General features: G+C 42.3%; 2 long non-coding RNA genes across 2 annotated transcripts in view; both read left to right on the top strand.

Moving 5' to 3' along the window:
* Window positions 1–13,221: 13,221 nt before the first annotated feature.
* LOC143844920 (uncharacterized) lies at window positions 13,222–16,105 on the top strand. Its single transcript, XR_013234199.1, has 2 exons — window positions 13,222–13,402; window positions 15,829–16,105. It is a non-coding gene; the product is annotated as an uncharacterized LOC143844920 (long non-coding RNA).
* A 55,908-nt stretch (window positions 16,106–72,013) lies between these two features.
* Window positions 72,014–72,089, top strand: part of LOC143844893 (uncharacterized) — a 10,245-nt gene continuing 10,169 nt past the window's right edge. Inside the window, exon 1 of the long non-coding RNA XR_013234186.1 lies at window positions 72,014–72,089. This exon is cut by the window's right edge and continues 35 nt beyond it. This is a non-coding gene — a long non-coding RNA (uncharacterized LOC143844893).

Here is a 72,089-nt window from a genome sequence, read left to right as displayed (position 1 = left end):
AATCAGCCTTTCCGTCAGATGGCTATCCAGCCTCGGTTTAAGCATTTCCAAAGACGGATATTGTTGACATGGATAGCTCCAGTTGCCTGGGTCTGCATAACCTGTTTGCCAAGGATGGTGATACTGGGTTTTTCCACACACTCACAAAATTTTTACTTCTCCCCCTGCACAGCTTTTGTCCTTTTAGGTCCCATGATCTCCAGCATACCCTGGTTGGTGAATTATTTCTTTTTTCATCATATAGAAGCTGGCTGGATTCAGACCATTAAAACTGAAGCTACAGATAGCTGTATAAGTACAGGTATTTTAATTGTGGTATGATCCAAGTATTTTTCTGTTAAAGTCAGACAAATGGTGCTCCTGCTCCAGTATTAAACATTTTGTGCAGGCTAAGCACTCTGCAGTGACGGTTGATAGTTGCCTGGCCTGTTGTATTCTTCATGCACACTGGAATTATGTTACTAAAGCGAGCCAACATGCAACATCCCTTGGGAACATCTACTAACATCTGAACATTTCTTTGTTTCCGAGATGTTCTGTTGTTTCTCTTGATCATGATTATTTTCAATCTGTATTGCTTATTTTGATATTTTATTGGTGTGCATATGTTATTTCACATTATTAATTTTATTTTCACAAATTTGTGAGATAACCCTTCATTTTTCTTCTATTCCTCTGTTATCATTTAACAAATCTATATATTATTTTCTAAATGTGCCCCTATATGCAGATATCTAAATCCACATATTGGGGCCACGTTGACAGAACATAGACTTTTCCCCAAACTTTGGGAACAGAAAACAATTGACTGTGAAAGCACAGAGATTTGTTCTCTGAATGCAGGCAGGTGCACAAGGAAGGCAGGAGGGGAAGAAGAATAATCACAGTTGTCTGACCACTGCAGACAACTAAAAGGAACACTATGACGAGACAGACAGCATCTGCTGTTGCTGGTTGTCCCCCTCAGCCAAGTTTCAGTCAGGCAGAGAAGTAGTTTGACACAGGTATAGTGGTTCATATTTTCCCCTTCAGGTGACTTTGATGCAGCCCCAGCAGAGCCCAATGTAGCTGCACTCCCTCATTTTAGAATTCAGGCAAGCAGAGGAAAAGGAGGAGCCACTGCCTCCTCTAACCTCCTCCTTCCATCAGTACACAAACAATCTCTCCTCTTCCCCCCAATAACTTCCCAACAGTCCTTCGCTTGCTAGAGGCAAGCATGGGGAGGGAAGGTCAGAAGCCAAATGTTTGGTCTGAGTCTGGGACCAGTGTAGCTAGGGGACTGCCTTTTCTCTTATACCCTCCCCCTGCAAGAGCTCTAAGATCTTTGGACCAACATCTGCTCAGGGTCCCTGGTCCAAAGGAAGTGAAATTGGTGTTGACCAGGTCCAGGGTAATGGAGACAGAAGATGGAGGAGCATGAGTGACAAAGAAAAGAGGAAACAGACAGTTGGTGATAGAGAAAGGTGGAGACAGAAAATGAAGGGACATGAGTGAAAGAAAAGTGTCGGGGGAGAGCAGAGGAAGAAAAGGTGAGCAGAATGGAATGTACCCTCACCACAAGTTTGTTTGGGTTTCCACTTTTTATGTCTCAAGCTGAAACTCTTGAAAGTGTTCGTGCAGAAACATGTTTAAGACTAAGGGGCATCTCTCTCTCTCTCTGTGAACACCCGAAGCTGCCTTCTATTGTTAGGCCACAAACAGGTCAATATTGTCTCCTAAGACTGGTACTGGATCTCTAGACTCTTCAAGAGTGGGTCATTCAGATCACATACTTTTGTTGTTAGGTGCGAAGTCATGTCTGACCCATCGTGACCCCATGGACAATGGTCCTCCAGACCTGTCCTCTACCATTCCCCGGAGTCCATTTAAGTTTGCACCTACTGCTTCAGTGACTCCATCTAGCCACCTCATTCTCTGTTGTCCCCTTCTTCTTTTGCCCTTGATCGCTTCCAGCATTAGGCTCTTCTCCAGGGAGTCCTTCTTTCTCATGAGGTGGCCAAAGTATTTGAATTTCATCTTCAGGATCTGGCCTTCTAAGGAGCAGTCAGGGCCAATCTCCTCTAGGACTGACCGGTTTGTTCACCTTGCAGTCCAAGGGCCTCGCAAGAGTCTTCTCCAGGACCAGAGTTCAAAAGCCTCAATTCTTTGACGCTCGGCCTTCCTTATGGTCCAACTTTCACAGCCATACATTGCAACTGGGATCACATACTACCTGATCCTTTTAACTGGAGATACCAGGGGTTGAACCTGGGACCTTTGGCGTTCAAAGCAGTGCTCTACAATTGGATTTTTCATGCTACATATGGAACAAAGCAACGTTACAAAGTTAGAAGCTAGGGTAAAAAGAAACCATAATTTTATTGAGATAACTGTATATAATCACATCTTTTGAGGAATTTAAATACGTAGCACAGCTTGTTTTTATTGCTATTAGCTTAAAATGCTGGCGCACACACTGACTTGCAGACAGCTTCCAAATGCTCAACTGATCGTAATTATCTCTTGTATTTTACTGTTTTATTTGAAGGACCCTCCAAACACAAATAATAAGTCTGGGCTCGAGTCCAGCACTATGCACTTGAGGAATACACTTTTAGAAAGGGTCTTCAGCAGTCCTTGGCATTACAAAGCCCTGGTGTACTCATCTTTATTGGAAAGCTTACTATGAATCTTGTACCAGTCTCCTGAACACATTATGTAGAAGAAGGCCACATTGATCACATGCAGGAGAGTCACAACTATACTTACTCCTATGTCCTCTGAACCAGTGGTCCCCAACCCCCGGTCCGAGGACCGGTACCGGTCCGTAGATCAGTCAGTACCGGGCCGCGGCTCCTTCTCATCCTCCTCCCTGGCTGCTGCCTAGGGGGCTGCCCTGCCACTCTGCCGCTGGCTCACCTTTGGTGCTCTCCAGTGGCCGCCATGGCTGGGGCTCCCCCTCAGTGTGGCACTGCGAAGATACTGCTGGCAGTGCCCCCCGGTGGGTGGCAGGAAGTCAGGGGCACCGGCGGGAAGGCAAGTGGAGCAGGGGCTCAGACAGCAGCAATATCCCTCAGCAAAAGACTACCTCCCCGCGGGCCTCAGTAAAATTTTCAAGCGTTGACCAGTCCCCAGTGATAAGAAGGTTGGGGACCACTGCTCTGAACTAGTCTGTGCATTTACAGTAGTTTCTGATCTCATCATCCCCTGGAAAGTGAGAACTGCTTCATGCAGTCCATAACAAACTGACTTCTTTGTCTTTGCTGTAGAAAGTGCCATATACAAGGGGATGTGGGCTAGAACTTCGTATTACTATTGCTGTGAGTGATATTTGCAGGGAACTTCAATTATTTATCATTAGGGAAGTAGTAAAATGCCAGGAAGGGGGGGGGGCAGTTAGAAGCTTCAAAGATCTATTATTGCAGAAGGGAGAGTCATTAATCACTAACCCAGCATCAAAATATCATATCAAAAGAAGTATTATTAAAGTTATAATCTTGTTAGTACAGATCTTTTAAAATTCAAAGCACAGAACATATAGGCTTTACCATTTTAATTAGGTTCCCCCTTTGCAGCGAAGATCATTTTTATACAGTATATACATAAGGAAGAGTACATTGTCAAATGGTAATATCGTACAGTTTTGACAAATCACTTAGCATTGAATTTATGGTCTGTTGCATTTCTGAAAGAAAAACTAATTGTTTGGTAAAGTCAACTGACAACATTGGTATATACAACCAAGTTAATTGAACCCAGATAACATGCATATCTTCCAACATGGCCATTCCTTAGCTACATGTAAAGGGGGGGGGGAGGGAAGGTGTACTTGAAAGATTTAGAAGTTCATACTGGAATAGAGGGATTTAAATGTTTCATGTCTTAAGCAGCACCCTCTGTTCTCTTCATTGGGTCATTCCTTCCACTCGAGACTTCTATTAAAGTATGCTCACTTGCTGGGTACCAAGATCAAGATAATTCTTAATATAGAGTTCCCCATTACTATGTATGGTGTGAAAGTTGATCAACAAAGAAAGCTGACAGGAAGGAAGTTAATTCCTTTGAAATGTGGTGTTGGATGAGAGATTTACGGATCCCATGGACCACCATAAAAACAAGGAAGGAGGTTATGGATCAAATCAAACCTGAATTTGCTATAGACACTAAAATGACTAAGCTGAGTCTCACTGGAAGACTCAATGGAAAACACAATAATGCTAGGGAAAGTTGAAGGCAGACAGAAAAAAGGAAGACTCAGCATGAGATGCATTGACTCAACAAAGGAAGCCATGGCCATCAGTTTGCAAGACTAGAGCAAGAGTGTTAATGATGGGACATTTTGTAGGTAATTAATTCATAGTATCACTGTGACTTGCCAGCACTTAATGCACACGTACACACACACACACAAACATACTGGGATTAAAGCCTGGCTGCAGGAAGAAGAACAGGCGGCATGGCAGCGTTTAGCCTTTTGAAGTACATTTGTCCCCCTAAATTTGCAGGGGTCATCACAAATCACCACAAATGGCATCAAAACTCATGAAGGTTCATGGCAGTCCTTCAGTTTGGCCAACACTGCTTCTGAAAACATGAACTGGTCAAAATTTGTAATGCACTTTTGTTTGTGAGCTGGTTTTTGTTCATCCTTACTTGGAAGTATTAGAAACTCTAAGGTAGAGTGTCCAGTGGTTCCTGGAGAAGCATGATGTCACCTATTTTTTCTGAGATGTCACATCACACCATTAGCCCAGCAGCCATTTTTTAAAACTACCCCCAGTGGTAGACTGGCAACCCTAATTTGATCCGGCACCGCGGTTTGGGGACCACTGACCAAGACGGACAGGGCTGAGAGTCATCTGAAGCCATCAAACACATTGGGCCTCCAGTTCCCACTCTGTATTAAAGGCGGTGGGAAGGTCCCGGCGGAGTGACAAGAATTTATCCGCGAAAATACTCAATAATGCCTCACAGCCAAGAGCCTATTTTGGTGCCCTTCCTCAAGAGGAGCCACAGATTGAACTACCCTAAATAACTGGGCTGGGTGAGAACTCACAGATGTGATAGAGGTAACATAAAACTCTTGTTTCACAGCCCTAACTGCCATCTCACATGCCCTCATAAGAGCACGATAGGATGTTCTTGCTGCTTAGTTGCGGGTTTTCTGTCACACTCACTCTAGCCGTCTCACTTCCCTCTTCCTTTCCCTCAGCTCCCCAGTACACCAGGGAGCCAGTTTGAGGAGAGGGTGGAGACCACTTCATGGTCTAAAGCAGGGGTAGTCACAGCCTGTGGTCTTCCAGATGTCCATGGATTACAATTCCCATGAGCCCTTGCAAGCATTTTCTGGCAGAGGCTCATGGGAATTGTAGTCCATGGACATCTGGAAAACCACAGGTTGACTACCCCTGGTCTAAAGGACTAGTTTTTCAAATACTGCTTTTTCCCCCTTTTTCAGATAACTTGCATTCATTTCAGTGGTTTGGACAAAAAAGAAAGGTCAAGCAGCTTTGATATGCAGGAAGTTCCGAGTAGATTTCAAGTATATAAAAGTCAGACCTAATCCTTAAGTACAGAGACTATCAATGATCTCTGCTAAACTATTTGGGAGCTTTTATCATCTTATTATTTTATTTTAGAAGGAAAATCATTGGGCAACAGAAAAGAAGCAGTTTCCAACATTTTCTATTTCTCACAACAAGAGTCTAAAGAGTGTTAGACTGGGAGTGTGCGGCTACCCCAAGGACACCCAATAAACTTCCACAACAAAGTATTGAAACCTGGGCAACCCAGGTCATTGTGCACGCTATGACCACTACCCCACTCTGGCTACCTTTATGTTTTGCATTCTGTTACCCATCTTATTTTTCTGGACGCAAATATTTTCTCTGCTTTTGATTTCTCTCCAATGGTTACTTCTGCCTTTTTGCCTTCCTTTCAGATTTTGCTAATTGTATCCGATTTGTATTCATTCTCTTGTTCTTATTTTCCCACTTTGGCTTCTTTGGGTTTTTAAAAAATCTTCATGCTCTTTGCATTCTCTGGCTCTTTGCTGCTTGCCAATTTGCATATTTATTTTCTATATTGCATATTTGTGTTTCTTCTTATTGTTCATTGCCTAGGAAAATCTTTACCAGCCAATATTTGTACAATTGCCTTTTAAAAATGCACACACACTTTAAGACTCATTTATTATAGCTATTCCATGTCTAATTGTTTTTGGCTGCTTCCTCCAGATTTTAGTGTTCTATTTTATTTCTCTGATAGTTTATCTAAATTAGACTATAAGTCCATTGGGTAGGGTTAGTTGTTCATATAATTTCCGCTGTGCTTTTGGGTGGTATTTCATAAATAATAAATATACTCATAATACCAAGATTTGGCTGTCACATTCCAGAGGCCAGTTTGGCTGAAGTGCCTTCCCTTGGCCAAGGGAGACTAGGGAGATGGGGACATGAGTGCATTCTTTGCCAATGGTATGCTATTTACAGGAAGCCCATGCATTTCTGATGGTTTCTAGAGAGGTATGATATCATACCATAGACCTGCCAGCCTTGTAAAAGATTATTCCACTAATCAGAAAGGGGAACTAAGAAAACTCCCCTGCGCACTGGCAGAAAGGAGCTGGGTTGAGCACTATCCTATTCCACCTCTTCTCCTGAGAAACCAGTAGCACTTTCTGAGCCATCTCTCCCTTGTCACTTCCCTGCCCTGCCCACAGGGTGGAGCTTCCCATCAGCTGATTGACAGAGCTGGCTGTCAACATGGCTGCTCTTTTAAAGGGCGAGCTACCACTGATCTGCTGGCTGATGTGGGGATCTTTGCCAGCTGCATCAGTGCCTCCCTAGTCTGATGAAAGCCAGCCTTAACAGTGTGGGGTGACAGTGTACCGAGTCAAGAAAGATGGGGGCCTGGTGTTGTATCCACAATCCCCCCCCCCGCCAATCATGAAACATATAAAAACTACAATATAAAAAAATGAATGGATAAAAACATTAAGAATATCACAGAAATATGGTTCCATCAAAGACCACCAGGTAGAACTGGTAAATGTATTACAAAATTAGTTTCATAGGTGACAAGATGAAGATGGATCCCTATGTTACTCTTTCTGTAGATGTAGAAAAGGGCAAGAGTCCAGGAGCAATTTAAAGACCAACAAAATTTGTGGCAGGGAATGAACTTTCATGAGTCACTGCTCACTTCTATCTGATCTTTTAGTCTTTAAGGTGCTACTGAGCTGTTGTGTTTTTTTCCCTACTGCTATAGATGACAAGGGTTGTGTGAAGGAAACAGGGCTAACTAGATTTTATTGGGGATGACTGCCACGACTCACCTTCTTCATTTTATATCAAACACTGGTAAGTGGAGAATCCAGAAGCAATTTGGAATACAAGTACCGAAGATAAAGGACTGGCACATATGCCTTTAAGTAGGCAACTGGGAAAGGTATAGCTGGAGAGCTAGTGAACCAGTGGGATCTCAAATTTATTTACTACAGCACTACGGCCAGATAAAACAGCAGAAATTACATAATCTGGGAACTGATACAAAATTTTAAAAATATTAAAATTGCATGATTAATAGGTACATTAAAATTGCAGTGGTGATAACTGGTTGACAAAATGTGCTTATATGGTAACTGCAAAATAGCTCTCCTCCTTTTTTATTACACAAAATATCACCAGGTTGGATTCCAAGATCCATACAAACAGTTCTTCTAGTGGAATGGGGATCCCCCACTCTATTCCTTGCTACAACTCCCTGTAAAGCCTTTCTGAGGGATAAGGGATTTTGTGGAACACCATGGTGTGGGGCATGGTGGGAGTGTGCGTGTGGGATAATAGAGAGAAATTCATGGAAACGAAATATACTCTTCCTCATCCTTAGAGAAACAGGAGCATTTTCTACAACTGCAAAGAGCTTCCTGGATCACAGCCAGTGTGTGTATGTATATGTGTATGTATGTGAGTATATATGTATGTATGTATATATATATGAATATAAAGTATGCATACCAATTATATAATTACTTGAAATAAAATGTCAAAAAAAAAGGAATGACGAAAGGAGAACAGAACAGGCATCTAAGAAAGATATGAAGGAAATCTTCAATTCAAGTTAGTATTACCACTATTGCATATAAATAACAATCATCAATACACATTAAATTGTATAGGATTGCCTTGATACTAGGCAATCGTATTATATAGGAAGCGTCCTTCCCAATAATTTTGGAACATTTTCATAAGCCTTTGACTTAAATGTTAACATGGTTTTTAACAAAGAGCCAAACATTTACATTCCTTCGCTGTGGAGGTCTTTTTCTCTTCTTGGCACATTCACCCAAATTGGTTTTGTTTGTTTTTTTTATTTTGTTTTGTTTTTTAACTCAAGCAGCTTGGCCCATTTCTAGTTAGAATGCATATCTTCGACACTTCATACAATGAAAAAGAAAGTTAAAAAAATAATTGATTGCAGTTTAACCTCAGCAGGATATCCGCAATCTGTTAAATTTGGGAGATGTATTGTTTACAGACAAATGACTGCATATGGTTTTAAACAGCTGAAAGCCACCTGGGACCACACAACAGTCAGCTGGTGAATTTATCAGAAGTTACCAACCTTTCACATTTAGAAGATGAATATGTTCCTGACATGTGCCTTGGTGCACGCTAATGGATTTGCCACCTGTTGTTGTGTTGTTCTTCTTTCCATGTGAACTAAAACACCAGGTAGTTCCAAACATTCTGATTCGGGTGACTCGTACAGCCACATAGCCATTTAAACTTTCAAGGGAAGCAAGAGTGTGCTGGCAGGTGAGGTCTGGTGTGTTGCTGCAGCTGCAGCACAGTGCTGGGTCAGAAGAGAGCCTTGAGTTGTGACAGTTTCTGATTCTGATTGGTACTAGGGCTGGTTCTGCACTTACATTGTTTTTTTCCCCATTGTTGATCCTGCTGAATTCAGATTGATCTTCCGCCTTCATTTTTGCCTGAATTAAAACAGATGTTGCCTTCCACACTTAATTGTCTGCCTGCTCTCTCCTTCCCACTTGAGGGGTAAGCTAAGAGAGGGAGGGGAGCAATGGTCATGAAGCTCCAGCTGGCATTGAAGGAACACAAAGCTGGAGAGGGGTTTATTTCCCGACATTTGTTTCCTCTACCACCAAAGCAAGTTGGGGGGGGGGGGGGAGATGGAGCATGAATCTGCTTGTTTATTTATCTTTTCCTGAGCAAGCAAGTGGGGGGAGAACAAGGGGGGAAAGACAATCCAAATGGCAAATTTCAGCACACAGAAGTGTGGCTTGTAGCACAGTCCCTTAAAAAATGAAGGCAAAAATAAGTGGGAACCAGTTTCCCTGCAATCTTTGAATTGGTGCCCTGACCAGTCACTGACAGACTGCTTTGCTACATCAGCGTTGGAGACGCAGAGAAGGGGAAGACAGTTAATCTGGCAAAATGCAGACATCTACACTTGAAATACTTGGTCTCTCGGAGCAGTTTTCTCAAATGTAGTGAGTTATATCCACTCCTGGATATTGTGGGGGAAAGGTAGTGTCACCACAGATCAATCATAGACTTTGCAGAGGGGAAATTTAAAGCATTAAATATCAAAATGGAAACTGAATAAGGTGTAGATAAATTCAAATGGATAGCCATGTTGGTCTGAAGTAGTACAATAGAATCAGAGTCCAGTAGCACCTTTAAGATCAACAAAGATTTATTCAGGGCATGAGCTTTTGAGTGCAAGCACTCTTCGTCAGACTAGGAACTCCTTACATGAAGAGTTCTTAGTCTGACAAAGAGTGCTTGCACTCGAAAGCTCACACCCTTAATAAATCTTTGTTGGTCTTAAAGGTGCTACTGGACTCTGATTCTAAGGTGTAGATAAGTTTTTTGTTTTGTTTTTCAGGATCACAGGGGATAAAAAGCCTAGTACAGAAGAAGCCCACAGTTCGTACAGCCACAGGACTGCATGGAAAGGAATGTCCATTAGCAGGGTCATTAACAAGCCATGAGTCAAAAGCCAGAGGGTTACCAGAGCCAGGAGAGTCTGGAGAGCAATCTAGGAGTCAGAGCTATGTAAACAATATGCCAACAAGCAGGTGCTAAGGTCAGGGTTGTGGTTACCAGTGGGTCATCAGGAGATTCAGAACCAAGGAGCAAAAGAGGCTAACTCAGGAAAGATGTAAGTTGTTCCCACTCAGCACTCTTTCCCATTCATGCTTCAAATCAGGCTTGCAGCCTGCATGGAAACGTTTCTGGAACTACTCACTCTCAGAGTCTTCCATCTAGCACGGGCTTTGTAGGCGTCCTGCTTTGCCATCTATCTTGTAAAGCAAGTCTAAACCTCAGTCGATGGGATTGGACTGTGGGAGGAAATTCTAAAGAGCTTTCTGTTCACAGGCTGTAAATTTATCAGAAGCCTTGCTACTGGTTTCTGGCTGAACTGGTTGCTGATTAGCAGGAGTTGAAACAGCTGACTCTTCTTCGTCATCTGGGCCAGCCACCTCAGCTTCCTTTGCAGGCATTTCCATGTTCTCGTCAGACGAACTGTCAAAGCTGGCAGAAGGGGCCATGACAAAGAGAAAGGGAGGGAACAGTTTCTTTTCCTGCTCTTGTTTTCCCACCTTTCCTGGGGGGAGGGGGGAAATGCATCTTCTCTAGACCAATGCATCGCTATGAGGTCTTGCAGAATGCTGAGCTTTTTGCATGCCTAAGCCCAGCTTTGTGGGAAGGGGTGAAAGCTTTGTGATGGGGGTGAAATAATATTTTCTCAAATTATTATTTTGTAAAGAGAAGCTTAGTGTACCAGTTTGTTATGTAACAGAAGGCCCAGAAACTTATTTTTGTTCTTGACTGTTACATTATATTTTCAAGGCCAGTGGAAATAACTGGAATTGTTGATATTAAACCATTGGAGTTTAATAGCAATGGGGTGGTCCTGTGGGATGTTCAGGGGGGTGGAGACCCCAGGTTATTGACTTGACCCCAAAAGCATCATCTTTTCCCACCTTCAATGGATTGTTATAAAGTCTCATGTATCGTATTGTTCTGTACACAGATTTCGGAAATCCCCTGTGTCTATATTTCTCCTGCAGTAAAATATTAAAAGTGTAAAATCTCTCTGTGTGATTCTTGGGACAGCAAAGGAACCTAATTTAGCCATTTGGCTATCATTTGGGGGCAGTTTTCTGCCAATAGGCTGGCTGGCTCCATCACCTAGAGCAGGGATAGTCAAACTGCGGCCCTCCAGATGTCCATGGACTACAATTCCCAGGAGCCCCTGCCAGCATTCGCTGGCAGGGGCTCCTGGGAATTGTAGTCCATGGACATCTGGAGGGCTGCAGTTTGACTACCCCTGACCTAGAGGAAGAACCAGCCTACCAAATGGCACAGCTTGCTCATCCAATGGGTGATGCAACAGATATCTGAAAGGGAAAGGTTGGAAACCACAACCAGCAGCTCAGCCACTCTTCCTCCTCCCCTTGCCCTTGCATCCACCAGAAAACCTCCCCTTGCATCCACCAGAAAACCTCTGTGGAACCCCAAGAACACAGGTCCTCCAGATGTTCATGGACTACAAGCAAACACTGGCAGGGGCTCATGGGAATTGTAGTCCATGAACATCTGGAGGACCACAGGTTGACTACCCCTGATGTAGAGGGTAATGACGTGGCATGGAAATAATCAAGGTTAATTGTAAAATTTATCTGCTGTTAAGATGAATATTCTTTTTTGCAGGGGTGGGAGGTGATAAGGGGAGAACCTGTGATGTGGAGCAACTCCAGCAGTTAGGCCACTGGGGCAGTGAGGGCTGGTTCAAAGTAAGAGAGGAGGATCAAGATGGACAACACCCCCTCCTGCTTGCCTTCTGAGGCCTTCCCCAGGGAAAATGTTTTCTGTGTTCTGGGTGAATATGTTTGTTCTGCTGCTGCTGGTCTGGGTAGTAAGCAATGGACATGGATACTGGTGGGCAGGATACTGTTTTGGTGGTTCTTCTCTGTTGTTTTTGCCTGGGATTGTGTTTCTGCACCACTGCCATGTGTGAGCTGTTTGGTGATGCTTGGCCATGTGATTTTCCTGATGGGCTTTTTAGGGACTGCACCAGTAGTTTGGCATTAAGTTCTAATGGATTTGTTTTTCTGCTTTGCTGGAATGTTGCTTCTGTGAATGACGCCCCCCCCCTTCTCTGGAATTGTGTTTATGCGCCTCTGATTTGTGTGGCAGAGCTATTTGGCCATGCTAGAGTGATGCGCCTTCCCACTTCTGTTGCTGGCTGGTGGGGAGACAATAGCTGGCTTAGTTGTACCATGGGGCAGTGTTAGGGTGAAAAGTGGTTTTGTTGCTGGACTTCAGTACATGCTTTTGCTATTTCTTTGCCCCCCTTACTCCTGAGACTCTCTGCTGTGTGAACTTGGCCTGTTGGCACTGGTTCATTGCAGAGACTCTAATAAAAATTCCCCTTTCCATCCTTCCCAGGCTCTTGGGGGGAAGTGATAATTTAAGGTAGAGGCCCAAAACTTGCAGCATGGCTGCAGGAGCCAATCCTCAAGAGAACTCCCAAGTTTCAAAAAGATTGGACTGAGGGGTCCAATCCTAGGAGCAGTCAGTAATATGAGCCCATTGGGAAAACACATAATTCTATCATAAGGAAATGCTGTACTATGCTGTTGCGGAAAAGAAGGTAATTTGATGTGGTGCTACTATTTTAGGTGGGAGTTCCTATACTTTTTGCAGTGTATTAGTTCCATCCCTGAGTTAGGAAATTATGCTAGTTATGTAGTTTAACAGTGAGCGTTCTATGTTTATCAAATGGAAAGGGGAAATGGGTGAATGAAATGGAGAATAATTGTTCCACTAATGATGCAGGATCTTGCTGCTATATAGTTTTTCTTTTATTCTATTATTTTATTTTTTTCATCTTCCAGGATTAAATTAGTGTGTAGATTAGTGCAATAAAAATGCAAAACATCAACCAACCATCAATTAAATAGAAAGATAAGGAAGAGATACATGGGCAAGAATACCCAAAGTTATGAATGTTTCAAAGAAATGAGAAAATCTGCTCATTTGATTTATATCACTTACTAGGGGCAAAGCCCGTTGCAAAGTTGTTGCAGAAGCTTCTCATTTCCCTGCCTTGTCAGCCCACCTGGCTCACCTGAGCTTATTAAGCAATGCCAGCTGTGTGCTGCCAGCTATGTGCTGAAAGAGAGCTCCAGTCTAAAAGGCACCACAACGTGTCAGCAAGACTGTTGCTGACTGCAGAAGACTGGAAGTCACCACAGAATGAGGACAGAGGCTGCTGATAGCATATATGGACTTGAGACTGGGAGGGCTGGGTTCTGGACACAACCTGTGACCTGCTCTTTCTGCTGATGCCTGAAGGAACCCTTGACTAACTGGACTGAGTTAAGACGGTAATTGCAATCTGACTTTCCATTGGCATTCTGTTTTTGAAATACTGATTATCTCTTCCTCCCTTGCAGTTTATCTGTGCTTCCTTCCAGTAGAGAGCTGAAACTTGAGACCAACACGGGTATGCAAAATAAGCCATTGTCTTCCCTCCCTTGCCTGGGGGAAAGGCTGAAAATGGAGCAACTTACCAGCATTAGGGCCTTTCAGAGGGACCAGCACCTCTTCTACCCAGCAAGCAGCAGGAAGAGAAAGAAGAGGACAGATAAGCCCCTTGATTGTCCCTCATTGGCAGAGTGTTCTCTCCTTTTTGGCTGCATACTCCCGGGGAGGGCCAATTAGGTAGGGATTGAGTTGTTTGCATGTAATTTGAACTGATTGGCCCTCATTGGCAGAGTGCAATTTGAACTGATTGGTCCTCACTGGCAATGTGGTATCTCCCTATTAGCAGTATACTCGCAGGGAGGGCCAAGCAGGTAAGGATTGAGTTGTCTACATGCAATTTGAATTGATTGACCTTCTTTTACAGAATGCAATTTTCACTTCTTGGCCCTAATTGGCAGAGTGGAATTTGAACTCATTGGCCCTCATTGACAGAGTGGTATCTCCCTATTGGCAGCAAACTCCCAGGACCAATCAAGTAGGGAGTGAGTTGGCTGCATGCAACTTCAACTTTACAATGCTTAGTGATGATGATATTTTTAAATTCCCTCTCCCACACACATAGCAGCATACTATATGCTGAAGCCTTTAGGCACCTTTAAAATTCTGACACAGCATGGTGGCCACAACCACAAAACTGCAGCCACAGAATGGCTCCTGTAGAAGGTGGAGCCATCCACAAAGTGGTTTCTACAGCTCACTGTCAGTCACACAGGAAAGATCCTTGTACTATGCTGGCAGCTGCTGCCAACACAATGTTTTTAAAAACCTGCCCAAGGAATCAAATCTCCAATTCCCAATCAGAAGCTTTCCTCGGACAAAATGCCAGATAGCCTGCTATTTGTCAATGCAAGAAATGCCCCTGCTATATTCTAGTACATGAAATCTGTGGGCGGATCCAACTAGTTTTTTTCTTCAGTCAGTTCCTACATCCCTCTCTCACATGGCTCTTGAATATGTGGGTCTTCCAGGACAAAGTTTTTGGTTGGCTACAGTGAATTCATCTGTATTTTTCATTAGAAGAAAAGCAGGTTGGATCTAACCCTAGCTTATCTACATTTATTCTTAACCACCATACTTTAAAGTCTGTAGTTCTGCCCCATCACTGTTTTCTGTCAGAGATTGACAGCATTTTTAAAAAAATGTTGTTTTCTCTATGATGCCTCTTTCCTGGCCTTTGTTTGCTGGTTCTTTGTTTTTATATATGTATTTTACTTTATGTGTCTCTTGGTTTTGTGATGTCTTTTACATGTTCTGGTTGCAATTGTTAACCACCTTGGTAGCATTGGTTAGGCAGAAAGGTAGGTTACACGTTTTGTAAATAATGGTAATCTTCCAAAACATGCTCAAACGCTTAACCATGCTCTGAAAGATTTATTTCATTGCTCACTGAATGGTAGCCAATCACATCATGCTTCATGCAATTTTTTTTTTTGGAAAAAAAACAAGGAGGTTTGATATGGAGAGTTGATGTTCAAGAAACATAATTCCAAACCTACTTTGATGGTATTACATCCTAAGATCCATTGGCCAATCCACAGAATGGATCTGTTATGCTTCCTCATTTTCTTCTGCTCATGAGCCACCTAAAAAGCTCTTTATTAGGACAGTCACAGAAATCATGGATTCCATTGTGTGAATGGAAATGCTTGCTGCTTCCACTTGGGTGCCTCTGGATCCATCCCATGGTTCTTCAGATCTCAGTATAATATATCTTGCAATATATAATAGCCTTAAAACTGTTGGCTGATTGCTCCTTGCCGTTTTCGAGTTCCTTCATACAAAACGGCTGAGGTCTTGTGGTGTCATGGGGCATTCGTGAACAATACCACTTCTCAGAGGGAAGCTGCCAGTTACAAAATGTCGAGCAAACATAAAAAGAGAGCAGTCAGAAAAACCTTAAGTAAGGGTGGGGGTTGGTTTTGAAGAAGTGTTGGGAATTTGGATGCATTTATTTGGAGCTTTGATGTTACAGAGCTTTGATGTGATCAGAAAGATCTTGAACCTCTGGAAATGGTAAGGGGCAAATATATCGGATCTTTTAAGAGGCCGGGAAGTTGTTAATTTGTATCTCAGGGCTATTGATCAGAATTGTGATAGTTATATAACTCATCCAGTTAAAACTTCATGGTGCACTGAGCACTGAAAAGTGAAATTAACTGGTATATGTTGTCATGTTTCTTCAGATGACCTCCTGGATATAAGAGAAATTTTAGCTAAAGTTACCTTTAAGCACATGTAGTTTGATCCAACTTATTTTTTTCCCCAGGTTACATACAGAAGATTTTCTGAAAATAAGTGAACCCAAATAATGAATCTTTGGTAAAGCTGCAATTAAATTTCACCACGGGAATGTACTTGTATGAGTCGCTGAGCATGTGCCTATCGTGTCTCATTTCCAAAGGCTGTCTTTGTAATTTGAAGTGACAATTATTGAGTTTTTGAAATGTCTTCTGTGATGAACCTTTAGGTCACTGTGGATTAAGAAGCTGCCACTATTTCTGCCAGTCAGTGTCAACAGGTTATTAAATGGAACTTACATGTTATTTTATGTGTTGACATGTATTATTTCCCAGATGATAAAACAGCTTAAAGATGTATAGTCCCCTGCTAGTCTGTCAGCATAATGCTAAAGCAAATGTGGTAAATTCTGCATGGCTCTAAGTGAGATGCAGCAATATTAATGTCTCCATTAGATTGCTATTAGTCCTGGATCCACCATATATCCCTACAATCTTCTATATAGAATAAAGAGAGGAGATAATTTTTCTGTTTGAGTGTGTTTCAGGGCAATACTGCTTTCAAATTTTCTTGGGTATACATTCCAATTTGGGGACATTTTCACCATAGCCGCAATTTTCCATGAAGGTGGATATGGTTATTGTGATATCTAAAATTCATGTAGGATACTCATCTTGGTATCAATATCTATGTTTTGTGGGTTAACAACAACAACAACAACAAAAGCCTTTATTGGCATAAAAAACAATACAGGTATGGAAATACAAAATAGTACAATTATAAGAATCAGACAGAGTTACTCAATTTTGTTAAAAACAAGGAATTAATTCTAAAAACCTTTGCTAAAAAATTTGCAATGCGGGCGATCTGCTCAGGGTCCTTGCTATCAAGTAATTTATTGATCGCGGCCGTTTCGTTACTATGGAAATGAAAGGAAGATAGAATGTCGGATACCCCCTGGCGGTATAGAGAAAATTTAGGGCAGAACATAATAAGGTGCGGAAGGAGATCAGGGACCATACAGCCGTGAAAACATAGTCTTTCCGCTAAATGAATTTTGTGGGTTGATAAGGCCATACACAGTCTTATATAAGTTGTTGAGACAGCCATTTTTTCCCCTATAGCCACCATTTTGCAAGATGCTGGATCTTTTTTCAGATTATCGTAAGATGCTTATATATATTGGTGTTAAACTATATTTGTCAAAAACTCCAAATATACTATACATTTTATTGGAAAAACACAAAGTATTTTTACATTGTGTAATATTTGGGAAGAAGTATAAATACAGACAAGCTGTTAAGATATAACAGCTTCTCCATCTTTGGCGATTTTTAAGCAGAGGCTGGATAGCCATCTGACAGAGAGGCTAAGCAAAAGTTAATCCTGTTACATTAGTAAACTGTGTCACAGCATCCACACACAGCCACATGATAATTCCCTGCCAAACCAGCCAATCAGACCCCTCAAACCCATTTGTAGTTCACAAAGACATTTCAGAAATAAAACTGTCAAAGCCAGTGATCCACGGCTCACACCCTACTATTTACTGTCGGGTTGTGAGTGTCCTGATAAGTGCAGGGGTTTGGGCTAGATGACCCAGGAGGTCCCTTCCAACTCTATTATTCTATGATTCTATGGAAGGGTCTCCTGAATTGGTGGGAGCTAATTTATATATATATATATATAAAATTTGTTAAAAGATTTATAGGGTGACATGCTCATATATATTCACCAGCTTGCTTCCCCTCCCAAAATGGCTAATGATGGGCCTGGAGGAAGGAAAGGAGCCCCAGGTAGGCATGTACATAGCTATGCTTCAGGATCATATTCTGCACCATCACACCACTTCTGGGGTTTCTCAAAGCCTGAAGAATGTATCCGAGATTTCTCAATGGTAAAAAAAAAGAATTGGGAAAGACTGGGTTAGGCTGAGAGAGTGCAATTGGTCCAAGGTCAACTGGTGAGCTTCCATGGATGGCACAAGTGCAGATTTGAACGTGGAACTCCCAGACAGGGGAATGATATTGCACTAGATGGACTATTGGAGCCCTTTGGCATGACCATCCAATGTTGTCACACTTGCATCTTATCTATCTATTTATTTTGAGATTTCTAAACCACTCTCTCCAAAATTGGTCCTGGGGTGGTGGAAAACAGTAAAGACAGAAAGTACAAATATATCAAATAAAATACTAAAATTTGATTTAAACCAACTTCTTAAATCCTACTGAACTCACTTCACTCTAGACAAAATCTTGGGAGCTCTATTCTTTGAAAAGGAAGTTGATCAAAGCTGCAGTCTTTTAATCTAGTGAAGACTCGTCTTTAAGACTATTCCAGAATGAAGAGATTTTATGTATCTGGCTGAGCTGAGCATTGTTCCCCCCTATTACTAGCACCCTCCTACCAAGAAGAGTTCAAATACATTATGATGGTTTTGATGCTTTCCTAAGAAGGTTGTGAACTGACCATAAAATATTCATGCTAATTCTGCTGCTTTTCTAACACATTATTCCACTGTGTGCCGTTATGTCAAATAAACAAAAAGTTCCAAGACTTGTGAGAAGCATTACATTGTACCACTTAAACTGCATGAATTTAAAATAAAATAAAAATGGACACCAAACTGGGCTTGTTTCTTTTTGCTCTACTAACGCACTCAGCGCATACAAATGTAGTGGCAATTTGTAAGTGGAAATGGCAAAAAAAAAACACCACAATAAATTAACTTTCTGAAGTTTCAAAGAGAGAACAGAACATGGTTGGCAATACGCATTTGTATATTGTTTATGTCCCTTAAAATATAGTTACAATTTCACATTTCCTTGACAAACTAGTCTGTCAGACACGATCACTGAGGTGACAAAAATAATCTAGTTTTCTTGCATGGTATGATCTTCCCTCCGGCTAAGAAGAGTGATGGAAGAACAGCTCCTAATGATAGTTAGGTTCTTTCTACCACTGCCTTTGTTCTACTTCTCTCCCCTCCACACATTGCTGCTTACCATGAAATCATCTCCCCTTCCCACTTCTTTATTCATATTTTGAGAATTGAGCTTTACTTGGAAATGAGACATTAGCTTGCAAACAAGCCCTTTAGTATCAAAGTGAACATTGTATGTTGCCAGTGCAGTTTCTTCCAGAGACAACTAAGCACCGGACCTTAGACAAAAGTGGGTGTTGAGCTGTTTCCGTTTAGTGTATCCATGTAAGGAATTGATCCGTATACTATCAGAATAATTATAATTGGGGGCGTAATCTACATGTATATGCTTCCAGTGGGGTCTTTGCCTTAACCTCTTGAATTTCCTCCTCCAACTGTAACCAAACTTAAGCACATTTTAACTGTGTTGGTTTACTTTCATCCTTTCAAGAGGGCTGTTGAGACATTTCTCTTTTCCTCAAAGGGTACTCTACTAATAGTCTGGGGCTTTACGCACCAGGATCTTTGTAGCAAATTGGTCACTGAATGAAAAATCGCCATTTAAAATAGTGGAATTCGTCGTTATGCATACCTGCCTTTGTAGTGGAATCCAGTTGCGTTTTGTAGCGTTTCCCACAGGCTTCCGGTCTCGGCAGAAATCGCTAGAAAGGAAGCGCTATTGCCGAGCTCGTCCCGCCCCTGGCCGTCAAGCAGCCAATGGGCAGCCGTTAGCATGCTCCCAAACAGCCCCTTTCCCTTTAAGAAAGGTTTTTTTTTAAAAAAAACAGACCCATTGCAACGAATCTGTGTTAATTCGTTGCAACAGAGAGACCCATCCAGCTGCCTGGTGTGTTTGAGCTGTCATTTGATCGTTGCCACGCTCCCTCCAAGTGAAAAAAAAAATCCCCCCCCCTCTCACGGGCCCGATTTTCGGCTGAATGAATGTGTAAAAAATAAAGGGAAAATACATCAGCAAACGGGCTTCTCTGTTCTTTGTGCTTAGTGAATGAAGGGGAGGGACTGAAGCCGGGGAAGCCTCTAAACTGAAAGAGGCTCGCTGGTGCGTTTATCCCCGCTCACTCGGAGAAAAAAAAATGGCGATTGCTTCGCCGGAAGATCAGAGAAGAGAGCCAGGGGGAGGGACTTTGTAGAAACCGCAACAATGTTAACGCACAGGTCTTTTTTGCTAGTGTTGCAGATTGGTTGCAGGAGTGTATCGCTTTCCGGAGGGTGAATCCACTTTTGGGGATTTCCCTTAAAGCGCTACAAGGAAGCGCTTTTTGCAGATTGGTTTCAGGTGTGTGGCAGATTGTCCACGACGTTGTGCAAAACAGCAAATCAGTAGCGTTTTCAATTGGCAACCATTGTGCTATTTTGAAGGCGTGCAAAAAGCCCCTCAGAGTGATTAGCTTTTCTTTTACTGTTCAGTGAAGTTGGTTGTCTTTCTTTCTGAGAGAGAATTTTTCTGTCAGAATTTATGTTTGTAGCTTACCATAATGGTGGGGTTGCCAATCTCCAGGTGGTACCTGGAAATCACTTGTATTTAGGATTTCCTAAAATTGTGCTGGAAGTTGCTCAGACTCAGATTAAGATGAATCATTAGTGGTTAGTAGAGATTTCTGTCTGTGTAATTAGCATAACCCTAGAGAGATTTAAATCTTTGCATAGTTATTTAAGAGGACCATAGGGTATGTGTGTGTTACACATCTTCAGTGAGCAGGATAGGTATCTGATCTTGGAAGTTAAGCAGGGGCCATCCTTGGCTAGTATTTGTATGGGAGACCTCCAAGGATTGTGTTGGTAGTTCTTCCAAGGAAGACTAGGGGTCATGACATGTAGGCCTCCAAGCATCCCTTGCCTGGCTGTCAGGCAATCCCCAGATCTCCTGGCTATACTACACATGCCCTATGAGAAATAATACCAAGGGAATCTTGTGGTTAAAGAGGCAAGTGGTGATCAGCTTGTGGTGTAGTACAAACTGAGCAAGATGTAGAGGATATACATGAGCAGGGGATATTGGAGAGCCGGGCACAAGAACAGCAAGGATCCAGGGAAGAGAATTATCTGTTTCTAGGAGCAATATACATTCTGTGGTCTGATTCCAAGACGTTGGGGGGAAGTTGCAGTAGGGCAAGCATGGAGTGAATTGTGGGGAAGATCAATTGAGTCAGGAAGCACGGAGATTGCAAAGAAAATGAGCATTGCCCCCTTGTCAAAGGGCCCCAGGTTTAGTCATGCCCACGTGCTTCGCTGACATCTTGCTTGTAATGTGTGGTCAGGGAGCTAATACTGTTTCAATGGATCTGTTTACTGGGTTGCAGCTGTTTTCTCACTTTCTATCTGCTGCTGCCACCACCTTCAGGTCCTAGAAAAATACATAGTAATAGGAACTTAATGTAGGCCTCCAGTGTCTGCTCATGAAGCTAATTAATCTTATGATCATTTCTTGTGATTGAGTCTCAAATAAATGCCACTGACTATGCAGGCACAAGGAGCAGGCTACTTATATGGGTCATATAAAAAAGATGCATCCAGTTGTGCAGACACAAAGAGGCAATCCATAGCAAGAAACCCCATGTTTTAGCATACTAGAAGTATCCTTTAATTACTAAGGTTAGAACCTATGGTATCATTCATTACCTTTGAACTTCTCTGTGGCCACTGCTGAGGATTTGTTTTCTGCCGTGATGCTCACTTCCTGTCCCACTATGACTTCCACATGTCCAAGTTCAGTGTTTTGCAAGGACTCCTTGTGCATGCATAAGTAGTAGCAGCAGCAGAAGAGATCTTTGCAATGAAGATCAGTTCCACAGCAGACAGAATGAAGTCCAAGGGGAACAATCTCATAGGGTCCAAATGGATGATTGTTGAGGATATATTTGTCAATCATCACCTGGAAAAAAACAAGCTGTTGATTGCCAAAGGCACCCAAAATGGCCATGAGCTGGCTGTGTAAAACAGGCTGCAACTTCACAAGTGCAAAGCCGCTCAAGACAACCGTCAACAAAACCACTGATTCACTGAGGATCAAGAGTGTCGTTTGTGTGTATTCAAAAGGTAAATTTGCCTGGTGATTGTATTCATTTTGAAGTCCACAGTATGCCTACCCCAGCAGAAGGTTTCTTGGAACATTAATGATTTGCATGCTGATAGCTCACAGTGAACTGCAAAACTATTTTCTTGCAAAGCTAATTAACTATTTTAACTTCTCACTTTATTACTCAGTATTTAATATTTTATCATTTGTGTCATTTAGCATTGGGGTTCTCTCCCCCCCCCCCCACACACACAATTCATGTTAAAATCAGATCTAGACCAATGGTAGAGGCAGCTGTTTGGGGCATTAGAATTTAAGAGACCCTCAAGGATCGACCAAAGTTGCCTCCCACACCCCAAGACACCTTGACCACTGTTTGGAATCCATTCCATTATGAAACAGGCATCTATATAGTTGGAGGTGACCCAGCTTTGGAAAAAGATCAAGCCTATGTATTGTTGGGGGGTGGGGGGGTTGTCAAGAGGAAGATTTTGTCATTAAGGCTTTGTGCTCAGGATGCTGGGCTATTGCTGCTGTCTGAAATGAAGATTCAGTTGGAGTATATCCTCTTTCCAGGTCAATTGAAAACAAGTCAAGATACAGCACAACAATCAAATTAATATCACAACAGTGACCATCCAGCTAGCTGTTGTTATATCTTCACAGAGAGAATTTATGGTCCAAACAGATTATCTACCACTAGCAGTGATAATTTACTGCATGAGTTGGCAAGAGGAATCATTCTAGACGCAGCAGAAAGAAGTGCTTATATGTCTCCCTCCTATAGGTCTCCCTCCTATAACTGAACAAGAAATTAGTCACAGCAGAATCCAAACCTTAATCCAGATGAGGGCATCAAATGTTTAACACAGTAGGCAAAGTTGAGAGCCATTAAATATGGGCACAAGACAAATTCTGGCAGTGTACTACTAACTAATATCCTCAAGATGGTTATTTCACAAGATCTTTTATAAGCCTATTCAAAAGCACCTATGTGGTTTCCATAATAATTCTTCTAATTAGGGGTGTGCGTAACAGAACTCTCAAGCCAAAAATATACATCAAAACAACTATTTCTGGTTGTTACTTTGAGTTCTTGTAATGCTAGTGGTACAAGTAAACTACCCAAAAATACACATCATTTAGAATCATGGTGATTATCAACCCAGCAGGAGCATGTACTTGCCGTATTGTTCTTTGATTCTGCTTATTTTCTCCAGCAACACCTTCCTTCCAATCAATCAGTCCTGGTAAGGACTGAGTGCTCCCAGCCAATTATCTTTGCAGATGAGCTACAGAAAAGGAAAGCTCAGAAAATGGTCTCCAAAATCTAGAACACACACACACACAAAACAGGATAGATTTTTCTCTGAGTCAGTAACACTTTATCCAAAATGAAGCAAACATGGGAAAATTTCCCCGGATCCTAAATGATAATGACTTTTTCCACCTGCTGGCTTAAAGTAATCTGTTGCTTTCATGCTCATAGGGAAATGCTTTTGTTCTTACACTATATGAATGTGAGATGGCTAGAGAATATGCTGGGAACCTGTGTCATGAACTTACAGTGAACATGTTTGGTTGTTAAGCATACCTTTTGTGGCAACCACATGACCCAAGTTTTGCCTTGCATCAACTGTCAAAAAATGCTGTCCTGTCCTGGTGATGTTCGATTCCCGTCCCTGCACCTTGTAGCTACTTTTGCATCGATGCAATAGGTAGAATCATTTCCCTACCAGGATCATGGCTGATTGGATCAGATAATTAAATGCTGGTGGAAACTATGACTGCCATGGCTGCTTGAAAAACCACATGAAAAATAGAATAACACCGAGAATGCAGACTTAGATAAATACAGAACGGCAAGTCGTCTTTTTTAAAAAAAACCCGGTGTTTATAAATCACTGACTGATTGATGGTTTTTTCATTCGTTATTTAGCTGATTACCTGTGGATTGGCAGGTCAGTGGGAGGGCAATGGGAGACTGTGCGTGTGTGGAATGCTACTGGTTGCGTGAATGAAATGCCACCAATTGAACTGTAATTTTTGATTATGCAGGGAAGAGGGGAGAATGAGAAGACATGGTTTAAATCCCACTTTGCTCATAAAGTTCCTTGGCCCTGGGTCAGTCACCCTCTCTTATCCTAACCTACCTCATAGGGGGTTTGTGAAGGTACAATAGAGGAGGGGGGAGCTCCTGTGCTGCAGTAAATCACTTGAAAAAAGAATAAAACTGTGACGGATGCCTGTATATCTGCTCAGATTTTGCACAGTTTTACTAGGCTATAAATAGCAGCTCTATTCTCAGTCAGACTTTCTTTGAAATGGTGTAAAAAAAATAAAGGCCTTGCAAAACGCTACCTGAAAGCATTTACTTCCATGTCTATTAATGGCCTCTTGGCAATGGAGACCTGTACAATTACTCCTGCACATGGCCTTGTTGACAAATAAGCAGGAATAAGCACCTGGCCTTCTTTCGAATGCATCTAGCTCACACAATATTTTATTTACATTATTTATAGTCTACCTTTCTCCCAGGGTCTCAAGGCAGGTGACACGTAGAATTAGTACAAAACGGAATGCTCACTAACTAATGCATTAGGATATTAAAAGTCTGGAACCACCAGAAAGAAACAGAAGCATAGCATTAGTATTGGCACATTAAGCGATAGGCAAATCACATAATATCTATGCCATTTAGCATCCTACTTACAATATACTAGATACAACCATAAAGACTGTAAGTCCCAAACTTTTATCCAAGTAAGTCTGGGAAATGCGGTTGTACTGTGTATCCCTCAAGGTTCTATAACATCATGGACACGATTAGAGAGACTTTCGCTAACTTTCAGTCCAGGAAGAAACCTTCATATTTAGACTTTCAGCCATGTGTCCATGTGGATTAAATACATCTAATGACTAGAGTGTAATTATTTAACTGACTTACCTATTTGTAACAGTGAGTAAAGTACTGTCTGATTTTTTCCCCAAGGTGTATGTTCCTTTAAGAACCCAGATAACAACAGTCAGCAACAAGCTTGTTTAGTATCTGAATTGCCCTCCCTCCTCCATATAGTAAATGATCTGGTGGACGTAGCTGTCATTTTGCAGAGGCACCTCTTAGGATCACATGGTAAGTTTGGATCAGTTTTATATTTGCTAAATTTTGAATGATTTTGCATTTATCCATCCCTATTCTGATCTTATATCAGATTAGAGATGGAGCCCTATGAAGCTTGTTGCCTTTTGGAGTTCATTCAAGCATCCCAATTAACTGGGTAAGATTGAAGAGTGATGTACTTTATGGTTCTATGTCACTTATGTGTTTGTTTTTTATTTTCAATTTTAATGTGTGTATGTGTGTGTGGATATATATATGTTCATGCTGCTGATGAAGGTCTATCAAAATTGGCCATTTTACTAGAGACCTGTCTAACAGAACTACAGTTAGATCACAATTGGATTTTTCATATTTGATTTCTTTTGGACAGTAATAAAATAGGCGGTTTGTATGAATAATTTGGACAGTTATTTTCATGGTTGATTGTATATATCACACAGAACTTTGTATTTGCACTTTTGAGTGCTCCTTTTATGCTATTGACTGCTCATATTTTACTTACAGTCCACAAGTACCCCAAGATCTCATTCACAGACACTGGTATCCAAAAGTGTATCTCCCATCTGGTTATGCATACTTATCATCTTTGTGATCCAGATGTAGAACTCTGCATCTGTTCTTATGGAATTGCATCTTGTTCTCATTTTCCCACTTTTCTAGCATGTTCAGATCTTATGGAACACTGTTTTCTGAGGTGTCCACTAATCCTCCCAATTTGGTGTCATCTGCAAATTCAATGAGTAGTCCCTCTACTCCCTCATCCATATCATTGATAAAAATGTTGAAAAATACAAGACCCAGTACTGAGCCCTGTGGCACTCCACTGCTCATCTCTGCTCATTGATGAAGCACTATTGACAAATATTCTTTGGGTGCAATTCTTTAACCAGTTTGAGAAATCATCCACATAACTATCCAAAAATCAGTCTGCAGTCATCCAGTTTAACCATCAGAACATCATGGGAGCCAGTTAGAAAGTTAGTTAGATTTCTCTCTCCTCTTTCTGTACAAAGTTTGTTTCTCTTAGACCGTTTATGCACTGGGAACTTCACTGCCCCAGCTTCCATGCAGTAACACAAATCGGGGGCAGATGAGATGCACCGGGCCAAATGCTTCCCCATGTGAGTGCAGGAAGAGGTGGGGCAACCTGCCACAACTAAAACTCCAGCCTGCAGCCCGGCATGAAACCTCCAGTGCATAAACGGTCTTATTAATAAAAACTATTTGGTGTTTGGTGCTCTGGACCTTTCTTGTATATCTAAACTCTACCAATGGGGTTATGGGTCCAGGGAGAACATTCAGGCTGTGAAATAAGAGAGATACTGGTATTTGACAGGCAAAGAAGATAAAACAGAAAGTGGTAGTTTTCTGCAACACTCAACGAAACTACATACTGGATAGGATTACTGAAGGAAACTATCTGATCAGGAAGGAGGGAATGAAATGTCAACTGCTGCAGATGGGATTGTGACATGTTGGAAATCCTATAATTTCTGGGCGCAGTTCTGTTTTGGAATCTTTGGTCCAATATTTAGACCTTTTCCTAAAACCATCCAGACTATAGGTTCTTACCCAAGGCACACTAAGGATTTTCTCAATCACATCAAAATTTTTCAATTAGATGTAGAAGATGTAGGTTCCCTTTATACCAATATTCCACAAGATGAGGCTTTGGATGTATGGGAGGTTTTAGAAAAAAGAGGACATCATTCCAATCCCTTGCCATCTTTTCTGTGGCTCATTGCAGAACTATGTTTAAAGACAAAATTCTTTGAACTCCAAGAATTTTTCTTGCAAACCTCTGGGATTGCACTTGGATGAAAATTTATACCTGAACTGGTAAATCTGGTTATGGATAGGATGGGAAATAATTACATCCTTAAGGAGAGTAATGAATACACAATGTATGTTATGTTTTTAAAGATTCCTAGCTCTTTTTTAAAAATTGGAATGGAGCAAAGGAATCTTTGATTAATTTCAGTTGGTTCATTCACAGCATCCATTGCACAATTACATTTGAAATGTTATATGATCAATCTAAAGTGCATTTTTTGGGTGTGGAGATCAGAAGGCTTGGTAGTATAATACAGATAGATATCTATAGAAAACCCACAAATGCCAATTCATATCTCGCAGGAGATAGTTTCCATCCAGCTCACCTAAAGAGGAATCTGCTATATTCCCAATTATCCTGATTATAAGAAGGAACTGTAGTGTAGATTCTGACTTTTGCAGACAAGCTGAAATTTTGATGAGTCAGCTTACAGATAGGGGCTATCCCTCAAGAATACTAAAAAGAGCTTTCCATTGAGCTTATAATACACCAGAACAACTATTCTTATCCCAAGAGTTAAAGAACAGGTCACTGACAGGATGATAATTCCTTTGACATATAAAACACACAGAGACCAGTTCAGGCAATTATGGAAAAGCATTGGCATCTTCTATCTGATATGTCAAAATCCTCTATTTTACAAAACTAAAAGAGCAAGGAACCTCAAGGACTGAAAAGCAGGTTTCTTCAGTTACTCAGTAAACACAGTTTCTGACTTGGCACGAAAGATGCATTATGGCTAAACCAAGAAAGTGGCCCCGGCAAGTATCTTGTCAGAACTGGGGTACATTAGACTGAGCACAGCATATAGCCTTTTCACTCACATCCCCTTCCTTGAGAATCCATGGGGAACTTTAAAGAGAAAACAAATGAGGCAAATGGCAGATAGGATGTTCAAGGATGCAGTCCGGAGGCAGGGAAGATGGATGGGGGGGGGAGGTGTGAATGGGGAAAGGAATGAAGGAGCAATAAACTTTCTAGTGTTGATCTACGCATCCAACAGCAACAAAGCATGGACTAAAATTACCATGAGCCCCTGCCAGCATGGCCACTGCTGATGTATGTGGTTCAATAAAGACAGAGACCCCTAGTTGGAGCAAATATATTCTAACTTTTGTTGATGATTTCTCAAAGTATACAGTTACCTACTTAAACAAGGAGAAAAGCCAAATACTGGAGAAGCTCAAACAATATGTTGCAATGGTAAGCAAAAGATACCAGAGAAAACCATTGATCATTCACACATGTGGGACTTTACATGAAGGACTACATGGCTCATTATTCCATATATTCCAGATCAAAATGGCATAGCAGAAAGGAAGAATCACTCCCTAACCAAGATCCGTGCAAAGGTCACGTCCAGATTAGACTTCGCTTTACATGGGCCTACCCTTGTCTCTGACCTGGAAATTGCAACTGGATCCTACCTATCTGCGGGACCGTTTCTGCTCCCAGCTCTGCACTTTGCTCTGCAGGTATGAATCTGTTGACAGTCCTGGGTCCCCGGGAAGGGCACCTGGCCTTGACCAGGGCCAGGACTTTTTCGGTCCTGGCCCCTAACTGGTGGAATGAGCTCCCAGATGAGCTGAGGCCCTGACTGAGCTCTCTGGGTTCTGCAGGGCCTGCAAGATGGAGCTATTCCACCAGGTTTTTGGTTGAGGCCAGGCTGAATACCGGGTTAATAACAGTGGGTCTCCCCCATCCTTGTGAAATCTGGACCCCTCCCAGGAGCCAATCATCACCCCTTGATTTACACCTATTTAATATACAACTTGTAACAGATGAGGAATGAGGGTCTATAGAGGTTAGTTACTGCCGCCATCTATGCTAAATTTGATCTTCTTTTTCTGCATTTTGTATTTGTCGGCAAGTTGATATAGTTGCTGTCTCATGGGGTTTTAGTGTTTTATTATTATGCTTATTATAAACTGCCATGAGCCAGTTGGCCCAGGAATGGTGGTATAGAAATCCAATAAATAATTATATAAATCTGCAGATGTATGCTCCTAGAAGCACAGCTACCTGAAAAATACCGGGGAGAAGAGATTAACTGCTACTTATTTACCAAACAAGTTGCCTGCAAAAGGTGACAGAACACCGTATGCACCATTAATGAATTGCTTGAAGGCGCCTATGTTCCCAAGGAAAAATTAAGCAAGAGGGATCTGAGAACTGAGCAAGGCATTTTTGTGGGAAGTGTCTTAGGATGTAAGAGATTCAAGAACTGAAACTATAATGTCTACAGTGATGAGAAGGAAAAACCTACAAATATAGAAAAGCTAAACCTCAAAGAATCCACACTGATGGAAGAAAACAGCAGCCAGAAGCAGTGCAACTGAGCATTATGATCTTTGCAGAAGAAGCACAAGCAGAACCCCAAGAGCCAGAAGGGGATGCAGAAGGTGAAGTCAGAAGGTCAACTAGAGCGATTAAGGGAGTATCTTGCTCTGTACTCTTCCAACATTGCTTTTAATTGACCAGCACTAACAATTCTTTGTATGTCTCTAGTTCAGTCATTTTAATGATGACTTCCATCTAACTTTGACATAGTACTTGGGAACTTTTAAAATACTTGAAATAGTTAAAGTTTTCACATACTATTTATTTGTTGAAATTTCTCTGTTGAAATATCTTTCAAACCTCTACACTCTAAATAACACTTACTTTTTCACTCATGCATTTTCCCCTCTAAACAATTGTTGCTGTTTCATATCAGTGACAAGCACAGATAAGCAGAGTACCCAAATGCAAGCTATCAGTTTACCATAAATTTCAATAATCAACTTTAAAATGTTGAACTTAAATATGAACGAACAGCGGCAACACCTCTTTTCCATTTCATTACAAATATCTTTAACCGCTCCTGCCTGCTAAGGAGCTCTGTCCCAGGCCTGCTAATGAGCTGCCCAGCCCCCACCTGCCCCTCTTGATCCGGCTGCGAGCTGCAGCCCAAAGCCACCTTAAACTGCCTTGCCAGGGGCCAGGGGAGGGGACCCTTTCAAGGCCTGTTCTTAAGAACAGGCTTTGAAGCTAGTTACCATATAACTGATAATCCCTGCAATGCGGCATAAACCCTTTCTTCCCTGTGGTCAGGCTTTCTCTGTCCATTTCTGTTATTTTCTATTGTTATTGCTAGCTGTCCTTCCTTATTGATGTTGCTAACTGTCCTTGCTTCTTAGAACTCTGTACCTGTTGGATCTCTAGGGCTTTGTTCTTATTGGCCTTTTGGAACTTTGCTCAACTTAACTCCTTGGAGCAGAATGATTTCTATTACTATGCCTGGCACACCTATTGTTATAGTACATCATACACCTGCCACGCCCTCTGTCTCTTACACAAGTATCATTTACCAAGGCAATCAGTGTGGTTTATTTCCTAAACCCTGCCCTGCACTCACTCATACGGGTTCAGAAAACTCATCTCATCCCAACATTCCTAGAGGTGTTTACCACTGCATGCTTGATTACCTCGGGTCTGTCCAAAAGGCAGATTAGAAAGCGCATCAACTGAGTACAGAAAAGAAAAGGACAAATTTCTATCTCCTTCAATACACTAAGAAACAGCCTCTCCTCAAGAGCTGGGAAGAACACAAACTTGGGCCAAGGAAATTTCCGTGGGCAAGGCTGGAGGAGAATCTTCAAGGATCTTATATGATATGTCAAGCAACACCTGTTGAAAGCTATTAATCCAAGCAGCCTGAGCAGATGGTTCGAACCTCTCTTGTACTACTTGCACAAACCAAATTGGAACTGATACAAGCAAATCAATTTTACTTGCAAAAATGCTTTTCAAATGGGTTGTAGCAAGCCTTTGATTAAATTTCTCCGAAGTTTGTTGATGCAAAATATTTTTACTACCATAAAAAAAAGATTTGCTGGCAAACGCAGTTAGATTGCTATGACATCATCAAATGCTCTCTGAGCTGTGTGCGGTCCCAGTTTTCACCCACAAATTGGCCATCTTCATTGCATATTTGACGTTTGGAGTTCCAGAGTAAATCAAGAGTCTATTGCCTGGTGACAGGACTTCCGGGCACAACCATGCTGTCTACGGTTGACGGCTCCACTCTCAACCCCAGTGAAGTTCTGAACCTGAACAAGCTGTTATTAGCAAACTATTAACAAGAAAAGTGTGATTGACAAGAAAATCACCACAGTCATCCTGAAAGCTGAATAATCATAGAATCATAGAAGAGTTGGGAGGGGCCATACAGGATATCTAGTCCAACCCCCTGCTCAACGCAGGATCAGCCCAAAGCATCCTAAAGCATCCAAGAAAAGTGTGTATCCAACCTTTGCTTGAAGACTGCCAGTGAGGGGGAGCTCACCACCTCCTTAGGCAGCCTATTCCACTGCTGAATTACTCTGTGAAATTTTTTTCCTGATATCTAGCCTATATCATTGTACTTGTAGTTTAAACCCATTACTGTGTGTCCTTTCCTCTGCAGCCAACGGAAACAGCATCCTGCCCTCCTCCAAGTGACAACCTTTCAAATACTTAAAGAGGGTTTTCATGTCCCCTCTCAAGAAGACCAGACAGCTCCATTTAATTAATTAATTTGTTTATTTGTTTCTTTATAATTCAACTTTTATACTTCTTGGACTATCCTGAACAGAAATTGATCTGTCCTTGACAATGATATAGCAGATGCTCTTTATTCTCCCCCGCAGTTCACCAGTAACTTGGCCCATGGAGAAAATTAGACAAGAGATCAAGTAAGAGACTGGAAGCATGCGTGTGTTTGGTGCTTTGTATTTTCTTCCTTCTGTGCACCAAAGCCAGAATCAAATGGATTAAATTCTCCAGCATCTTGGCTAGACTTGTAGGTTCTAGAACTAAAATTTATGAGCTTGTAGTCAAGTAATTTATTGCACAAAGCTGACTACAGAGCTGTTAAGGATTCTGCACTCAAGGTTATTATTCACAGGAGAGATAATGGGGCAAATGCTTTCCCTCTTCAATTAGATGGAAGAGAGGCTAGAATGCTGCCAAGACTAGAATATTGTTCCAGCTAAACAGAGCCAATGCATAATCAACTAATCAATAAATACCTAACCAGGACTACAACAAGACCTATTAGGAAATAAAACATTTTTATTCCCTGGTATTATCTATACTATTTATATTTATATATATATATATATATATATTGTACCAATTAAAACTGAAAACCACCAAATAGTAGTTTCGGCTTGTCTTTTTGTATGGCTTCAGGTTGGGAGTGGTTTCTCTTTGCCTTGCCTTCCCATAAGCCCATACTCAAATCTGGCCCTTAACTGCATTTTCAGGAGAGCCAGGCAAGTGTGTGGGACTACATCTACCCACTCCCCACACATTTATGCCAAAAAATCATGTCCAGAAAGAGGCCAAGATCTTGTCCAGTACAGGGCAATTAGCCGATTAAATCAGGGTGCCTTTAGCCAAACAACCCCATGATGTATTAACATTCTGCCAAAGCGAAAATTGAATGCATATTAACATTTCTCACAAATAGTCAGACTAGGAATGCCAGTCCCCAGATGGGACCTGGGGATCCCCCAGTTTTACAGCTCATCTCCAGGTGACAGAGATCAGTCCCCCTGGAGAAAATGGTTGCTTCAGAGGATGGACTCCATAGCATTATGCCCCACTGAGTTCCCTCCTCACCTCAAATCCCACCTACTCCCAGCTCTGCCCCCAAAATAGTAGCCCTAGGTCAGATTATCTCCAAAATGCAACTGGGTCTGTTTGAATTGCCCAGCTAAAGCCACATGTCATCTGGCAAACAAAAGTAATCTCCAGAAAACCATTTCCCCACCTGGGAACTTCTTGTTGTGTTCTTAATCCTAGGTGTCAAAATGAATAGGCAGCATGGTTTTCAAACATGATCACAAGTCCACTTCTTTCTTTATATGGAGTTACAATGAGTACAACTTCTTCTCTCTGTCCACATTGAGTCTGGGAATGGATCAGAGCAGCCTAAACAGCTGGCCTGGATTCAAGGAACAGAGTTGTTAAAACTCCACACATCTCTTATCTATTTTTGAAAATATTCTCAAGACCCTGAACTTCTTCTCTATGTTTGACTAATCAGGAGGCATACCAAAACGTTCCCCTCATTTCCTTGCTTCTTTTCAAGCCTGAAAAGAAAATAAACTTAAGTGTTTTGAATCAGGTCTCTTGGTCTATAATTTGGCCCCCAAAGGTCAATGTTGACTGGCTCCAGTCCCCCTCTGTGTTTGTCCCCCCTCTTCAATTAATTAATTAATTAATTACTATCTGGATGGCTGTCTTGGGAGCTGGATCTATGACTTAGCTGCTAGGACAGGCTCTGCTCTATCCACTTTCTCCATAAATCCGGCCTACCTCTTTAGTCTTTTGCCTTCTCCTATTGAGTGGCATACATTATGCATGCACAGGGCAGAGTGCATACATTCACTGGAGTGATGAAGGGATGCTTGGAATATTTTGCTGCTGATGAAGGCTTCCAGTTACTGGGTATTACCAAATGCTTGACTGATTCAGTTTGCTAACTCTCTGACGCAAATACCCCTCAAGAAACATTATTTCTGATTTTAATATCAACATTCTTTCTAATTGTACAGTAGTATCTCACCACTCTGTCAAAGATCTCTTATGACCAGTTGTATGAGACATTGCTTGTACTGGAAGCACAGGTATAGACCAGGTATAAAACTTGAAAGTCTTTAAGTGATGTGGAACCAGGGTACTTGAATCCCTACCTTCTTCTGCACTGTTCATTCCACTAGCTAAGGTCCTCTTCCCAAGCCATGCTTTCTATGCCTCTGCCTACAGATGTGAGACAGGGGTGACTAGAGACAGGGCTTTCTTAGTAGTGGCACCATGCCTTTGGAATGTTGGGGGAGTTGGCAGCTAGTTTTCAGTCAGCTGTATTTTGTCTTAGTTTTTGCTCTCTGTTTTCCTTGCTTACCCAGCTTATCTCCAATTAGTTATAGCCTGGCTTAATTTTATGTATGTAGAGTTTGAAGGTCACTGAGGAACTACAGGAAAACAAAGGATATTGAGTAACCATCCTTAATGGGGTTCAAGAAACGCCATCACTTGCTTTTAGAGGAATCAGTGAATAAAGCCGGAAAACTGCTGAAGATAGACTGCTTTTTAAAGGACCCTGATTTAGGGGTTATTTTAATTTCCTTTTCTATGGAAAACAGATTTCACCTGCTGGAGATAGAGCAAAACCAAAAACATGAGTCAGGACAGAAGACAATAGGATGAAGCGGGAGGAAAGTTGGCTTCCTGTCCGGATGGAGGAATTTTCACGATCTTCACACTCCCGGAGCTCCACAGAGGAGTGACTGGGAATTTCTATTTAAACAATTTTCAATGGTTGTAAATTTATATTTGAAAATTGACCAAGTAAATATAAAACAGGATAAGGTGCTATCAGCTGTGACCTTATCAGGTAGATTAAATGAAGACACTCAAGAGAGGGGCTCCAGAGGCTCTATAAATTCTGTGGCTATTGCTTCAAAGTCCATGAAACCAGTATGCCAAAAGATAAGTTATCTAGCCCCAAATAATAAAAACTTTCTCAAAAGATTTGTGATCACCTTCCGATGGAGCAGCATTCCCTCTGAACCTTTGAGTAAATATAAGTTTCAAATTGCACCAACAAGAGTTTTCAAAGACAATGAGAGTCTTTCTTTGTATAAAACAGGGTCCGTAAATGCCTTGTTAAATCTGGCAGCCCCAGGTGGCGTGATGCACAAGAGAAGAGGAAAGAATCCCATTAGCTTCTGCTTGCCCTCTAATGCAAGAGCCCACCCCAAGGTAAATAATCCCCATAAGTCTGGAAAAACAACATCCAATAAGAAGCTAACAACAAAGGTGCAGAAGGTCCAGCTGGACCAACAGGCTCAACTAAAAATGGGGAGCAGGAATTTCTGGCTACTAAATCTACCTCCTGTATTGTCATCTTCAAACACCGGAGGCATCGAGGAAATGGAGGCAATATAAATAGATTCATTACTGGGGTTTCTAGATTGCCAGTTATGTCTTTTAATTTTATGCCAGCATTGAAATCTACTTACCATGCCTCCACATATGAGAGCAGCATGTCCCTGGAACTAACCCAAGACATGCCTGGGATGCAAAAATAGTGGACAGGGAGAGGCCACTGCCCCACTGGTAGTTAACAATGAGACCAGTGAGATTATTGGACTCCCAACCCCAGAACAAGTCACAGGAATGTTGGAAGACCAAGAACTGGACTCTGGCATTCTCCATAAGGAATGCCAAAGACTACTGGAATCTAAGAACCTCATGTCAGTTGCCCAAGAACTACAGGAGGTTGGCGAGCAGGCTCCCGGTGCCTGGCCTCCAGAGGTCATTTAAGCCCAGCCGGGAAGATTTCCTGCATCTCCAATTTCCCTTCAGATGAGGAGTGGCAATCCTTAGTAGTGTCCCCACCCTTGAACAGGACATGTGAGGCTGAGGACCTAGCTTTAGTGTCAAGAATGGTTACCCTTCATGAAGAGCTCCAAAAGCATCTACAAGTATGATTACCTTCAGATATTACTATTATTTATTTATTTATTTATCATGGCAAGAGCCTCTTGTGGCGCAGGGTGGTAAGGCAGCCCACATGCTGTCTGAAGCTCTGACCATGAGGCTGGGAGTTCAATCCCAGCAGCCGGCTCAAGGTTGACTCAGCCTTCTATTCTTCCAAGGTCGGTAAAATGAGTACTCAGCTTGCTGGGGGGTAAAACGGTAATGACTGGGGAAGGCACTGGCAAACCACCCCGTATTGAGTCTGCCAAGAAAACGCTAGAGGGCGTCACCCCAAGGGTCAGACATGACTTGGTGCTTGCACAGGGGATACCTTTACGTTTATATATATATCATAATCCTGCATGAACTTGGTCTGATACTCCCTTGAATTTAGATGTTTTTCATGGGTTTTAGTTAGAGGCCACCTCAGGTAAAAGTTCTGAACTGGTTATTTTAGTCTCCAGTGAACTGAATTTTATGTGTGAAGATTTTTTCTCCTTAAAATCTAAGGCGATGGTGGTCCTTCTTCAACTGGGGAACAGAGATTTGTTCATTATCAATATTTATCTCCCCCCTCCACCAGGGAGAAAGAAAGCAGAGGTAGAGAATACTTGGTTTGAGTTAGAACGTTCTATTTCATTACTCTCATTAGAATTCCCTGAGGCAAAGATGTTGTCAATCAGGGACTTAAATGGCGAAGTGGAGCCAAATGACTCCCTCTTAGACACTAAGTATAGAACTACTTTAAAAGATCCAGAGGATGAATCTGGATGTTTTTCTTTCCCATGAATATCAAAAGATCAGTTCTCTAACTTCCCTCTTCTCTGCCTTGCAAAATTAGCTTTGAAACAAAGTCTTCGTATTCTCAATGGAGCTTTTGATGATGACCACCCAGAGGAGTTTACTTTTTTTTTAGCTTTTTTACTTTGTTTTAGGCACCAAGATAAAACATTTCAGTTTAACCAGGCTGTCAGCTGGGGTGCTATCTTTTGGCTGGTTTTATGGTCTACTTTTAATGTGAGAACAGTTTTATATAATTTAAGCTGCTTAGTGGGTATTTTTAATGCTCTCATTTGTTTTTATGGGAGGGGACCCTTTCAGGGCCCATTCTTAGGAATGGGCTTTGAAGCTAGTGTACATATAATATCAGAATGTTTGACTTTATTGCTTCTGGATTTTTTAGACATTTGACATGTTCTACATGTTATAAATTTAATGCAGTGATTGGCTGCTGAGGAGGACCATCAAAACTCCAAGTCAATCGGGGGGGGGGGGGGTTCAGCTGTTGTTTTTAATAGGCAGAAACTGGTATCATGGCTTGTTTGGAAGCCTCAACTCAGTGATTTGCATCGCCATTGGATCATCCTAGCTCTGAGAGGTCAGCGGTTTCTGAGCTTCCAGGTGGGCCCTGGAGGTTTCTGCAGGGCTCACTTGTGAGCTGACCGGGAAATGTCTAAAGAGGAGTTGAGAGGAGGGGGCCTTTTTCTTTCTCCCTGTCTGGGTGTGAAGAACTGAGTTTGGGCACCGGATAACATAAGAGTTGGGTAGGAGGGGCAAACTCTGGCCTCCCTGACACAATGACACAGCCGCAGCTCATGACCCAGAGGCAAGAGGGGGAGGGGCTCATTACCATGCTCTTATGTGACATCACAGGGCCACTCCCCCAAGGAGGTCTCGTTACCACAGGGACAGTACCGGCTTCAGAGGATGGGCTGCTCATAGGCAGGCAGGCCAGCCTGATGAGGAGAGGGGCTTTGAGGGGAAGGTTGAGGACTGGGGACCCAAGCGACACACCCCAAGAATCCCAGAGGAAGGCTGGAAACCCATGGAAACTGAGGGATTTGTGATGAAGAGTTTGCTGCGCTCCCTGAATGGCTGGTGCGGGGCTCTTCCTCCCAAGGAGCAGGGAAGTGACCCTGGGAGGCCAGGATCCAACAGCCCCCGAGTTCTCAGACAGGCTGGACTCCGGTGGATGTTGGTCAACTGAAGGCTGTGGAAGCCCCTGGAGGATGCCGGCGGAGGGGAGTCCATGATCCCTGCTTACCGCTGTGTTTTTCCCTTGCAGGAATGTGTCCATCTGGACTTTTGGAGAAGCAGGGACACGAAAAGGATCCAGAGGACGTCTCGGGAAATCTCCTTGTGTCTCTGTGCCAGATTTGCCCTGGCAGATGTCACCCATGGCCTTCAATGTATCTGCTTTTCATTAAAACAAGCTGTTCTAATTATAATGCAGCCTTATTTATGATTAAAAGGCCACAATATGCCATAAGCTTTTTTCCCTTCTTCCTGCAGTTTCTCTCCTGATTTGTTTTGGATTATTGGAATTTTTCCTATTTTGGGGTTTAAACGTTTGTACACAGGTTTCAGGTTTAACGCACCCATATCACAGTAAGAACTTTTGTTGCTCAATTCGAGTCCTGCAGGAGGACTTACCAGGGGTTCAACAAGATTTTCTGGGGAGGAACGTTTCAGTGTCAAAGCTCACTCCGTCACATCTGAGGGGGGGGTCTGAGTGTGGTTCTCATGATGGAATTTATTGCCCCCTCATCTCCCGGTTGACATCCCCAAGGGAAGGTTATTATGTTAAAAAACAGGAGAAATAAACATGATTTTATAACCTGGGTGATATGTTAAAGGCCCAAGGGAAAGGTAGCACCTGGTAAGATATTCAAGAAGCATTTCATGTCAACAGATCCATTTCCCCATCAGCTTCCAGCTCCTCTTAGGATCCTACCTCAACCTTCCTTTTTTCTAGGCTTCCGGGGATACTCTCTGCACTCCTCAGTACCAAAGAGTATACTTATGAAATAAGTGGGGGGTGGGAGTAGGGAGGGATGGAGATCCCTGAATTCTGTTTTTAAGTTTGGATAGAATAATTCCCTGCCCTGTGGCTTTCAGAAGAAGATCCCCCCTGTATCATCAAACCAAAGGCCTTTCATTCAAGGTCCTGTTTTCCACAGTGGCCATCCTCAGGCTTCTAGGAAAGACCTCCTGACACAAGGAATGATGAACTGCCATGGAGAGGTAAACTGCCTCTGAATGAGGGAATTCTATTTAACCATCATCATGCATGCCCACCGCTGGGCCTCACCACCTTCCAGTCCCCTGTCTCAGTGTCCACAACAGTCTAAACTACTGGGAGGGACATCTCGGTTCCCGTCCACTGGCTCTCCAGCATGTGTTGAAGGCCTTTCTTTGCCCACCTCCTCGCAGCCAGACCCTCCTGCCAACAGATAACAGCCAGGCGCTTGTGCTTTCTCCCTCTTGCGCTCCCAGGCTGTGTCCACTGTGTTTGCTGCCTGTCTTGTTTTGAAATGGGTGGCAAAAACCCTGAAAGTCAAGCTGAGCAGAAGAAAGAAATATGGATTAAAAGCACTTCCTGTGGGGATTCCCTCGGCAATCTTACTGCCAATTTGGGGAGACCGGAAGTCACATCACAGACCGTGTTCTTGGAGTAGACCAGTCTTCCTAGAAGAGATTACGAAATTCAGAATTGCATCTATACAATGGTGTTTTTGCTATTTTGGAGTAAGACTCTCCTTATACAATTCACATGGTTTTCCTTTTGACTGAAATAATCATGCATTATATGTTTTCTCAGTGAAATTCTATTTTGTAGCTTTTGAAAGAGGGTTATTTATGCCCCCTCTATATCATCCATTGTCATTCCTCTATATATTTCTGAAACAGCCTAGGGGTGGGATGTGTCCGGCTGTCCAAGTTGGAATAGGGCCAATCAGGGTGCAGCCAGCTTTGTCCTGATGGGCCCTGCCCCTGCAGCTCCCATCCTCCGGCCCTGGACTCTAGCCTCTTTGCCTCAGTGCCTGGAGACAGCAGCAGGTGAGAGGCCCCTGGGCAATGGGTTGTGGTGGAGGGCTTGCTAACGAGGGCCTCCTGGCCTGCTAGGCTGGGCCTGCTCACGAGGGCCTCTCGGCCTGCTGACTGCCTGCTAAGGAGCTCTGTCTTGGGCCTGCTAACGAGCTGCCCAGCATCCGCCCGCCCCACTTGATTTGGCTGTGAGCTGTGGCCCGAAGCCACCTTAAGCTGCCTGGCCAGGATCCAGGGGAGGAAACCCTTTCAGGGCCCGTTCTTAGGAATGGGCTTTGAAGCTAGTTTTCTAAATAAATAAATAAATAACAATGAAATCTAAGCTAGCTATTTTTTGAGCACAGGGGTCAGAGACAGCACTAGGAGAGTTTTCTTTCTCCTACTCAGACTGTTTGGTCTGAATTTAGTGTGCCACATTCACATTGACACAAGCCTAACAATCAAGTGTCTTCCTTATGCCGCACTGTAACATAGACAATCTGCAAATCAGCATGTGAAGATTGACGTATGTATTATATAAATGTTTTTACTGATAGTCTTGTGGGCATGTTGACTGAAAATCAGTGTATATATATTAGAAAGTGATCCATTCAAGGAATACTGAGGCAACAAAATTCTAAAGTTACTCAATTTGCTTTTATATATGGTTATATACTCTAATTGTACCTACTGGGATAGTTTTAGCACATGGTGGCCCTAGATTAAACTCTTCTCTTCAAATCTTTCAACATACCTGAGCAAGGATTTTTCTTAGAAAATGGTGCAAAACTCCACATTTGCCATCTTATACTTCTAATCCTTATGGGGTAAGACACTCTGGATAGTGTAAAAAATATAGTGTAAATATAGTGTAAAAATTTCATCCCAAATTCTTCATAACATGAATTAGTTTGATCTGAATTATCCAGAGGTATCATGGTACAAATTCATTCTAGAAACAATTTGTGAGCCTAATATGAGTAATGAGCAAATACATTAATTTGTTAAATTAATATCACTTATGAATACTCGTTGGCACATACATATTTGCTAATTTAAGGAAATAACACATTCCGCTAATGGCAAATGAAAATAAAATTAAATATTTATAGCAATAAAATAATTAAATTGGAAACAATTCTTCATGCCCCATTTTAATGAAAATTTAAAAAATCCCAAATCAGCTATTAAAATTAAGAGGTAATGATGAGGATCAGCCCTAATTAGGAAGGAATGAACTAAAATAGCAACAGTGTGTCAATTAGAAATGTCAATCAAGATTGCAGTAGGTCATTTATGCTCCCCACTTATTAGCATAATACAGAATGGATACATAAGGAAGACCACCAAATACTGATGTGAAATACTGATGTATTTCTTTATTTACAGGTACAGGGATGGAACCTACAGTCATTTCCCACCAGCAGAGGAGAGGAGAGGAGAATCTATCTGTCTGTCTGTCTGTCTGTCTGTCTGTCTGTCTGTCTGTCTGTCTGTCTGTCTGTCTATCTATCTATCTATCTATCTATCTATCTATCTATCTATCTATCTATCTACTTATATACCACTGCTCTCTTAGAGACTCATGATGCAGCACAAGAGGAAGGATCGAGGGTGGTAATGGTGTCAATGTCATTGTTGCTTAATTCACACTTGCAACAGAGACAGAATAATAATATTAATATATAATTAATTTATTATATAGAGCCTCTTGTGGCGCAGAGTGGTAAGGCAGCAGAAATGCTGTCTGAAGCTGTCTGCCCATGAGGCTGGGAGTTCAGTCCCAGCAGCCGGCTCAAGGTTGACTCAGCCTTCCATCCTTCCGAGGTCGGTAAAATGAGTACCCAGATTGCTGGGGAGTAAACGGTAATGACTGGAGAAGGCAAACCACCCTGTATTGAGTCTGCCATGAAAATGCTAGAGGGCGTCACCCCATGGGTCAGACATGACTCGGTGCTTGCACAGGGGATACCTTTACCTTTACCTTTAATTTATTATATAGTTATAATAAATACATAGTACATTTATTATTGATTATTGATAATAATTTGTAATCTTCCAAATGCTCAGGGCAGGTAACAGCATTAAAACATATACAAAGATTAAAATGTTAAAACATTCCACATTCTATAACTCATGCCCCGACTAAATTTCCAAATGGGGGGTGGGGCTTGGCAGGAGCCAATACTCCATCTCTTCTCCCTTCTCCCTTATTGATGAAGCCAGCTTCTATGGTGGATGTTCTTTTTAGCCTTGGCCATAAGCTCCATTTTACAGGTCCTGCAGAACTGATTTAGGTCCCGCAGGGCCTTGATCTTTTCTGGGAGATCATTCCAACAGGCTGGGACCAGGGCCAGTTTCACCTCTTTAGGGCTGGGGACCTTGAGCAGATGTTTTTCATTCTTGTTAGCCACAGTTTCCCTTTCACAGATGTAGATGGCATCCCTGCTCAACGCAGCACATCCATGAAAGCACTGTCTTTCCTCTAAGGGAATTTATAAAGAACGACCTTTCATTACATTCGAGGGAAAGATATTAATTCATGCCTTAAGGCAGGCTCTTTTAATTGATGGGTCACCTAATATTTGTAAATATGGGGACATACATTTGTATTTTGGCAATGCACCCCAGTGCCACAGAAAAATACACTTGGAATTGTTGAGGCTAAGACTTGAGCATCCAAATCCTCCATCCTCTGAGTTATTTGCTTCCTAACTGTATATTTCTCCTGTGCAACCAGAAAGGAAATATCTAGCCCCATATGTTGTAGTTTCTGAAGGACGATTTGATTAAATCCTTCAGAGAAGTTTGAGGTCTGGTAGCAACAAATAGGGATCTGGGTGGAAGCTAGTATTTTGAGCTTCTGTTGTCCAAGTTCTGCTATAATTGTGTATTTGATACACAATTGGGCACTTCCAATAATTGCCTAATGAAGGAAAATTGTAACTTTTCCAATTCATTGGTAAAAGATTCAATCCAGACTGGGATTCCAAGAAGGAACTGGAGGATTAATTTAGTTTTAAATACTTTAAAACTGGAAAGCTTTTATTCCCCTTTGATGGAAGCATTTGGCCCATGGGGCTGTTTTCCCTTTTGCAGTTCTTATATCTTCCCTTTCAAAGCACCATAAATACAAGTGTGGGTTTGATCACATGTAACTTTGTTGCAACTAACCTGCGAATTCTAAATACTAGTTCTGGGATTGTAGCTAAACCCAGGTTGTATTTTTAAAGACCTTTGTTCTCTCAGTCCCTCTGGAGCTTCGCTCTAATCAGTCCAACGACTTCCTTTGATAATACTTGATTTTATTCCTGTGCTGACAATTGGTTTCTCATTTCCCGGTAGGCTCATTACTCTTTAATTCTAGGAAATCAAGAAAGTGCGCTGGGAAACAATAATTAAAACATGTTCTATGCTTTTTCTTACATTTGCTTTTTTTCATTCAATTATTTGGAACTCCTGGGTAGTAGAGTCCTGAATCAGAAAGTTGCAAATGAGATCTGACACCAGCAGACAGCCGCTCGGTAATGAGGAATAATTGCTTGTAGTACACACTTAATGTAAGCTCAAATGGCAGGAAATAAAATGTTTTACGTTCAGGAATTATGGATAGCAGAAAGCCTAGGAAAAATTTTAATAATTCTGTGACGTTTTCCGTAAGTGATATATTCACAATATGTCATTAAAAAGGGAAATTTTAAATGTAATTTGCAAAAGTCGTGGCCTTGAAAAACATATTTATTTCTTCTACGCATTTCTGAGATAGAACAGAACAGTCTAAAACCCAGCAATTCCAGGACTCCAAATTCCTGACAGTCTTAAGGTTAGTATAATTGTAGATTCCTCTGTCCAGTCCATCCTGAGATAATGTATGGTGTCTCTCTTTGATGCAGCTAAAACTAAACAGCTGATCACATCCACACACAGGCAACATGTGAAGTTTGCCTGTTCAGGTATAGTCCGCTTTTCTCGTTGAGACTCATAGCAGATTACATAGGCAAATCAATTCAATTAACAGGATGAAACATCTAATAAGTAATGTAATAGGACTAGGCTCTGTGAGAGCTCTTCAGGGGCTCTCCGGTCTGTTCCCTATTGCCAAGGAAGCAGGGAACTTGCTGCTTCCATTGACCTGGGGTGATCTCCTTGCATGGTTACCACACCCGGGAAAGAGCCTAGACACTTACTCCTGGCTCAAACCACCTCTATTCTCTCCCCTCTTCAGGCATCCTCGGACTTGGCAGGGAGGCACGGCCAGCTGATATCACTTCCACCCTTGTTCTGGGGTTCCTCAAAAACCTGAAAAATATCTCAGAAGTTCCCTCTTGGTTAAAAGGTTGAATAAGGCTGGATTAAAGAATTGCCTAGCTATGTTTCTGTAAACATAGTTTCAAAACAAAGGCAAGGCAGTAGTTTTGAAATCAGGTGTAATATCAAGATGCTTGGCTGAATTTACTATATATTAATTAAACTCAGTAAAAGGAATAGACACTTGGCCTCTTTGTGCTGCTTTTTATTCATCTGAAGTTTATGGCTGAGCTACTTTCCTTTTTTTATGTGAATATTTTTTTTTAAACCACCTTTTGAGTGGTTGTGGTACTTAACGAGAGCCAGCTTGGTGGAGTGGTTGGGAGTATGGACTTCTAATCTGGTGAGCCAGGTTTGATTCCCCGGCTCCTTCCCCACATACAACCAGCTGGGTGATCTTAGGCTTGCTACAGCACTGAGAAAACTGTTCTGACCGAGCAATAATAGCAGGGATCTCTCAGCCTCACATACCTCACTAGGTGTCTGTTGAAAAGGGAAGGCAATTGTAAGCCACTTTGAGACTCCTTCGGGTAGAGAAAATTGGCATATAAGAACCAACTTCTTCTTCTTCTTCTTCTTCTTCTTCTTCTTCTTCTTGTTAATCCTTCAGGTTGTTTGCAATGCTGTTCTTTGAATAAGATTTTCTTACGATAAATTGCTTTATGGACAAAATTTACTGAGTGAGACCAAAACAAACAAAATTTGACCACTATGCATTCAGTTCTCCCCTACAGTGTATAATCTCATGATATTGTGTCTGACGTCAAGAGATGTTCATGGACGAAGACTGGATTCAACTGAGGAGAGGAAAAGCACAGAATCAGAAGGGAAATTTCACCCAGAAATGGCTCCAGCCATGAGGAGAGAAGGAGACTGAAAAAACATCTGAACAAATGCAAAGGGGAGTCAAGGTAAGTAATTTGTTCCACCGCATTGAATGTGACATAGGTAAGAATGAGAGAATCGAGAGGCGAACACCTGCTGCTGCAGCGCAGCATTAGTGTAAGGGGAGATTTTCACAACAATGAAACAGGTATCAGTCGGAAAGATGCTTTACATCCATAAGTGTTCCTCAAGCATTATAGCAGTTGGTGAGATTAAGCCAGATAATAAACATGTGTCGAGAAATGGGAAAGTGCCTATTCATCAAGAGAGAGAAATCTCTCCAATGGATTATTCATAGTCTTGCTGTCAGATTTTGCTGTCAATCACCCAAAAGAGGACTGTGTGACTTCAAGCAGTAAATACAAGTTCACTTGATGATCAAATGTCAAAAAAAGAGAGAAGAAGACGGGAAAGCCCAAAGTTCCAAGAGTTCTTTTTTAGCTAATTTAGAGCCGTTTCCCCCAGGTTGCCTACGACACATCTCAGACATTTGTGAGCTACATTTCAGTCTCAGCTTTGATACACGCTATGGAAATCGACATTTTCCGCCTACAGTAAGCCTAACATGAGTTACAACGTCAAATTAATCTGCTCCCCTCTTCCCTTGTTATGTTCTTGTGTTTTGCTAACTGATTTTTTAAAGTGATGACAACTTCTTAAGCTGTTGGAGTTTGCACAAGTACGTTGAGATATGGAGTGTGCAGCATGATTTCTGTATCCTTGCTTTGCTTCAAACAGTCTTAATTTATGCTAGCAAGATGCCTACCGTGTGGTGAGAATGGGTGTTGAAAACACATTAGAAATGGACAACTGAACAGTGCCGTACATGAAAATATTGAAAGGTTCCTAATGTGATAAAAACTTTTTTTGACATCCAAGAGTTCAAGTGGATGATTCACTAGGTGTTCTGCAAATGGTGTCCAGCATGTTTGTCCCCCCGCAAAATGGAAGGAAGGAGTTGTGTATGCAGTTTAACAAAAACCAGGAGTAGGATCTGAGCTTTAGCACTGGGAATTAGTAATTGCCATTTGCTGGCATGAAGGATCCTGCCTGCTATTGGTTGTTGTCTTGTCCAATCTGGTGGCTCCGCTTAGGGCCAATCACGGGCTTTGGCAGGAATCCTCAACTGTTTATAAGTTCTGGTGGTGGGCTGTTCAGTTCAGTTGTGTATGATCAATAAAGAGCTGATGTTTTGGCACACAAGTGACCCTGTGCCTTATTGAACCCAATATTCAACAGAAGGGATTCAGATTGGGAATGGGGCTGTTGATCTGAAATAGTCCTTGTGAGCTATTTATGGATGCTCTTTTCAAACTCCCTTTCCAGAGGCCTGTCCCCATTGGGCATGCATGTTTTCTTTAGCATCACATCTATTTGTGCACACAGTGCCTGGTTTTGTTTTCCTGTAGAGGAGCAAGAGGGACTGCAAAAGGAGAGGAAGACAGCATCAAAAAACCTGTGTGTTGCCTGTTTTTTTCCTCCCAGGCATTTGGAGGGACGGAGACAAGGAGAGGAAGACAGTGACTCTTCAGCAGCAGAGATGTGTGACAGGGACACCAGCCAGCTGAAAGAGTTCCCACAGAACAGGATCATCTTAATAGGTGTTTTGCCTGTCTGCCAATCACTCTACCATAGCACTGAGCGGGTGGCTTATTATGCTGGGGCCTGGTTTCTTGAGCTATTCCATTATCAGGTCACAATGAGTGCCTGGCTAGTCAGACAAGGGAATGCTTTCCTTGGACTCATGTCAAAACAAGGCAGACAGAAGTTAGAAGGACATAGGTGATGACTCTCCTCCCCCAACCAACACACAGTCGGCACATGGCACCAATCAACCTGTTCAACTTTTACGAAAAAAGAGGAAAACTGATTTCTCGCATATGGTGGCAGACAGGTAGAAGAGATGAGGAGGGCCAAAGGCACAAAAAGCATGGCTTCCCTCATTGCCATGATAGGATAAAGGAAAATGTTTGCTGCTTGATCTGGTTCATAACAATGCTTTGGGGGGAGAGGCAGTGCACCCTTTGCCAGGACAGGCTGCTCACAGGACAGCCCTACAAGCTCCTAGAAGCAGAGCCAGCAGCTTCCCTCCAAATGGTGACAAAGACACCTAGTATTTATGATCTACTATTTAATTTTATTGAGGCTCAACTTTTAATTTTCGTGTGACAATAGAGGCACTGTGTTGTGTGTGTGACAAGGCCACAGACAAATCCAAAAAGACACATTGCATCAGAGAACATGGCAGAGCTCACTGATTATTTGTTTTTAATACATTTATTGCACGCATCAGACAAGATGCTAGAGACCCAGCGATGATGGAGAAGGATCAGGGCTTTTCTTGCCTTCTTTACTGTACACTGCCCTGAGTCGGTCTGCTAGGAGGGCAGTATAAAAATCAAACTAATAATAATAATAAAAATAGTAATAATAATAAATTTAAACAACCTTATGTTCTTCAAATGCAATGTGTATGGAAGGCAAATGGGAATGAAGGCTTATGCCCCTCCACAGGTAAAGATGTTGGCTGGGAGTGTAGATATATAAGAAATGGATGCATGTAGGTTCTCTCCTAGTGAATGCCTAGGAGAGCCATGTGGCTTTCTAATGTTCTTAATGTGAAAAGGATCTGCTAAGTGGGCTTTACCTGTTTTTAAGCATGAGCAGAATGCATGAAAGTCAGGAAACTTATATCCTGCCCCATCCCATATCTTATTTTGTTGATTGAAGCATGTTGTATCTTAGCCAGGCTCTGATATGGGAAGTCACGCAGTTTGAAGTGGGGAAATGTGAAAGTGGAACACAGTGAGATATGGTGAGTTTTCTTTGCCTGTGTACTCATAAAAAAAAAAAAAAACACCAGTCATCTTTTGTTTGAATATCCTGGGAATATCCGAATGAGGCTCAAAGTGGCTTCCAGTCGCCTTCCCTTTCCTCTCCCCACAACAGACACGCTGTGAGGTGGGTGAGGCTGAGAGAACGCTGATATCACTGCTCGGTCAGAACAGTTTTATAAGTGCTGTAGCGAGCCCAAGGTCACCCAGCTGGCTGCATTTGGGGGAGTGCAGAATCGAACCCGGAGCTCAGTCAGTCCGAACTGTGTGCTGTGGGGTGTGCTTTACATTCACTCACTTGGCTGCCAAATTATTCTAGTATCGTCTTCTTTTTAACATACTAATTGAAAGGCTATTTCAGGTCATACCAAAGTATGCATTTATGGCTCTCCACAATGACAGAATAAATCAGGAAGGTGCTATGACGGTGCTATGCACAGTGGTGGCCATGTCGGGACACTGCCAATTCCTAGTGGTGGGACAGCATGCCCTGCCATTTCCTGTGTTCATACGGGGGAGGATATCCCCTGGCACATGCAGTCTGCCCCCAGAGTTGTGTGTACATACACACAAGGTGGGGGCAGGAAGTTGCTGATGCACCTCGTGGAGGAGACAGCAGGAGAGGTGGGGGGCATGGGGGGGGTCCCACCACACGATCATGGGAGAGCGGCATGCTGCTCTCCCACCATTGGGGGCGGGGGTTAAATGCCCTATTCAGCAACACTGTGAAGACGAATGGGGTGTTGTGTGCCCCTTCAGGGCCACCGTAGATGGGGGAGGAGCCATACGCACAGGCCCGGCCTGGCATGGGCACTGATAGTTCCAGCAGTAAGTACAGAAATGCTGAAAAATCAGCATTCCCTTCCCATGGGGCATCAGAGGCTCTAACAGGGGCCAGGTCTGGGAGTGGGCCAAGCTGCCGGTGACATCATGCATTTGCAGTGATTTTCCCCACTGACGTGGGAGTGCTGGCCTGGCACACTCAGCTCATGTGTAATCAGTCTATGTGACATATATATATATAAGCAAGAACATTTGAAGTCTGTTTTATTGGCTGATTTCTAGTATTCAACTGCTGTTCCCCAAGCAGCTTAAGGAAATGCTAACATGAGGATGTAATGCTGCCTTCCTTTGATAATATTAATGAACCAGTACATAAAAGAGCCTTTGTTTCCAGTGGTTATATACACAATTAATTCAATTAGGTGTGCTGTAAGTGCATCCAGTACTTCCTGCCTCAAAACATAACACATGGCATTTATATCCATTCCAGGATAATGTCCTTGGATTAGATTTCATTTGGAGTGGTCAGGCCTCATTTGGAGTACTGTGTGCTGTTCTCCTCACTGTATCACAAATCTGCAGGATGTATAAAAGTGCAGACTAGAGCTATTAAGATATTGAAGGGGCTGGAGCAACTTTCCTATGGAAATGGCTGAAGGGTATGGGGCTTTTTAGTTAATAACAAAGACTATTGATGGAGGGGATATAATAGAGATCTACAGAATGATACATAAAGTGGACAGAGGCCCTCTCCCATAACACTATCAGTCAGGGGCACCCAATGAAACCTATGGGCAATAGATTCAAGACAGCAAAAGGAAATACTCTTTTACACAATTAGTAATTCACTTGTGAAATTCACAGCCAGTAGATGCAGAGGTGGCCACAGACAAGGGCTGGTCTTAAAGGGGGGTTAGAAAGATTCATGGGGGAAAAGATCTTTAGTGACTACTACCCATGGTGACTAGAGGAACTCTTCATATTCAGAGGCAGCAGACTTCTGAAACCCAAGGCTAGGAGGCAACATCAGGAAAGCCTCCTGTGCCCTATTTGTTGGCCTCCCAGGGCTACTGGTTGGCAGGGCTCTTTGTCTTACATTCTTATTAATAATTATTTAAAATCACAATGATATAGATATATTTTGAGTTCCTTCATTTTAAAATATTCACAACGCAACCCTGCACAGTGTTTCTGCAGTTAAACTCCATCGATTGCGGTGGTAGAGAGTGGAGCAGCACTGCATTGGATTGCACAGCCACTGCAGCCTACGTTTTATTTGCCTGAAGCATGGTTTAACTTTTCACAATCACCTGGTCTTTGAAAATGCTACCTTACTTTCCACAGGCAGGCTTAATTTTCTCCCTGCCTGCCTGATTCCATATGTGCATCCAAGTGATGTCAACTTTCCAAGACTGGCCTTAAATAATAAATTGATTGTTTGGCTGCGTTCTTAATTTGTGCACCACCAGGCAGGTTCCCAGCTCCACAGATTCTTTTTGCAAAGCTACATCTGCTTGATTTATTCATATTCTTTCAAAAATAAAATACCATGTGTAGTGTTCTGTTCATTAGAGGATAAGAACCTGCTAGAGAATTTGCATGGACTCTATTTGCATATGTACCAATTCCTTTTCATTCTAGCTTGACTAATACTATTATTTTCTTTGTCGTTTTCACCCTTTTTACAGATTTGGAAGATTTACATTTTAAAGGACCCCTTCCTTTGAAGTTCTCAGTAAATTGGAAAATTTGACAGGGGTTTCTGAGACATATTCTACAGGTGTCCCAAAATCAATATAGAGGAGTTACAGGAGAAACTAAAACATCTTTGATTTATTTTACAGTGTTTACATCTAAAAGATGTTCGGTATTCTCTTCTAATAAAAGAGGTCAGGGAATTCCAGGAAGCCGATGCTCTATGAACAGGCATTTTTTTTTCTGCTGTAGTTGGATTTTTTGCAGCATGTTTCAAAGAATTTTGAGAAATCCCAATTCTTTCCTTTTTCTACTGAAAAGAACACGTTCATGAGTGCATGCCTAATCAAATTATTTAGATCAAACTTCTGCTGTTTTTCATTCTTAGGAAAATCAACATATATAACCTTTTACAAAGAATGTCTACTACAGCTCCCCGTGTTTCTTAAAAATATAAACAGACTGCTCTGGAAACAAGAAATGCATTCATAAATACATGCATATCCCCAATCAGAACAGCCCAGTCCAGGAAACAGGCTGTGCAGACAGAGTTCCAAGTGCAGGAATACTTTGGATGTAAAACCAAATCAGGGTTTATTGCTCTGTCAATGCACTTTTAAATGAAATTTCAGACTTACACACTGCTACGTACTCTGGCTAGTAAGTAATTCCTTAGTTAATCAGTATTTTCTGATTTTCAACTACATTTAAACGGCATATTATAGTTTGACCCTGTCTGTAAACCATGATTGCATACCAAGATTTGTTCCCAAGATTTGTTTGACATCCCACAGCACAAGCTATAACCTGTTAGCTCATTTGTACAAGTGACTCTGTATTCCAACATGGGCTGCAATCCTAATACATTTCTTGGAATAAGTCCCATTCAACAAAATGGGAATTACTTACAAGTAGACCCACCCAGGATTGCTCCCATGGTCTCCAAGTATTGATGAAATGTGATTGGGGGGACATTCCCCTCCTTTCATCTGGGAAAGATCTCCTCCAAGCACTTATAATAACGTTATTAAGGAATTAATAAAGTTAGTACGGGATTCTTTCTGTGAAAGAAATATCAGCAGACCACAGAGAGGCCAGATCTCTTTATCTGGCAGGAGAACACCACCCACCAGGTCTTGCTGTTCAACAGGGTGGCAAGGGACAAATTCTGGGGGAAGTCGGGGGGGAGTATTGGCATTGCCAGGGATGCCATGACATCCCTTTCAGCACAGTTCAGAAGTGTCATCATCATATCTTGTTAAACCACAACATTTGGAGTGATTGCTAAAGCATTATCCCGACCCTGATGCAAAGGTATCACTTCCAGGTTGCACTGTAAGCACTGCCCCCACTTCACCAGCCAGGCTCCCATCCACTGTGAATCTCCTGTTGGTTGCCAGCCTCACATTGACAACCCTAGCCGGCCATTCAGTGTTGTCAATGTAAAGGAATAGCCAACAAACTAGAACCAAATGGATTTCTGAACAACAAAAATTAAGTCCAGTATTGGCCTCAATTTTTGTTGCCCTACTTCAGACCAGCATGGCTTCCCACTTTAATAGATTTCTGAAGTTTGTCTGGTGTGGTGAATTAAGTTCGGTACTGATATTCTGGCCTGTGGATTAAAATAATCTGTCCCCTGTTAGTCAAACTAAACCAGTGAAGTCCAGAAATACTGGTGCTACCCTTGTAATAACTGGGCCTCAGATTTCTCCAGAAATTGTTTGCAGACTTTTAAGCCTTCTTCTGGGCTACGAGAGACTTCTGAGGAAGCTGTATTCCAGTGAAATAGCATTTCTAAATTTGGGGGGGAAATGTCATCTCCACACTTTTAAAGAACTGCCTACCTCCACCCTGCAATTTTTGATTTAAAAAAAACAGTTTTTCAGATTCTTCCTGAAACAACCTGTCATTTTACCATCTGTAGTACAGAGAAAATCTATTAAAGAAAAACATAACATTTCTGCTTTTTAACACTAACAATTTAGAGGTTTCAGGGATTACCCCCCCCCCACACACACACACACCATATTTTTGCAAACTATAAATGTGGAAAGTTTTCCTAGAAAATGGTTAGAATGTAACTACTTGCTCCCCCTGTGTTCCTTTCAACTGGGGCCAAAACTGGGATTGCCAAACTGGCCAATTGTTCACTGGCATGACCCTTCTGCTCTTGCCAGCCAGTCACCAGATGGATTTGTTTTTGTTTTTGTTTTTTTGCATATATTGGAGAAAACAAGATAGAGGTTTTTAAAATAAAAATGTCCAGTGCCTTTTAAGGCAGATCATTTTTCTCTTCAGGCTTGCAGCCAATTCTAACTTTACTTTTCAGCCTAAAGTGTGCTGCATCTCAGTTTGGTGAGAGCCAGTTTGGTGTAGTGGTTAGGAGTGCAGACTTTGAATCTGGCATGCCGGGTTCGATTCTACACTCTCCCAAATGCAGCCAGCTAGGTGACCTTGGGCTTGCCACAGCACTGATAAAACTGTTCTGACTGAGCAGTGATATCAGGGCTCTCTCAGCCTCACCCACCTCACAGGGTGTCTGTTGTGGGGAGAGGAAAGGGAAGGCAACTGTAAGCTGCTTTGAACCTCCTTCGGGTAGAGAAAAGCGGCATATAAGAACCAACTCTTTGGGCCATTCCACACAAGGATCAATGTTGCTAAATGTTTGCAGTATGCAGAAACGCTATATTTAATAGTGGAATTTCATCATTCCGCACACCTTCAATTCTAGTGGAATATTGAAGTCCCAGTAGCGGTCTATTCATTCCCCACAGGTTTCCGGTCTTGCTGTAATCACAACAAAGGATGCAATATTTTTCCACGCTTCTTCCCGCCCCTGGCCGTCAATTAAACAGAACAGCCAATGAACTGTTGTGTTCGTGCTCCCCGAAAGCCCCTTTCCCTTTAAAAACTGTTTTTTAAAAACCCGAAAACACCAGTAGCAATGAATATTGCTGGCGCTTAATCGTTTACATGCTCTTCAAGTAAACTCCTCTCCCATGGGTGCGATTTCCAGTCGAAATTACAGGAACAGGGGGCTGTATTGTGCTCGGAAACTTTAAAGACATTTGCAGAAGGGAGCTTTGTTTTACTGTTAAGCACTTCTGTGGAGGGACTTCAGCCGAAGAAACTTCACTTATTCATTGCTTTTGCCTGTTTAAGGGGGGAAAATGGCGATCGTGTCTCTGGAAGCTCGGGGGCAAAAGCTAGGGAGGGACAGTCTTTCTACCACTATTTTGAGAACACATATGTCTTTTGTTGATGTTTCGCAGCTTGTGCTCAGAAGTGTAGTGTTTTTTTCGGGGGAAAACCACTTTTCTGGATTTCCCCCTAAGCGCTATAAAATTCCAATTGTTGCTGGAGTTTTGAGGTTTGTTTACGATGTCATGCGGAATGTTCAATTAATAGTGTTTACAAAAGGTAAGACTTCGGCTATATATAAGTTATGCGGAATGGCCCTTCTTCTTCAAAACACCTTCTCTAAACACTACAACTGTCTTTGGCCACTTGTTGATGCTTTCCTCTCACTTCTGATATCTCCACAGATATGATAAGTGAAAGAGGGGGAAAGACAGCACAACTTCTTGACCTCTGAGCACTTGGACACCATCCAATGACCCCACCTCTTGACTCCACAGATCCCATACCCGGGTGGGTGGTTCTTGCGCTAGGGGTCATAGTGATTGGGGGCCTCCCCTTGTTAGATTTTTGCCTCTAAGAGCTGTCCGTCCAGATCTACCCTGATTGGCCCTCCCCCTCCAGCTCCCACCCTCCCTCCTTGCCTGCTAGAAGCCTTATGGATGTGGCCTCTATTGTTGCCCACGAGGAGAGAGGCAGTGACAGGGCTTTGCGGCCCGCAAGTACGCTCCTGCTGGGAGGGAGCTGGGAAGGGGAGTTTGCAGCCTCTCTGCAGGTTGCAAAGCCCTGTCGCCGCCAGCGGGGGGAGGCTTTCCACTCACTTTAGCCCACTTTGCGGGCCAAAGGGAGCCGCAGCCACCCTCTGACGCCCTCCTGCCTACTTCCCCTTTCAAAGCCCATTTTTAAAACGGGCTTTGATACTAGTTCAGATATAAATTTGGTATATCAGCAATACACCTCTCTAGTGTGCTAACTATACACCTTAATGGGACACATAATGTAAGTGCATTCATATCACACATGAATATTTACATGGTGTTTTAATCTGGACTGCTATCACGTTTCTTTTGGTGCTTCTCTGTATATAAGTGAGCAGAAATAATTTGTAATAGAATCAGAAAATGTATAGTAATCACTGTTTATCTATTTGCAAGCAATTGCATATGGGGAGATTCAATACACAGATGTATTGTGTAAAATTAGACTTTTGGTTAATTGTGAAAGCCACAGTTACTAGTTCTCCATACCTCACAGAAATGTAGTTTAAACAGTATTTGATTTAACAATAGGAATGAGTAGCATATGTTTCTGTCTGTGCAGTATTTGCAAATCAGTTTTAATTTCTGTGTATGGTTAATCGGATCCCCCCCCAACTACCAATATTTGAAGATCGAAATCTCCAGCAAGCCATACATCTATAAAGGCTGAATTATTGCTTCTTTTCACCTGTAAAACTGGAGCAGATTCCGGTTTGATGACTAGAAATCAAGCACTTTAGTAGCTGTCTGATTTAATGTAATTCTGCAATCAAAGGGCATGGTGCAATTGATGCTTCCAACATTTCCTTTGAGTGTCAACTCAGTCACAGGACTTCATATCCTCCAGGGTTTGCAATCTCATCAAGCAATAAGGAATATTGACAGCTAACACATCAAAGGGGTTTAAAAAAAAAGAGTTTCCTAATCTTTTATTTCATCAATGACAGGCGCCTTCATTTGCCTTTGAATTTTAATTCCTCTGACAGGCAGTAGGTCAGGCTGTAAATAAGTGATAAGTGATGTATGAATCCAAGAACAAGCAGGAGTATTACAAGTCAGCTGGGGATCTAGAATGTCACTTTAATATATGGCCAACTCTGTAGGTTGGGAAGGGACACAATCACGACAAGTTAGGCAGCTAATAGTTTTTATGGGATAAAAATGTTAATATATAGGCGGCGTTTCCATAAGGCACAAAATTGGAGAGAGAGATACCAACTCCTGGTGATTTTCCCATCTCGGAAATGGTCAGGTCAGACTCATTTATCACATGATTGCTCGCTGTGAATCATTGCCTGTTAACACCTCAGGCAATTACTCAGCAATGGGAGCCAAGCTGAGAAAGAAGCCTCTGAGGGGTTGAGATGAATGTAAGAATTGTCAGTAGTTTAGCTGCATATTACAGAGGGTGAAGCCTGATAAATTTTTGCTTATTCATAGCTTTATTTCAGGAGGATATTTCTGTTCAGCCAGTAGAATACACCTGCACCGTGAGTTACAAATTGAATTTTTATGTAAAGATACGTTCACCTGTTCTTCAGAAAAAGAGCAATCCACTCTCAGAAGCTACTAAGAGAAACACTTAAATGATTTCTGTAAATGCTATTGAATGTTGGCATTTTAAGATATAATCTCACTGAGTAATTAGGGTGTGAGGGTGTGGTCTTTCCCCCTTTGCCCTAGCGTGGGGCCCCCTCATGGGCCCCACTGCTACCGACCCTGGGATAGGTGACAGTAACCTACTGGAGACAGGGTGAGGGGATTTAAAATCATCGTCTCTGTGTTGTACCTCCATCATTACCAACAGCCCCACAACTGGCTTGGCGGGGTCTGCAGGGAAGCCGTATCGGGTACAAAGCAGCCGAGTCCTTCAACAGTTTTCAGCAGTGACGTTTATTGAGTTCCCTCTCCTTCACAAAGTCATCCCCGTCGCTCCTTGTCTTCCCTGGGCGTCCTTCCCCCCATTCGCACTCACGCCTTTTCAATCCTTCCCCTGGTCCCACCCTCCTTCCGCAATGTCCAACGTCCCAATATGACCCGCCTCCCACCTTTGCCTCTGTGTCGCTTGCTGGCAGGCATGCCCCCCAGCACACAGCCGATCCACGACGTCTCCTTTGGCACAGTCTGTCTTGCCCGCGTGCTCCGATGTAAGTCCCGCGAGTGATGCACTCACAGCATCAGCGACACATCCCTGAGCCCCCTGGAGGCTTGACTTGTGGATCAACGGAAGGAGGTTGCTCAACTTCTGGGGACAACAACAGCTGACCGGACTCAGGTAACTCTGTCCACCCCCCTCCTGCAGTCGCTCCAAGAGGGGGAGGTGACCCAAACCCCGCGGCCGGTAAGGAAGGCAGACAACCCACTTTCCGTGAGTTCAGGGCTCCGCCCTGGCAAACAGACGGACCCAGACATAGGGTAAGAATTATTTTTCTTACATGCTTATACAGGGCCTCAATCCTGTGAATAGATTTAAATTTCCACCTGGAATTCCATAGGATTCTGTAAAGATGGATCAGAATGAATGGTTACAAAGATGATGTATGTATACATATTGATGAAACCTAAGGGATTTCTTGGTGGATAACCTCCACGTCCCTGATATTTTATCCCATATAAAGTAAATCAGCAGTTCGAAAGATCAAATAAACTCAAATCATGTTCTTCCCCATATTCTTGATAATTCCACTGTGAGCTAGCCTTTGACCATGTAGTCCTCTTCCAGGATTTTAGATCTATTTGTATTGCTGTGCTTAAATGGTCATGATAGGTATGCCTGTATGAAGAAGTAACAGAAGGTTTTAATAAGTAATGGAAGATACAGAAAGAGATGAAAAACAGTGGAGGAGAAGACCTGTATTATAGAGCAGTGGTCCCCAACCTGCGGGCTGCGGCCTGGTGCCGGGCCGCGAAGGCCATGGCGCCGGGCCGCGGCTCCCGCCCCCCGCCGTAAAAAACTTCCCAGGCCGCAAGCTTGCGGCCCGGGAAGCTTCTTACTGCGGGAGGGCGAGGAGAGGGAATCAGGGCCGCGCCACGCATGCCCGATTTCGGTCGCGCATGGCGCATGCGTGCGTGCGCAGCCTGGCCGCGATGCGCGGGCGGGGCAGTTGCCCTGTGGTCCCCAGCCTCAGAAAGGTTGGGGATCACTGTTATAGAGGACAATATGAGTTTTTTCCCCCCTGAAGAGACAATCTTGAAATTGGAATAGGTTAACAAATATCATATAGGAGGACTATTAAAATTTGATAAACCAAATACTAATCCCACCGTTATTTACAGAAGGTCTGCCATGGATGCTGAAATGACTTCAGGTTCAGTCTGTGGAACAATATTATAAGTTCTTACTACCAGGGCATAAAGCCTCAGAGATGTACTATAATGTAGACAATAAAATGATAAGGTCAAGCCCCTTTCCAGATCCCCAAGGACTCCATTAATTATTTTCAGAAAGCAGAATCCAAGATTAATACCTGTCCCTTTGATCAGTCCTGTGCTCATAATGCAGCCTTAAAATGGCTCCTGGAGTCTGGACATGCCTTTACAATACCTGAGCCATATTGGGAGGACAGTGTAGAAATTTAATTAATAATAATAAAAATAATAATACTCTTCTGTCAGGTTATTATAATGTATTTTAGTTACTTTGGAATTTTCTAGTGCACTGTTCTTGGATGGCCCTTCCCTCTGTACTCTGCTCTCCTCTTACTGGAATTGAATTAATGGATTAATGAATTAATCATACTTCATACGAGCATAGGAATGTGCCTTGTACTAAGTGATCTGCTCTGACTTGCAACAGAGCTCTGAAATTTCATACTCATTTCCCCTCAAACCTTCCTACTGGACATACCATACAGTTAACCTACGATTGTATCTTCAAGCATGAACTCTGCCATTGAGTTTGGACCCTACAACCATTTGATTTCAGGGCACAGCGCTTACAGAGAAATCAAATTTGGGTTTGTCAGAGACATGAAAGGCAACCAATGCATTCTGAAGTAGCCATAGAACGTGCAATTGGAGTGGAATAATAAAATACTATATTCTATTAATATAAATGGGATAAGTGCTGGTTCATAAAGCCTACTTCTGTCCCTCCAAAGTTTGGCGATATTTTCCAGATTGTTGGGTGACTTGCTGTCTTGAACGCTTGTGTTTTGGCATCAGCATGAAAAAAGGAGATCTTTTAGCAGTTTCCGAAAAGTGCTGTTGAGTGGTTCAGATCTGGCTTGGCAATAAAAGGATCCCATTACCATCATCTCCTTAATGAAAACAGAATGTTAATAATGTATTGTTCAAAGCACTTTGTATACTTCCCACATTAAGCATTGGAACAACTTGTTGAATAGGTCAGAATTATTATACAAACAAATATGAAAGGCCCTTTTATCATTAATATTTTCTTTTTTTAGAGAGTGGTACACATTCCCATGTTCATGTTAACCAATTACACATAGGAAATGAGGCCACTTAGCTATTTAGCTGTTTATAACAAACTCAAAATCTCTGCAACATTCAAGACCCAGCAGAACAGAGGCTAGAATTATGCTTTCATTTTATATTTGAATTACATCTTCATTTGCAAGAATTGTGATTTTGAGTTACCCAAATATCCCATATGCTGCTGGAGTTCATATTTAATATGCATTTATAGAGAGACGTCATTGTCAATAACTCCATGCTTGTTCCCTCTAACAATCTATACTTTATTCACCATTTGGGTTTGTTCTTTAAATGGGGATACTCTTTTCCACCTTACGTCTATTGGGTTAGCTCCTCAGATGATGTAAAATAACTAATCCTGAGCAGAATTCAAGCAATTCAAAGTAATCTCCCTGTAGACCATTGAAAGAACCGTACAACTGAGTTCATAAAGGAAATATTACAAACTTATCAGCAAGGAGGAAGGATACAAATTTTACACACTCCTCTTGCCCACTCCATCCTTGAATGATCATTGCTGTTCTCGTGTCTTCTTGAGAAAGCTGAACTAGGACTACAGCCAGTACTGAAAATCCTGCTTTCTTCAAGGAGCAAGGAACATGAATCTGCTCGTGCAGTCTCTTCAGAGTCCAGGGTCCCTGAAGGCACAGCTTAGAATGCTCAGCCTTTCATTTTAAGCGGCTTTACTCCTGTCAGTAAAAGGTTGTTGCTTCCACTTTAATGGGCAAAGGGTATTATCAAGGGTCTCAAAAGGCAAACGTTGTCTCATTGCCCTAATATCTTATTAGCTTTTTAACCCTGGCTTTGGAAATAAGTTCTTTTTTTATCATCCTAAGCTTGAAATGAATATCCTCCAATTAGACAATGCCTACGTCCCAAGCAGAGGGCAGAAAATGAAAGATAGCCGTGGCCGAGGGTTAGAGGAATAAAGGGCACATAAACAGAGCAAAGCTCACGATAAGGCAGAAGAAGGGAAATATAATGTCAAAATGAAAGACTGCCATCAGAATCACCCCTGTGGAGACGGATAGTTCACCCCTGTCAATCTCCTTAAAATTGGGGGGGAAGAAAAGATAGGGCAAAAGCTATGATTTAAAAAAAAAAAAGCACAGCAGGCCAATAATTATCCATGATTATGAAGGTGACTATCTGACTGTGACATTTGAAAGTATTAAAAAGGTAATGGAAAGATCACTGGTAGAAGAAAGTTGTTCCTCTTCAACATTTTAGCCTTCTGCATCCAACGAAGGTGCTTCTGATATTTAAAAAAAAAAAATTGCTGTCGTTTATTTGCATCCCACGATCCGCGACTCATAAGAATGTCAGGGGAGTCTAGCCTCTGAAGTGTTTCCATCAAATATTTACCCATCCATTTCCCCCTTCAAGCCTGGCAAGGCAAATACACTTACAGGAGCCTGTTGTGGCACAGATATCCATCCTTTCAACAGCCCTGGCCTGCCGGTTGTTTTTACAGCATCCATTGCCATTCAGTTGCACTTTTCCTTCAGAACTCTTTATGTGGAGAATGGAGGGTGGATTTATTTACACACTCCAAACTACAGTTTGGGAAGGCTTTAATTAAAGTGTTTTCTATATTGCAATTTACAATGCGAAGCAGCAGAAAGGGAAATGGAATGTCAACATGAAAGACTGGCATGAGAATAACCTCCGTGGAAGTGGGCCCTTCTATTAAAGCAGTATGGGATTACAAGGGTAATCTTTGCTATTATACAAAGAATACCTCCCCCTCCCCCATTTGAGACAGTCGGCTAGATCATCTTCTATTTCTGATCTCTGCAAATTTGTGCTTGCGGACCCGATTGTTTTGATTACATTTCTCCAGGCAAAAACACCTTGTGTCTCACCGAGCCAAAACCCATAGCCATCTTCCTTTAGTTGTTTAATAATTGGTAATGATGTCAGAAATGCCTCTGCCCTATGCCATCAGGAGCTCAATACTTTTAATGTTTGTGCTGCCTGCTTGGAATTACAGAAAGTGGGTCGTGGATAAGACAAGCTATACCTCCTCCCTGGTGAGGTGCTGTGCAGGCCAAGCTTGGGTGTTTTTGTTTGTTTGTTTTTCCTGAGGGAGAAAATATAAAGTTTAATGTGCCCACAGGGGAATAAGAGCTCAGGTGTATATTGTTTGACTGCAATCCACTTCATACAGCCATTGTGTCTGCTGTAACTAACCCAGTGTGGTCTCTTCCACAGAAAGTAAGTGAAGGATGAAGGGCAGATGGATGTCCTGAAACTTAAAGTGAACACAGATCGCAGAAGTGAAGCCAGAGGATTTTCCAGCGTAAGTCCTTTCCATGTCTAGAGACATAAAGGTAAAGGTAAAGGTATCCCCTGTGCAAGCACCGAGTCATGTCTGACCCTTGGGGTGACGCCCTCTAGTGTTTTCATGGCAGACTCAATACGGGGTGGTTTGCCAGTGCCTTCCCGTCATTACCGTTTACCCCCCAGCAAGCTGGGTACTCATTTTACCGACCTCGGAAGAATGGAAGGCTGAGTCAACCCTGAGCCGGCTGCTGGGATTGAACTCCCAGCCTCATGGGCAGAGCTTTCAGACTGCATGACTGCTGCCTTACCACTCTGCGCCACAAGAGGCTCTGTCTAGAGACATAGGGTCTGCTTAATATTACATTGTTTATGGGTCTGCCTCATGTCTGCTCCCCCTGGGTACCATTAAGCAGACATACCATGGAGAGTTTCCAATTAGAATTTGCAATCCTAAAATAGGTTGCATCTTTCTAAGTCCATTGAAGTCAATGGGTTTAGAAGAGTGATACTTCTGCTTAGAATTGCACTATTACATTCCTAGGTTGAACCTCCTTTCTGTGCCATTCCTCCAACCAGAAACAACCCAAGGAGCAGCTATTTACCCTGATAATGTACACTTAAATGTACACATGTATTTATGGGTTACAGTCAAGTCCAGTTGAACCTCAGAGGCCAACAAGATTTCCATGGTAGAAAATTTTGAAAGTCAGATATCTGAGGAAGTCAGATGTCTACGACTCTCAAAAACCTATATCCTCAAAATCTTGTTGGTCTCTTAAATTGCTACTGGACTAGAATTTTGTTCTTCTACTGCAGGCCAACATGGCTACCTACCCAAAATTATCCTGTTGGGCTACATGCAGGTTGCCCCAACAAGGCAAAGAGCAGCTCCCCTGGGGGCTGTTTCAGGTGGGAAAAATGAGGGGGAAAACCTTACTCAACATGGGGCCGATCCGAATTGTGGCCCGACACTCCTGAGAATTAGTTTGAACAGGGAACAGCCAGAACCCAGGTCAGACACAGTGGGGATATATGGAAACTACAGCATGCAGTTAGGCATATTGTATTGTAGCAGCTTACGCTGAGAAACCCACACAAATAATAAAAATGTCTTTCTCGGTGTCCCATGAAAAACCAGCAATCCAAAGCCGGTCTTTGCTTTATTGTGTCATGTTTGAAATTTGACAGTAGCATGGATGAAAGACAGAAAAAGGAACCCAACAAAAAGTCTTTGTTGGCTGTGGATCAGCAGATAGTCCATAAGAATTGCAAAGCAGAAATTGTAAAATGAATAAATAAAACAAAGCCAGTCTTCTCCCCCCTGGGAATTTCTATTGTATGCTGCCTTTACAACCTGTTCAGAGGCAGGGAGGGGCTGCAGATGTAATTAAGCCATTCCATGTTAATCATGTGTGTTATTCTTTAACAATGCGAGGTTCATTATGTCTATTTATTATTTAATTGCACTGCCAAAACATCAGAGCTCTACCTGTAACCCACATCGGCTTTATATATATGACACAGTTTTATTATAAATACATATGCCTCCAATTAAAACATCAAATTTAACCGCCAGAATTGCAGGGACCTGCTGATAATAGCATAACCTTATTCAGAGCTGCCTTCCCAGGGTATTTTATAATGTGCACAATTATTGTTCTTTTGTCATTCTTTGATAGGCCTCTATGTGGAAGGGAAATTATTTTGTACAATAACACTATTTTTATGGCCTCGTACATTTTTGCTACATAATAGCTGGGAGGATTAAATGGCAGGCTCTTCATTTCCCAAGAGTGTGGGCTTGTTGTGATTCTTATTTATCGGAATCAAAAGTTAATATTATTAAGCCACATCAGTAGGCAACTGCCTAAATTGGGTATGAATACGTCTACTAAAAAGGCTTACTCTTTTCATTTGCCTGCTCTTTCTTTCTTTCTTTCTTTCTTTCTTTCTTTCTTTCTTTCTTTCTTTCTTTCTTTCTTTCTTTCTTTCTTTCTTTCTTTCTTTCTTTCTTTCTTTAACAACAGTTAAAACTGGAATAAAAAATCTGCTGCAAATGATGTTTCTATGGTTTGGATGTACTACCCGTGCATACCCAGAATTTTTTTTTTTTTGGGGGGGGGGGTTGCTGACACTGCAATCCTAAACAGAATTACTCCCTTTGCAGCCTATTAACATCAATGGATTTAGAAGGGCATAGAGTGGTAAGGCAGCAGACATGCAGTCTGAAGCTCTGCCCACGAGGCTGGGAGTTCAATCCCAGCAGCCAGCTCAAGATTGACTCAGCCTTCCATCCTTCCGAGGTCAGTAAAATGAGTACCCAGATTGCTGGGGAGTAAACGGTATTGAGTCTGCCATGAAATCCTGTATTGAGTCTGCCATGAAAACGCTAGAAGGCGTCACCCCAAGGGTCAGACATGACCCAGCGCTTGCACAAGGAATACCTTTACCTTTTTAGCTACATTTAGGATTTCACTGCAAACTCCCAGATATCTCTCTGATGTTCCACTTGTGAAGGGACTGCCACGTTCATCTTGAATTTTGCTTTCAGTGAAATATTGATTGCACGACTAAGTGTATTGACAGTTTGTATTCTCCACATCTGAATATCCAATGACAGTGTCACAGTCATAGTGTACCAGAGACCCATATTTGATCTTTCTGGGGTTCTGCATATGCAGATTCCTAGTTCTTGATGGTGGAAGGAATAATCTACATTTGCCTCCCACTGCAAATGAAATGACTGAAATATTTGTGGCAAATCTCATGGTAGTGCAGCCGTCTGTATTGGGACAAGTGTAGTTCCACGGTGCTGCTTGGAAAACAGATTGTGCAGTTTGGTGTCAAGTATAAACATAAGCACCTTACTTTGAAATTAATATTATGTTACATTAAAAGAAAGCACAAGCACTATTGTCCCAACCGCCTCCCTGAATACAGACATGTGAACCTCATACATCAATTTAACAAGATTTAATAAGCCAGTACAGTATAGTGGCTAAGAGTGGTAGATTCAAATCTGGAGAACCCGGTTTCATTCTTTACTCCTCTGCATGAAACCTGCCGGGTGATCTTGAGCCAGTCACAGTTCCCTGAGAACTCTCTCAGCCCCACCTGTCTCACAAGATACATGTTCAGGGGACAGGAAGGGAAGGCAATTGTAAACTGCCTTGAGATTCTTTAGGGTAGATAAAAGCAGAGTATAAAAACAAACTCTTCTTTTTTAAATGGCTCATCTATAATACAATTCTTAGCACATTTAAGGCACTATGCAGCCTAGTGTCTATTGTCATGTGCCCTCTAGGCCAGCTTGTCCGGGGCCTTGGGTTGTCACCAATATGCGGATGACACCCAACTCTATCTGCAAATGAGTGAATACCCAAATCCTTGGCTGGGTATCTGGAAGCCATGGCAAAATGGCTCCAGGAAAGCCATCTGAAGCTCAATCCTCTGAAGGCAGAGGTCCTCTGACTGGGGAAGGGGAAGGACCAGAGGAGAACGTGCACCTCCCTTGTCTTGATGGGATGCTACTGGCCCATGAGCATCCACACAATGGTCACCTCCAGGCTAGATTACTGTAACTTGCTTTATGCAAGCCTTCCCTTATCCCTGAACTGGAAATTACAACTGGTTCAGATTGCAGCTGCCTGGGTCCTCACAAAAACCCCATGGGGGACATACATTCAACCAGTCCTCCAGCAGCTATACTGTTTGCCAGTTAAGGTCCAGATCACGTTTAAGGTGCTAGTTTTAACCTTTAAGGCCGTACACAGTCTGAACTACCTGAGAGGCCACCTCTCTAAATATGCATCCCAAAGAGCATTTTGACCTATTCCACATGGTGGCAGATGTGCTGAGCTGCCCCCTAGAGTTTGCAACAGGGCCATTTGTCCCGCTGCTTCCTGCGTCCCCATGAGGGACTATTTTTGTTTGGTGCACTTCATCCATCCCTGAAAGATTCTGCCACACAGCAGGGTGGGGGGTTATTTTCATGAAGGTGGGATTGTGTAACAGTGAAATCCCATCTTTGTGGGAAAATTTAAAATGCCCCAGTCAGTTCTGTGGGGCTCTGAAGCACACAAAACTGACTGGGGCATTTTGTGTCCCTTCTGGGATACTATAGGTAGGGGTGGAGCTGGGATTGGAAAGCCCATTTCTTCCCAGTCTATATGGGCCAGAGCTTGGATAGGCCCCATTGGCCCCAGAGCAAAAAAAGAAAAAAAGAAAAAAGGGAACAAGGAAATATCTGTGTTCTCTTGATGTGGGGTAATGGAGGGCCTGATTTGAGCTAGGGCCAGGTTGGTACTAATATCACGTGGAAGTGGGGATTAGCCCCACTGCCAGACAAGCACCAGCCCAGTTTTTTCTCCTCATGCAGAAAAGGTATTTGCTCAGCAAATTCCAACTTCCTGGTGATCCATGGCCCTAGAGAGGCTCACTTGGCCTTGACCTGAGTCAGGGCCTTATCAGCCCTGGCTCCAGCCTAGTGGAATGAGCTGCTGGCAGAGATAAAGGCCCTTACAGAACTCTCCAAGTTTTGCCTGATCCCTACACCCACCATTATGTGCTTAGTTGACACTGGCATGACATCTATCCAGTTCCCAGGCCCAATGGGGAACATATCTACCTTGAGCTACCTCAAGACCACTTCAAGAAGGGTGGTCTATAAACCTAAAAATACATACATACATACATACATACATACATACATACATACATACATACATCAACAAGGCTATGCTAACATATCACCACATATCTCAGAGGGCACAATTGAGAGATGTTAAAACTTCCCCCTCCCCCAACCAGGTCTCAATGGTACATGTCTTCTTAGAATCATAGAGTTGGAAGGGGCCATACAGACCATCTAGTCCAACCCTCTGTTCAGTGCAGGATCAGCCTAAAGCATCCAGGATAAGTGTCTGTCTAGCTACTGCTTGAAAACTGCCAGTGACTTTCTTATTTATTGTTGCTTGGCCATTCTTATGCTCAGTTAGTAAATAGGCTATTCTTAATGCAGGACTGAACATTTGAACAATGTTTTCCCCCAGGATATTCCCAGGTAAATGTATCTTTTTTCATTTAACGAGAAATTAATGACATGTACATTTATCTTCTCCTGCCCATTCAGCTTTCAAGTATCTAGATGACTGTCTCTAAGCAATACACTTTTCCAGTTCCCATACTAAAGCACTAATTGGAACCATAGTAATGTATATGACAGGTTGTTATAGAATGAAATCTTCACAACTTGATTTGTCACATGCAGCACTAAACTTTGACCTAACTTATTCATGTTCCTTCAACAGGGACTGCAGCAGACCACTTCTGCTGATTTCACTGAATATTCAGTGAAGAGCTGTCTATCAAATAGCTGTGTAGAAGCTGATCTAGAAATAATGGCTAATAATAATTTGAATAGATCTTAGCCAGCAAGACCCTCTCCATTCTACTTCAGTTTCCTCATCCTCATGTTAGAGGTTTAAACACCTATCTCAAGGCTGGTAACATTTCCAGACCAGATTTCTTACCAACAGATTTATTAATGACGTTTCCCAAGTGCTGGGCACTAGTATTAGCAGTTTTGTTTACCACAATGACACAAGTGTTATTCAAGGGTCCTGGCTTCAGGTTATTATTTTATCTGTTTATAGGATGTAGGTCTTATCCATGCTGTTAACTACATAGACCATTTATGCACTGGCGGTTTCATGCTGGGCTGCAGGCTGGAATTTTAGTCGTGGCAGGTTGCTGGACCTCTTCCTGCACCCACATGGGGGAGCATTTGGCCTGGTGCAACTCATCCGCCCCCGATTTGGGCTTCTGCACGGGAGCTGGGGCAGAGAAGTTCCCAGTGCATAAATGGTCATAATTAGCTCACTTTCTTCCATTGGGAAATGTAATACATTTATTATTCAGAGCTGGAATAGGTTTCATGGCGGGAGACTAAGAATGTTTTGGGGAGAGAGTTGGCTGTCTATTCAACAGTGCATTATTACTTAGGTCTTCTCTACCTGGGAGATAAATATTTAGCCTACCAATATGGTGTGCTTTGTGTAGCCTTTATAGACTTAAGGCTGCATTTCATTCAATACCTAGAGTGTGTGTGTGATCCTTTGATTAAGCCTTCGAGTGATCACTGACTTTTGTACAGCAAGGGCTGTAATAGGCTGTAATAATCTCACTGCTCATGTTGTTGTGCCTTTGAGGAGCAACTGACATCCCTTTGTTCAGGGGAGTAAATCAGGATTGTCTGTTGGTTCTCCTCCAATTTAATTTCGATATAGTATGCCAACAAACACTGGCAGGGGCTCATGGGAATTGTAGTCCATGGACATCTGAAGGACCACAGGTTGACTACCCCTGATGTAGATGATCCTGTTCTACTACCAGTCAGATCTTGTTGTTATACTGTGCAGATGACGCTTCCTTTCTTGATCACCAATATGGCCTGTGTAGACTGCTAGATGCATTTCTAACTACTGCACCAGAGACAGCTTGTATATAAATTATGAAAAATCTAAAACTACGTTCCTTTTGAGATCTCCTCAGCCCAAGAAACTCTCCTGGAAGTTGAATAATCAGCCAATTATCTAGGTGTTATTTTTCTCTCTCATGGCAAGTTCATGAAGTATATGCTGTACTATTAGAGGCCAGCTCCCCAGTAGCTGTTTGTCACTTTTTCTCTCTCTGATGAAATCAGAATGTCCTTGCAAATCAATTTTTAGGTTCCCGCAACACAACATTTTAGGACAAAATGCCATCTCAGTTTTTATATAGTGTGGATATTTGGATTACTGGAGTGGATATTTCTATTGATCAACCCAGGCTTCCACAACCAGGGTTTCATGAAACTCTGGGGTTTTGAGATGGCCCTGGAAGAGTTTCGTGGATTGGGTGGGAGTTAATTGATGTTTTATATATTCTTTAATATTTAAAAATAAATTATTGGGTGATATGACCATGTATGTGTTCATGTCAAGCTGCCCACCTCCCCAAATGGCCAATGGTGGGATTAGAGGGGTTAGGAAGGGGAAGGGCCCCAGCCATATAAATCCTTGCTGGCTAAGGCTCATTGCACATGGTAGCAACTGGAGTCCAGAGAGGGAAGTACTCTCATTTTAACTTAACTGTGGGGAGGCAACAGAACAGCATAGACTTGCCCCAGCCTTGCTCCTGGCCCAATGGAGTAGGCTGTTTCTGGCATTGGAGGGGTGATGGAGTAGGCTTACTCCAGCCCCATTTCTTGTGGTGGGGTGAGGATAGGAGTGACACAGCAGCATAGGCCTTCCTCAGCCCTGTTTCTGGTGGGGGTGGTGCTGACATAGGACAGCTCTGGCCTTGTTTCTGGCATCACAGTGGTGTGTGGAGGCAACAGAATGGCATAGTCCCACCCTGCCCTGTTTCTGCAGGCTCTCACTGAGGGCTCTTTTTGGTGAAGAAATGCAAACTTGTGGCCTGTCCTGACTGCAGGTATGGTTCCATTCCCAAATCATCTGAAAATATTTATGTGCTGTCAACTCCCTGTGTTGTGGGATTGTCTGGGTGATGTCAATTCTGGTAATATATGAATTCCAGGAGCATGGCAGCAAGGTGTGGCCCGCTGAGACCACTTCCGGAGTTTCTTGAAGCCTGAAGAATGTTTCAGGGGTTTCCTCCATGATAAAAGGGTTGAGAAAGGATGGATCAACCTTTTGAGTTTTTTCCTTTGGAAAACCAACAGAGTTTCCATTGTGTTGCCTCAGTGGTTCTCCATTTGAAATCGGGCTTGGGAATCCATGGAATGTCAAGCATGAAAACTGGCTTTTGACTTTTATTTGAAGAACTTATTTTCTGAAGTTGGTGGTTCAATCACAGCTTTCTTTTTTCTTTCTTCTTTTAGAGCTGTTCCCTTCATTCTTCTTATCTATTGACCCATGGGCTGCTAGACTATCTGCCAGATAGAGCACTTGAGGCACTCAGCTGTCAGTAAGCTTCTGGCAGGCCTTGTAGAGCTGGGGTAGTCCACCTGTGGTCCTCCAGATGTCCATGGACTACAATTTGCCTTTGCTGCAGGGCTCATAGGAATTGTAGTCCATGAACATCTGGAGGACCACAGGTGGACTACTCCTGCCGTAGAGTATGCTCTGTGCTGCTTTTCAGTATTGTACCCCTTGTACTGTTCCACCTTATTTTCATCCACTCGCTGTCCCATATATTGAAGGGCTTTTAAAATCTTGGTATTACTTTGGCTGTGACTAAATTTCTGGCAGCAGTGGTTTCAATGAAAGGTGGAAATGTGTTTTAGCCATTAGCAAATCAGTCAGTAAACCTTTTTGGGCATAATTACACAAGGTTAGAATATGAAGTATATAATACAAGGTAGAAAAGGGTAAGAGTTTTGGTTTAAAATGTAACAAATTCACTTACCAGAAACTCCATATCCACAACTGCCATAATTCCCCCAAACATTCCAAATATCCTCTCACCATTAATATACAAAGCACCCAGTTTCTTAGTATTTTGAATCTGTGCATTTTCTTGGAGCACAATAGCTAAAAATGCTGCTACAGGTTCTGTTACTTCAGGAGATGTGTCCACTAATAGCTTTTTGATACCATGATTGGTTTACTTCTAAACTGTTGACAGTCATTAGGCTGTACAGATGGAAATGGAGACTAGGCACAAGCAAGGGCTGTAATAAGCTGGTACCCTTTAAGTATAGCAAACACCGCACTGGGTTGCATTAATAGAATATTTATGAGCGATACATGAAAGGTGCTACCTTTCTAAATAAAACAGAGTGGAAGACTTTCTTGAAATGAGGGTCATGTGCAGTTCAGGTCATTACACAGAAAAAAAAGCATCATAATAACAATGCTTAAAAATCAAGGAAGCCTTGACAGCAGTTTTCAACTATGTGAAACAAGCTACGTAGTCACAGGACACTTTGGCACAGTTGTTTGATCTTTCCTCAACCACTGACTGAGTGGCGTGTGAGAGAGAGAATTCCGAGACTTATACTACTCTTTCAATTCATGTCACTGTTTTTAAAAGGTAGAAACTGGTATTTTTCAATCTAACTTGCTCACTTATCAGAAATGTTTGATGTGACATGTTGTCAGCATGGAATGACGTCTCCATGTGTGTCTGGCTCTTTCCGTACTTCTAACACTACCTGACAGGAAACAGAAATCACAGGGGTATCTATCATAGGAAGCCAACCAGCAACTACTGTTGCCAAAAACAATACTTCAGGTCTTAAGGTCTCTAGTCTTGTGCCAAGAGGGGAGCAGAATTATAGTCCCCGGCTCCGACTCTTGATTCTACTTGTATATCTGAATGTCTGCAGTGAGTCCTACATGTGAAAAAGTGTTATATATATATATATGTTTTCTACTTATAACTGGGATACTGATTTTTTTCCCAGCATTTTCAACCACGCATACAAAGCATACGTATTGGCATTTGTATTTTTCACATGTGTAGGGCTCAGTGCAAATATTCATTTGTATGTGCAGTTGTCCTCAATATGCATGTACCCCAGAGCCTGAACAGAGATAGGAACTGCAAGGACTACTGCAGTCCTGTCAAGAAACAAAAATATCAAGGGTTGGGGGGGGAAAGAGATTCTAACATGAAAGAACAGAGGTTTTTTGTTGTTATAATTTTTGAGAAAGTCACATCTATTCTTCCAAAGTGTGGTGCACAGGCATACCAATGCCCACAGAATTCATTGTGGGAATTTTTTAAATAAAAAGATAAATAACTTCCACATCTTCTATATAGCATCCAAAACAACCCTAGATGGGATGGCCTCCTTGTGTCCATCTTAGGAATGCCATTGTCATTTTAAAACCTTAAATGGATTTTTTTTTAAGTTACAAGGATGTTCAAGCCAACAGGACAACAGACTGAGCCCTCCTCATCCCCCCTGCCACAGAATGCCATTTTAGTGCATGAAAACACAAGGGGGAGAGGTAGATCACTGCCTCTTCTGGCCACACTGCAGGCCCACTTTGAAACATTTTAGATCCCCCTTTAAGTGATGGCAGTGGTGGTGTCCCTGTGGCAGAGACAAGGCATATCTAGTTTTGCCCTCAGAGATATTATATTGGTGTTCCATTTGTGTAGAGCAAAAGTTCAGGAGTGTGGTGGGTGTCCGTGCAAAGTACCTCATCCTTGCAGCCACTCTCTGAAAGTCAGGGTTTGGATGCATGGGAATGGAGGCTGGGTTGACATAGAAAATCCACATGTTGCCTCAATTTGCACAGTTCCGTGTATCATGCTCCCGAAATATGGCTGGTGGGATCCTACATTTTATAAACAGAACGCCCATGTAACAAGAGGGCTCACAGCACTGTTTCAAGTGAATGAAAGTTGGTGCCTGGCATGACAATGACCATGGGTACAAATGGGAAGCTATTGCCATTGGTGTGCCAGGCAAGATGTACTGTGCACTTTTCTGCTGTGCAGAAAAGGGGCTGTTGCCAGTTGGAATACCAAGTGACTTCTATAATCTAGAGAGAGTGAAATAACAGGAAAAGAAATGTACTGTCATGTCTGATTTTTAAAAAAATGAACACAGGTCCCTACTGTCTTTTAAATTATTTTTCATCCTGAGAGACAATGTTTTAGTCTGAATTACATTATCAAAGACATTATGAATTGCAGTAATAACATTAAAAATGGAAATGAAAAACTGCAGAAAATCATTCTTGTGGGAAAATAGGGAATATGCTAAAGTGCCATTATGGACACAAAGGTGAGCAGGGTAGTGGGTTAACATAAGCAATATGAGTAAGAAAAGAGTCAAGCAAACAATATACATCAGGTCTCTGTGGAGAGTAAGCTCCAGTGAACCGACGTAAGTAGGATCCTGAGTACATCTGCTTAGCAGGATGCTGCAAACTACTGATGTTTCTAAACAATACAACCAAATAATATATTGAGATAACCATCACAGATGCTGGGGATGCTGTGAAAGAACAGGTAGTTTTAAGCTAGTAAACATCAGATCATCAGGGGAAAGGATTCAATTTCAGTAAGCCTTGACCAGAGCATTTATTGTAACTCTTTTTCCTTGAGAAGTCTTTGACAAACCAACAGGGAAATCTTAGTAGAAGTAAAACACACACACAATAAGTAAACTTTGTTTTCCATCTTTGATCTTTTGCACCAAGGAAGATGGGCAGGAGACCACAGGTATGCAGCATAAAGTATTTGGAATGCAGTATATGAAACCGAGGGTTCATTTGCCAAAAGGAAGCATAACACTTGATGGATATGGGAATTCAGGAATTATCTGATCAAAATCTTAATCAAATCACTTCTGCTAAAAATAATGGCGTTCTTCTTCAATCATCTTTGACATTGACAGATGTTCTGGCCTCTTGCCAACTGGTTTTCATAGTTGCATGAAGTGGAAATGACAATGAGGAAAATGACTAATTCATCAGGTAATCTAAATCAGGGGTAGTCAACCTGTGGTCCTCCAGATGTTCATGGACTACAATTCCCATGAGCCCCTGCCAGCATTTGCTGGCAGGGGCTCATGGGAATTGTAGTCCATGAACATCTGGAGGACCACAGGTTGACTACCCCTGATCTAAAATGACAGGGGTGTTTTCTAACCTAGGCTACTTCCACACCAGAGTGATTTTCTGTGGTAGTCTAATTGCTGATGTGATTCTGTGTGAAATCAAATCAACCTTGATTGGGTTAGAACAGAGCAGAAAAACCTTTAGATACTAAGATTCCATCACGTCTGATTGGCTAGTCTTAGGGAGAAGTAGAACCTACCCTCTCCATCTGTGATGCTCATTGTTGCCAGCGACTGGTCTCTTGTGCTCATCAACAAATGACAAGAGTAACTGACTAGCACTTCAACAACTCTGTCCTTCCTTCAGACACCAGAAAACACTCATGCTGATAGCATCCTGCT

This window comes from Paroedura picta, chromosome 1 (genome assembly GCF_049243985.1).
Source record: "Paroedura picta isolate Pp20150507F chromosome 1, Ppicta_v3.0, whole genome shotgun sequence".
Classification (NCBI taxonomy): domain Eukaryota; kingdom Metazoa; phylum Chordata; class Lepidosauria; order Squamata; family Gekkonidae; genus Paroedura; species Paroedura picta.
This window is presented reverse-complemented; position numbering and strand designations above follow the sequence as displayed.